The sequence below is a fragment of the Pelmatolapia mariae genome, linkage group LG20 (assembly GCF_036321145.2).
Source record: "Pelmatolapia mariae isolate MD_Pm_ZW linkage group LG20, Pm_UMD_F_2, whole genome shotgun sequence".
NCBI lineage: Eukaryota > Metazoa > Chordata > Actinopteri > Cichliformes > Cichlidae > Pelmatolapia > Pelmatolapia mariae.
The window spans coordinates 29,731,042-29,802,837 of NC_086244.1; the positions used below are offsets into that span (position 1 = coordinate 29,731,042).

The following is a 71,796-nucleotide window of genomic DNA, read 5'->3' on the forward strand; positions in this document are numbered from 1 at the left end:
ATGATTAGTTACAAAATGCCTTTAACAACTTGAAAAGTGATTAGGGAGTGTTTGCTCCTTTGTTCATATCTCACCCAGGTAGGGCTCTATGCAATGACGACCACATCCACTGAAACAGCACTTCTCATTATTGGGACAGTCACTGTCATAAGAGCAAGATTCAACACACGATCCAAAGGCTACATGGGGAAGCCTGCGAGGACACACTCCTGGTTTTGCTGAAAGGAAAAATAAATCAGCATTGAGAAGAAATCTAACCAAAGAGTGCAGTAAGTTCGGCCTTTACTTAAATTTTCTTTGAGTAAAGTATTTTTAGACTACTTATCATTTTTTAAACTGATAAGATTTACTCAAAGATTTAATCCATACCCTCTTAAGAAGAAACATTGCAACACTTACTGAAAACAGTAGGAACACAGACTTCTTCACCATTATAGACACAGCATATATGATCTGTGGGACAGTCCTTACAACCCTTACGTGACAGAGCAAAATTAAGATGCTGTGGACATTCTGGTTTTGGAGGAAGCACTAAAGCAGAAAAGGACATGAAAGGATATCAGAGTTATGATGCTGTGTGATTGCCAGTTTGGCTGTTTAATGAAACACATCAAACATGCACATTTCAGAAATCAATCGTAAGCAGTAGATTATAATCTGAACACATCTGTTTCAAAAGAAACTTGCTTGTTAAAATGTCACCAGGTCAAATTGAAAAATATCTTTATACACTCAATTAGCCGGAGCTGTCGTTTCACTCATCCTCCTCTTTCCCTGTCCTCACCCTAGTGAAATTTGACTTCATATTCTTATCAATAAAACAGATATCATGGAGAACATTGTTACTTTGGGGTTGTCTTTGCTGCTTTGTTCATCTCTCACCTGAGACTGGTGCCATGCATTCACGTCCACATCCACTGGAGCAGCACTTCTCATTTTCGGGACAGTCACTGTCATAAGAGCAAGATGCAAAACACGGTCCAAAGGCTACAGGCAGAAGCCTGCGAGGACACACTCCTGGTTTTGCTGAAAGGAAAAATAAATCAGTATACAAAAAGAAATCAAACGAAAGAGTGTAACAAATTTGGCCTTTACTCAGTTTTTCTTTGAATAAAGTATTTTTAGACTACTTATCACTTTTTACCCTGATAAGATTTACTCAAAGATTTAATCCACACCCTCTTAAGAAGAAACATTGCAACACTTACTGAAAACAGTAGGAACACAGACTTCTTCACCATTATAGACACAGCATATGTGGTCTGTGGGACAGTCCTTACAACCCTTACGTGACAGAGCAAAATTAAGATGCTGTGGACATTCTGGTTTTGGAGGAAGCACTAAAGCAGAAAAGGACATGAAAGGATATCAGAGTTATGATGCTGTGTGATTGCCAAATTGGCTGTTTAATGAAACACACCAAGGATGCATATTTCAGAAAGAAACCAGTAGATTATAAGTTGAACACGTCTGAGTCAAAAGAAACTTGCTTGTTAAAATGTCACCAGGTCAAATTAAAAAATATCTTTATACACTCAATTAGCCGGAGCTGTCTTTTCACTCATCCTCCTCTTTCCCTGTCCTCACCCTAGTGAAATTTGACTTCATATTCTTATCAATAAAACAGATATCATGGAGATCATTGTTACTTTGGGGTTGTCTTTGCTGCTTTGTTCATATCTCACCCAGGTAGGGCTCTATGCAATGACGACCACATCCATTGGAGCAGCACTTCTCATTATTGGGGCAGTCACTGTCATAAGAGCAAGATGCAACACACGGTCCAACCTCTGACCGCATGAGAGGACACACTCCTGGTTTTGCTGAAAGAAGAAATAAATCAGCATTGAAAAGAAATCTAACCAAAAAGGGTAACAAATTTGGCCTTTACTCAATTTTTCTTTGAATAAAGTATTTTTTCAAAGTGTTTTTGTAGCAGCTCCCAAACTGTGGAACGATCTGCCTTTAGACATTAGACAGGCCTCTTCTCTGTCTGTTTTTAAGTCACTCTTGAAAACCCACCTCTTTACCCTGGCCTTTGACACCACACGAGATGTTGTTTTTTACATTTTATTTTTACTTTAGTTGTTTTTAGTTAATTCTATGCTGTTTTATCTTGTTTTCTTTTTAATAAAGGGCTGTTTTAATTTTAATGTATTATGTGTTTTATTTATTAATTCACAGTGGCTTGCAAAAGTATTCGGCCCCCTTGAACTTTCCTACATTTTGTCACATTACAGCCACAAACATGAATCAATTTTATTGGAATTCCACATGAAAGATCAATACAAAGTGGTGTACACGTGAGAAGTGGAACGAAAATCATACATGATTCCAAAACTTTTTTTTACAAATAAATAACTGCAAAGTGGGGTGTGCGTAATTATTCAGCCCCCTTTGGTCTGAGTGCAGTCAGTTGCCCATAGACATTGCCTGATGAGTGCTAATGACTAAATAGAGTGCACCTGTGTGTAATCTAATGCCAGTACAAATACAGCTGCTCTGTGACGGCCTCAGAGGTTGTCTTAGGCTACGTTCACACTGCAGGCGAAAGCGCATCAAATCCGATTTTTTTGACCCTATGCGACCCATATCCGATCATGGTATGACAGTGTGAACGGCACAAATCCGATATTTTCAAATCCGACCTGGGTCACTTTCGTATGTGGTACTGAATCCGATACATATCCGATGTTTTAGAAAGCGACTGCTGTTTGAACGGTCATGTCGCATTAAATCCGTCTTTTACGTCACTGACACAAGACAGACGCAAATTATCAGCGCCCGAGAAGACATCGCGAACGCTTCCTGGCCATCCAGTGTAGATGTTAGTGAAACTGTTGGGAAGACAACGTGAACATTTTATTTGTACTGTATAATCTGCAGATTCTGACAGAAATCTGCAACTATCCTTTGAAGCACCGCTCCTCTCTAAAACAGCAATAAGGATAATTATTAGGTTATTTACATTATTATGTAAATAACAAAATAACTTAAAGCAAAATTTGGGAAACGTAAAGTCCGAAGTGTTTATATTAAGGGCCATCAGTCAAACAATATTGTTTGCTCTGGGTTTAAACAGCGCGGTGTGTGTGACGTCTTCTTTGCGCATGCGGGCCGCTTTGAGCGTTCACACTAGAGCGCGTTTGCTGTCGCATTTTATTTGTAGTGTGAACAAGCAGACAAAAAAATCGGAATTGAGCATTAAGACCTGCAGTGTGAACGTAGCCTAAGAGAATATTGGGAGCAACAACACCATGAAGTCCAAAGAACACACCAGACAGGTCAGGGATAAAGTTATTGAGAAATTTAAAGCAGGCTTAGGCTACAAAACGATTTCCCAAGCCTTGAACATCCCACGGAGCACTGTTCAAGCGATCATTCAGAAATGGAAGGAGTATGGCACAACTGTAAACCTACCAAGACAAGGCTGTCCACATAAACTCACAGGCTGAACAGGGAGAGCGCTGATCAGAAATGCAGCCAAGAGGCCCATGGTGACTCTGGACGAGCTGCAGAGATCTACAGCTCAGGTGGGGGAATCTGTCCATAGGACAACTATTAGTCGTGCACTGCACAAAGTTGGCCTTTATGGAAGAGTGGCAAGAAGAAAGCCATTGTTAACAGAAAACCATAAGAAGTCCCGTTTGCAGTTTGTCACAAGCCATGTGGGGGACACAGCAAACATGTGGAAGAAGGTGCTCTGGTCAGATGAGACCAAAATGGAACTTTTTGGCCAAAATGCAAAATGCTATGTGTGGCAGAAAACTAACACAGCACATCACTCTGAACACACCATCCCCACTGTCAAATATGGTGGTGGCAGCATCATGCTCTGGGGGTGCTTCTCTGCAGCAGGGACAGGGAAGCTGGTCAGAGTTGATGGGAAGATGGATGGAGCCAAATACAGGGCAATCTTAGAAGAAAACCTCTTGGAGTCTGCAAAAGACTTGAGACTGGGGCGGAGGTTCACCTTCCAGCAGGACAACGATCCTAAACATAAAGCCAGGGCAACAATGGAATGGTTTAAAACAAAACATATCCATGTGTTAGAATGGCCCAGTCAAAGTCCAGATCTAAATCCAATCGAGAATCTGTGGCAAGACCTGAAAACTGCTGTTCACAAACGCTGTCCATCTAATCTGACTGCGCTGGAGCTGTTTTGCAAAGAAGAATGGGCAAGGATTTCAGTCTCTAGATGTGCAAAGCTGGTAGAGACATACCCTAAAAGACTGGCAGCTGTAATTGCAGCAAAAGGTGGTTCTACAAAATATTGACTCAGGGGGCTGAATAATTACGCACACCCCACTTTGCAGTTATTTATTTGTAAAAAATGTTTGGAATCATGTATGATTTTCATTCCACTTCTCACGTGTACACCACTTTGTATTGGTCTTTCACGTGGAATTCCAATAAAATTGATTCATGTTTGTGGCTGTAATGTGACAAAATGTGGAAAGTTCAAGGGGGCTGAATACTTTTGCAAGCCACTGTATTTTTGCTGTTTTCTGTCATTCTATTGTTTTTAACTTATTTTCTGTACAGGACTTTGGTCCTGTGCTGGGTATTTTAAAGTGCTTTATAAATAAAATTGGATTGGATGTATTTTAGACAACTTATCTTTTTTTTTTTTTAAACTGAGAACATTCACTCAAAGATTTAATCCACACCCTCTTAAGAAGAAATTAAACATTGCAACACTTACTGAAAACAGTAGGAACACAGACTTCTTCACCATTATAGACACAGCATATGTGGTCTGTGGGACAGTCCTTACAACCCTTACGTGACAGAGCAAAATTAAGATGCTGTGGACATTCTGGTTTTGGAGGAAGCACTAAAGCAGAAAAGGACATGAAAGGATATCAGAGTTATGATACTGTGTGATTGCCAGTTTGGCTGTTTAATGAAACGCATCAAACATGCACATTTCAGAAAGCAACCGTAAGCAGCTGAAAATCTGAACACGTCTGTGTCAAAAGAAACTTGCTTGTTAAAATGTCACCAGGTCAAATTGAAAAATATCTTTATACACTCAATTAGCTCCAGCTGTCTTTTCACTCATCCTCCTCTTTCCCTGTCCTCACCCTAGTGAAATTTGACTTCATATTCTTATCAATAAAACAGATATCATGGAGAACATTGTTACTTTGGGGTTGTCTTTGCTACTTTGTTCATATCTCACCTATGACTGGCGCCATGCATTCACTTCCACATCCATTGGAGCAGCACTTCTCATTATTGGGACAGTCACTGTCACAAGAGCAAACTTCAACACACGGTCCAAAGGCTACACGGGGAAGCCTGCGAGGACAAACTCCTGGTTTTGCTGAAAGGAAAAATAAATCATCATTGAGAAGAAATCTCGTCTTTGCTACTTTGTTCATTTCTCACCCAGGTAGGGCTCTGTGCAATGACGACCACTCCATTGGAGCAGCACTTCTCATTATTGGGGCAGTCACTGTCATAAGAGCAAGATGCAACACACGGTCCAACCTCTGACCGCATGAGAGGACACACTACATTGTGCCACTTCAGAAGGAAGACACACCTCTTCACCATTATAGACACAGCATGTGTGGTCTCTAGGACAGTCCTTACAACCCTTCTGTGTTAGAGCAAGATTCAGGCGCCATGGGCATTCTCCTGATTTTGAATGAATCCCAGATAAAGAGGCAGTAAAGCAGAAAAGGATGTGGGTCAGCTGTGGTAAATGAGGTAACAGTTATGATGCTGTTTGGCCATCAATTCTCTCCATGATTAAATAATCAAACATGCACATTACAGAAAGAAGCAATACTTAAAAGAAACGTACCTATTAAAATGTCAGGTCTCACCAAAGAAAAAACAGTGCCAAAGTGCACCAATGCACAAAGTGCTACAATCAATACACAAACTGTAGACGAGCCTTTGTCCATGTTCAACTCTTCCTCAAAAGACTGTGCACAATCACTGAGTGAGCAGGCCAGTTAAAGGATGCTGGATCATTGTGCTCTTATGTTCCCTCTGATAAGGTGTCATATCAGGCACATTTATTTTTTTTTTGTTCTTTGTTGCTCAAATAACAATATGAATCTTTTTGCATATTAGTAATACAGCTAGTCAGTTTTTAAAAATATTTATTATCCAGTATGACAACAACCACATGGTCATAAAGAAGAGTAACGCCACTATTTCCCAGTGTTAACTGTTTTATACTTAAATACCTTGTTGGTACCGAGATTTTTAAAAGTTCTTAGAGATAACGTATTGTGACTGCCCTGCTCATTGTTTATTTTTCTGTTCATGTGGTTCAGATGGGACCAGACTGTGCCTTTAGATAAGGAGGAGTCAACTTAATATGACGTTTATATAACAAAATTATCTTTAAATATAAAGTTCTTTATCTTCTTTTTATTGTTGTTTTTTCTCATTTTTCTCCCTCAGGGTTGTATAGGTATACCATGTTTTTTTCACCTCTTACTAGAATTCTATTCAGTTTCAAATAGTGACGTTGCTGTTTAATTTAGCTGACACACAGCTTAGTCTGTATTAGATTTCTGATCACTCTGCTGTGAGACTGGACTGCCAGACTATCTGATTCGGTCCCCTGATTGTGATAAAGTGGTGCCAGCACACATAATCTATTGTACTGTGTCATTATGTACAGTACCACTCCAAATCACAATATCTTTGTACTACGTTTAAGGGTTGAATGTTTAAGCAGTTCTTTTATGGCAGAAAGTCCAAAGTAATTAAAAGTAAAGAAATGCACTTATCATCAGACACAATGAACACTTCTAAATAATACATTAAGTAAGTGAGTACAATTTCACCTATATATCACCTTTCAAGATAAAGATCAGAAAGTGCTTCACAACAAACATTTTAAAATATTAAAACAAAAAGTTGACCAGAAGCAGGTTCAACAAGATTTGTAGCTGCTTCAAAGCAGCCAAAGAAAAAGATGAATTCATTCACACAGATATGACAATAACTACTCCATAGCAGACCCCAACACATCCAACAAATAACTTAATTAAGTCTATTATGCCTATTAAACATAATGTGGTGTTCAGCAGTATCAAAGGCAGAGGTCAGGTCATCATCTGCAAAATGAAACACTGTCTTGCATAACTTCACTGAAATGAGCTCTATGAAAGAACGGAAATTTTCAAGAATACTGTATTTGTGTAAAACAGCTATAAGCTGCTCAGCTCGTCTCTTAGAAAGAGAAGATTCTAGTGGAATCTTGACTATATTGAGCACACAGAGTCTGATAGACTGAAAGACATTTTTGGGCAAAGGTGCAGGTAAAATTTTGAGTGAACAGAAGGATGCTTTCGTCAAGTCAACTAATGTTAACAGCTTGGTAAGAAACAGGTAAAAAGATGTGCAAAGATGTACAAAGAAAACAGGAAAGTTTTCAGAGTCTTAATTTAAAATAATGGATACAGCTGGTGGAGAAGGAGAAGAACATGATTTAAAGTTGCTGAATAATACCTTAGGATTACCTCTGCTCTTTGAAGACATGTTTGAAAAAATAGGCAGCCCTCATATGTCTTACTGAAATGTTGAAAAAACCCAGAAAATCCTTTAAAGGAAGGAGATGAATGTGTAAACGAGTTGATCTGTACAAGCAATCAACTTTTCAAAGAACACTTCAAACAGTGAATGCTGGCATTTATCCAGGGATGAGAGTTTGAAACTGTTACTAACAGGTAATATTACAACATATTGCAGTATGTAACACTTATAGTGTTTTAATGTTGGATGATCTACTTGCCCAGAATGCATTATAAATTCACCATATTATTAGCAATTTTTTTGTCTTTAAGGTCAAAGGACCAAGTAGCAAGATATTTTTAATCATTTATTAAAGCGTGTTTGCTTTAGCACTTTTTAATTTTTAAACTTATGCCTTTTGATGAAAAAAACTTTAAGCTGATAATCTGTATTGGAGAAAAACCAAAAACCAACAAAAGGAAAAGTCTTCTGTGGTGAAACAATTTAAGACTGGTCTACAAAGAAATCAGTTTTGTTCACCTTAAACTATGAAAAATGACTCATGAAGATTTTTTTTCAGACTTTTCAAGAATGCATTATGAGAGGCTTTATATTAAGATGAGAAACAGAGTTAAATATTTACATCCAATTTCAGTAAGGATTTCTCATAAAGAATACTCCTGTCAAGGAAAGCACAGGCTTGAGCCCTGATGAGCTTGTGTTCGGACATAGTGTGTGTGGACTCTTGGCTGCATTAAAGGATCACCGGGTTGATTCAGAACCACCTAAGAACTTGGTTGATCTGTTGGCAATTGTCAGGCCTGATATTCAGGTCCTTATACGTTTAGACAAGCTTTCTGATCTGAACTACTTGATTTCAACATCAAAATGGACAAAGTCAGTTAAGCTTTGTCTTGTAAACTTACTCAAACTGTATCATATAAGTGACCAAAATTCCGGTCAGAGTGTTAAAGACATTGTTCACCCTGTTTTATCTGTTTCTTAGCTTCCGTACGTGGTTAAAGCATCCCTGTTGATGTTGGAGATGTACACCCAGATAAGCAGCGATTCAATTGCATGTCACTAGAAAAGCTTAAACATCCGGATGCTGAAGTTTCTTTGACGCTCCAAAATGACATCGCTTTTCCTTCTTCCTCCAGCTGGTCTTCCCCATGTGTCCCGGTGCCAAAGCCAGATAAAACATTTTGTACAAATTTTTAGAAAAGTCAATTTTCTGTTGTTGTCTGTTCTGTTGCCACTAATGGGTGACTGCATTGACCAGGTTGGGTTGGCCAAATTTTTTAAGCAAATTTGATTAGCTTAAAGATTATTGGGAGGTGCCATTGTAAGCACGAGAACAGGAAATGTCAACTTTCATTACCCCTTCTGGTCTTTATTCTTATAAAGTCATGCTGTTTGGTTTGAGAAATGCTCCAACAACATTTCAGCCATTATTGAATAAAGTTGTGACCGACTTAGAGGGCTGGTTTGGTAATTTACAGTGACATGTGGATGCTCATCTCCATCACATCCAAGCATTGTTTGATCAATTGTGTAAAAACTTTTCCATTGTTGTATTCCCACTGACTGAGTTGTTGAAGACCAAAGCAAAGTTAATTTGGTCATCTGAATGTCAGCAAGCTTTTGACAATGTAAAGCCTTTGTTGTGCTTCCCTCTTGTTTTAGCAGCTCCATGTTTTGATCATCCATTTACGATCCTGGTGGACGCCAACCAAGTGAGCGCGGGGGCAGTCTTCTGACAACGCGTCATCAATTACCTAAATAAATATATTTCTAAAGCACCAAAAAGTTGATTCTGTTCATCTAGACAGAATGAACGGTATCGTTTTCAGTAGGAGAAACGTTTCGTCATTCAACCAAGTGACTTCTTGACTTCAAGTGACTGAAACTCGAAACATTTTAAGTCATTATGTAAATAAGTTTATATGTTTATAAGTATAAAAAAGTTACGTCCAGATGAACAGAATCAACTTATTGGGATTTCTTTACCTGGATGATGGAGCATCTAACAAGACGTATTTCTAAAGGTGTTATTGACATGAAATTCTCACCCAATGTCGGTAACGACCCATCCAATCCACACATGCAAAGAAATCAACCCATATATGTTATGTGTAATAATAAGAAATGAAACAGGGGAACATGCTTACTGAAGTGTATTTACTACTTCATGCAAAAACCTTTTTTGGTGATGACAGCTTCAAGACGCCTCCTGTGTGGAAAAGCTAGTCACGTGCATTGCTCAGGTGGGATTTTTCTTCTGGTGGATGACAGCAGTTTTTTTTTTTAATCAAGAATGTCTCATTACATTTTTCTATTCATCCTTCCTCCAGTTATAAGACGCCTGCCAGTGCTGCGTGGTGAAAAACAGCCCTACACTAGGATGTTCCCACCTCCAAACTTCATTGTTAGTATTGTGTTTTTGGGGTGATATGTGGTGCCTTTTGACCTCCAAATATGGTGTGTATTATGGCCTCCAGAAAGTTCAGTTTTGGTCTCATCTCACCAGAGAATATTCTCCCAATATTTCACAGGCTTGTCTAAAATGTTTTTCAGCAAACATTAAACATGCTTCAACATGCTTTCGCTTCAGCAGTGGAGTCTTGTGTGGTGAATATGCATGCAAGGCATGGCAGCTGATTGCATGACTTATTGTTTTCACCAGAAATCAGAGGCCTATTAAAAATGTATAGCAAATCAACAGGTGAGGGGGAATTTTTATTGGTCTATATAAAGAAAAAACACGCAATTAATTATGATATAAATCTTTAATTAGAAATGGAACAGATATACTATTCATAGTCAAACACTGTTTCTTGAATACAATGTTTTTCCCACTGAAGTAAGATTGCATGTTGTAAATGAACAAGAATAAAATGCCAACAGACCGCTTTTTCTTTGTAAGAAAAATGTGTAAGAGAGACATGAATATCATCAGAAACAGAAGGTCTGAATCACATTAAAGAAAGAAAAATGTGATTTCTAATCAGCAGAGCTCACTGCAGGTGTGATCACAGCACTTCTGATGTCCTGGACCCTGACCATCATGATGTAGTACTCAGCACACATGTGGGGGCCTCAGGCAACACCCCACCAGGCTTTACAGATACACCAAAATGAAGAATAGGATTAGTTACAAAATGCCTTTAACCTCTTGAAAAGTGATTAGGGAGTGTTTGCTACTTTCTTCATATCTTACCAAGGTAGGACTCTATGCACTGATGACCACATCCACTGAAGCAGCACTTCTCATTATTGGGGCAGTCATTGTCATTAGAGCAAGAGTCAGGACACCGTCTGTCATCCAAGCGTCTGAAAGGACACACTCCTGGCTTCACTAAAAAGAATAAGAAAACATTAAAGGACAAAGACCTTTCATAAGAGAGTGTTACGCTGTCCCTCTGCAAAATATCAAATGATGTTATTAAACCCCCCATTCAGTCAGTGACCATGTGGTTGTTTGCAGTATCCAAACAACTGCATGGTCATAAAAACAAATCACATCTCACAACATGATCCACAACTCATCACCTTCTGTGCTCTCAGTTTTTTTGCAGTAAGTGTACATCACATTATATGTATGATATTATATCAAATCTTGCATTTTACAGTATTTAGTAACTATCTGCACATAATTTAGAATTTAGGCTTTTTTGTACACTATTTTTCATCTTTATCTTTTGTATTTTTATTTTCTTAATATATCTCTAATTCTCTCTAATAAACTTTTTCTTCCTGTCTCTTGTGCTGCTGTAATTATTGAATTTCCCCAGTGTGGGATTAAATAGAGTCTATGTCTAGCTGTTTTATATGATGTGATAAAACAGATATGCTGTAGATGGTCACTTTGTTCATTTCTCACCTATGTAGGGCGCCATGCATACATGTCCACATCCGTTATAGCAGCACTTCTCATTGTTGTGGCAGTCACTGTCTTTAGAGCAAGATTCAACACAGGGTCCAAAGGCTGGGGGAAGCCTGAGAGGACACACTCCAGGCTTCACTGAAAGAAAACAAAGTCAGTATAAAGAAATGAGCAAATATGGACTTGAAGCTGTAAAGCAAGAAAGAAGTGTAATCAGCTGTAGGAAATGCGGTATGAGTTCTATCTAAGAGTATGTGACAAATGTGAAACATTTTATTGACTTTTTAAGCAGCTGTCTACTCAGCATTGTCATCTGATTTTCCTGTTCCCATTGTCTTCATTAGTATTATTCAAGGTTTTAATTTAATTGATATCTTTATACACTTCATTAGCCCCAGCTGTCTTTTCACTCATCCTCCTCTTTCCCTTTCTTCTCAAAGACATTTCTGCCCCATGACTCAATATTTAATTTTCTTTTTCACCCTAGTGATTTTTAGTTCATGTTCTTAGTTTTCTATTTTGCCCTGATTCTGTTTCCCAGTGGCAGACTGCTGTATCTCCATCTACCTGTTGGCTGAGGTATCGATTTACTGGTGATCCAGATGATTAAAATCTAAATTTAAGTCAAATTTTCAATTTATTCTTTATATTTTTGGCAAAACCTACGCAGTGTTAAACAGGCGCTTGCAAATTGCACACTCTTTTTTCTTCCTTCTATTGCAAATGATATAATAAACAGATATCCTGTAGATTATTTTCACTTTGGGGTGGTCTTTGCTACTTTGTTCATTTCTCACCTATGACTGGAGCCATGCATTCATGTCCACATCCGTTGGAGCAGCACTTCTCATTATCGTGGCAGTCACTGTCAGTAGAGCAAGATTTAACACATGGTCCAAAGGCTGCGGGAAGCCTGAGAGGACAAGCTCCTGGCTTCACTGAAAGGAGAACAAACTCAGTTAGCAAATATGGACATGATGCTATAAAGCGAGAAAGAAGTGTGATCAGCTGTAGGAAATGCGGTATGAGTTCTATCTAAGAGTATGTGACAAATGTGAAACATTTTATTGACTTTTTAAGCAGCTGTCTACTCAGCATTGTCATCTGATTTTCCTGTTCCCATTGTCTTCATTAGTATTATTCAAGGTTTTAATTTAATTGATATCTTTATACACTTCATTAGCCCCAGCTGTCTTTTCACTCATCCTCCTCTTTCCCTTTCTTCTCAAAGACATTTCTGCCCCATGACTCAATATTTAATTTTCTTTTTCACCCTAGTGATTTTTAGTTCATGTTCTTAGTTTTCTATTTTGCCCTGATTCTGTTTCCCAGTGGCAGACTGCTGTATCTCCATCTACCTGTTGGCTGAGGTATCGATTTACTGGTGATCCAGATGATTAAAATCTAAATTTAAGTCAAATTTTCAATTTATTCTTTATATTTTTGGCAAAACTTACGCAGTGTTAAGCAGGAGCTTGCAAATTGCACACTCTTTTTTCTTCCTTCTATTGCAAATGATATAATAAACAGATATCCTGTAGATTATTTTCACTTTGGGGTGGTCTTTGCTACTTTGTTCATTTCTCACCTATGACTGGAGCCATGCATTCATGTCCACATCCGTTGGAGCAGCACTTCTCATTATCGTGGCAGTCACTGTCAGTAGAGCAAGATTTAACACATGGTCCAAAGGCTGCGGGAAGCCTGAGAGGACAAGCTCCTGGCTTCACTGAAAGGAAAACAAAGTCAGTTAGCAAATATGGACATGATGCTATAAAGCGAGAAAGAAGTGTGATCAGCTGTAGGAAATGAGGTATGAATTCTGCGATTTGTGGTTGCCAAATTGGTAGTTTAAAAAAAAAAGCAAATGAGAAAAAAACTACATATTTAGATAGAATGCAAAGCTGAATAAATCTGAGTTTGAAAAAAAAAGCCTGTAATTTCCAAAAAGCTCTTGCAGAAAATACTGTCAGAGTGTGCTAATGCACAAACTGTTTCCCATGTTTGGGCACTCCTGTGCGCACAAATGCTGTATACTAGTCCACAACCACAGGCTGAGCATGCCAGTTAGAGGATGCTGGGTCCTTGTGCCTGCAGAGTTACAGTCTCTCTGATACCATATCACACCAGACACACGTTATAATAGTGTTGTGTATCATAGTATCTTGCATTTACATGTTAGCAATTAAACTAGCCTGCTGAAAAAAAATGTCCATGACCAACAGTGACTTCACTTTAACTTTACTCATTTTCACTTTGGGGTGGTTTTTGCTACTTTGTTCATTTTTCACCTATGACTGGAGCCATGCACTCATGTCCACATCCCTTGAAGCAGCACTTCTCATTATCGGGACAGTCACTGTCTTTAGAGCAAGATTCATTACAGTCTGCACGTATATATAACCTGACAGGGCACACTCCTGGCTTTGCTACAAAAAAAAAAAAAGAAGAAGAAGAAGCAACATCCATTTAGACAAGAAGCTCTAGTAAATGCAAATGTGGCTACATGCTTGTTACTTTATTTAATGAGATTTTTCACACACACTCTTAAGAAGACATTAAACATTGTAACACGTACTGAAAATGGGAGGGACACAGACTTTCTCACCATTATAGTTACAGCATATGTGGTCTCTACTTCCGGCGCCCCCCGTGTGCGGCAGCCTGTTACAGCAGCTCTGCTCATTCTGAGTTTCTTTCTTTCTTATCTTTTCTTCTCGTAATTTTTCTATAACTAACGTATTAGTAATTAGACTCTGTAACCATGTTCTACCGTTTTGTGCTAGTTCTGGTCGTTTTTCTTAGTTTTTTTCTACTTTTTTCACCCGTGTCTGGGGACCCAGAGCAGGGATCCTTTGTTTACAGTAAGGATCAGCTGTTAGCGCTGCGTCCCGCAGCGGTACTGCCGGCGGACAGACCTGACATTCCCAGTGAGCTGAGGAGGAAAAGACGGGGGTGTCGTGCTGGGAAGGAGCGCCGTCGGCCGAGAAGGAGACGTTATCGACCATCTCTTCCTTCTGTAATTATTGGAAATGTACGTTCTTTGCACAATAAATTGGATGAGCTCACGTCGCTAACCTGGTCACAGAGGGAGTACCGGCAATGTAGCATCATGATGCTAACGGAGTCGTGGCTAACACCGCTAACTCCGGACACGAGCGTGACACTACCGGGATTCCAGCTGCTGCGAGCGGACAGGACGAGAGAGAGCGGTAAGAGGAAAGGAGGGGGACTGGCAGTGTTTGTGAATGACAGATGGTGTAACCCTGGGCACATCACTGTGAAAGAACAACTCTGCAGCAGAGACATTGAGCTGTTAGCCGTTAGCATGCGTCCGTACTACCTGCCCCGGGAATTCTCGCATGTTATCGCGATAACAGCGTATGTCCCCCCCTCGGCCAACGCGGATGCAGCCTGTGACACTCTCCACTCAGTGGTCAGCAGACTGCAAACACAATCTCCGAGAGCCCTCCTCATAATATCAGGGGACTTCAATCATGCCTCACTGGACTCCACACTGCCCACCTTCACCCAGTATGTGACCTGCCCAACCAGAGACAATAAAACACTGGACTTACTGTATGCCAATGCAGAAGAGGCATACAGTTCATCATCTCTCCCTCCCCTGGGCAGATCTGATCATAACCTGGTGCACCTTGTCCCTGTGTATGAGCCCTTAGTGCGCAGGGAGCCACCAGCCACCCGCACAGTACAGAGATGGTCGGAGGAGAGCGAGGAGGCTCTTAAGGACTGTTTTGAGTCGACTGTGTGGGAGGTGATCTGTGACGACCACGGAGAGGACATCGACAGCCTTACTACATGTATTACTGACTATATTAATTTCTGTGTGGATAACACCGTACCTACCAGGACTGTACGGTGTTTCTCCAACAACAAACCTTGGATTACCCCAGAAATTAAAGCCGTCCTCAAGCAGAAGAGGAGGGCCTTCAAATCCAAAGACAAAGAGGAGTTGAAAAGGGTGCAGAGAGAGCTGAGGGGACTGATAAGGAATGGGAAGGACAGCTACAGGCAGAAGATGGAGAACCAGCTTCAGCAAAATAACGTTGGTGAAGTCTGGAGAGGCCTCAGAACCATCTCAGGCCACAAACATCAGAACTCTCTGCCTGGGAGGGATGTGAGGTGGGCAAATGAACTGAATCATTTCTTCAACAGATTTGATTCAGCCATGAGGCAGTCTTCAACATCGGCTGCAGACTCACCCACCCCCACTGCTGCTGTTCCACCTCTGACACCTCAGACACTTCACACCTCCTCTATTCACCCTGCTCACTCCTCCCCACCCCCAACAACAGCATCCAATACACAATCAACACAAGGCTCCAGCCTGTCTCTCTCAACCACCCAGGTTAGGAGGGAACTGAGGAGGATTAAAGCCAAGAAGGCAGCGGGTCCAGATGGCATCAGCTCGAGGGTCGTCAGGTCCTGCGCAGACCAACTGTGTGGTGTGATGGAGCACCTCTTCAACCTGAGCCTGAGGCTGGGAAGAGTCCCACAGCTCTGGAAAACCTCCTGTGTTGTACCAGTGCCAAAGACTTCACGCCCCAAGGACCTCAACAGCTACAGGCCGGTGGCTCTGACATCCCACCTGATGAAGACCCTGGAGCGGCTGGTCCTGGCTCAGCTTCGGCGCCTTGTGAGCTCATCACTGGATCCACTTCAGTTTGCCTACCAGCCTGGCATTGGAGCGGATGATGCCGTCATTCACCTCCTACATCGCTCCCTCGCTCACCTGGAGACCGCTGGAAGCACTGTGAGAATCATGTTCTTTGATTTCTCCAGTGCCTTCAACACTATTCTTCCCTCGGTTCTGAAGGACAAGCTGGAGAACTCTGGAGTGGACCATCACCTCACTACCTGGATTCTGGACTACCTCACCGACCGACCACAGTATGTGAGGACTCAGGGCTGTGTGTCGGACAGGGTCGTCTGCAGTACGGGGGCCCCACAGGGAACGGTTCTGGCTCCGTTCCTCTTCACCATCTACACTGCAGACTTCTCCCACAACTCCACCCAGTGCTTCCTGCAGAAGTTCTCTGATGACTCTGCTATAGTCGGCCTCATCACTGATGGGGACGACAAGGAGTACAGAGGACTGACTCAGGACTTTGTGGACTGGTGCCAGCTGAACTACCTCCAGATCAATGCCAGTAAAACAAAGGAGCTGGTGGTAGACTTCCGCAGGCACAAACATCCTCCACTGCAACCACTGAACATCCAAGGTATGGACATTGAGGCTGTGGACAGCTACAGGTACCTTGGTGTTCATCTGAACAGCAAACTGGACTGGACTCATAACTCAGACGCCCTCTACAGGAAAGGGCAGAGCAGACTGTACCTGCTGCGGAGACTCAGGTCTTTTGGAGTGGAGGGCCCACTCCTGAAGACCTTCTATGATTCTGTGGTGGCCTCAGCCATCTTTTATGGTGTGGTCTGCTGGGGCGGCAGCATCTCTTCTGGGGACAGGAAGAGACTGAACAGGCTGATCTGCAGGGCCAGCTCTGTTCTAGGATGCCCTCTGGACCCAGTGGAGGTTGTGAGTGACAGGAGAATGGTGGCTAAGCTGTCATCCCTGTTGGACAACATCTCCCACCCCATGCATGAGACTGTGACAGCACTGAGCAGCTCCTTCAGTGGGAGACTGCGGCACCCACGGTGTGGGACGGAGAGATTTCGCAGGTCTTTCCTCCCCACTGCTGTCAGACTGCACAACAAAGACTCCAACTGATCAACACACACATTCACACATGTGCAATAATCTTTTCTGGTATCGTTGTATTTTTACTGAGTTGTATATAGCACTTGTATTCTATTTTTATCTTATTGCATATTTTATTCTATTTTATTCTACTGTATATAGTATTTTATTTTATTCTATTCTGTACAGTTGTGTACTGTATTTATTCTTATTTTATTTTATTCTAATTTTTGCTTCATAACTTTTGCACTGTCCACTTCCTGCTGTGACAAAACAAATTTCCCACATGTGGGACTAATAAAGGTTATCTTATCTTATCTTATCTTATCTTACAACAGCTGTCATTCCCATACGTTACAGAGCAAGATTAAGGTGCCATGGGCATTCTCCTGAAAATAATCAATAAGTAGACAGATTGCAAACTCAATACAAATCGAGACAAAAGAAACTCACCTGTTAAAATGCCACCGCTTCTAGCTGCGCAAAAAACAGTGCCAAAGTGCACCAATGCACAAAGTGCTACAATCAACACATAAACTGTAGACGAGCGTTTGTCCATGTTCACCTCTTGCTCCAAAGATTGTGCACAACCACTGACTGAGCGGCCAGTTAAGGATGCCAGATCCTTGTGTGTTTAGAGTTTTATTATCTGTGATAAGGTGTCAAATCAGGAACATTTAGGGTTTTTGGGGGGGTTCTTTCTGCTCAAATGATGATATGAATCTTGTGTTTGCATATTAGTAATACAACAAGACAGGCTTCACTATCTTCTTTATCCAGCATGGGAACAACCACATGGTCATAAAGAAGATTAACACCGCTTCAATGTTAACTTTTTATACTAATGTACCTTGTTGGTACCCAAGGTTTATCATTTCTTAGAAATAATTTTACTCTGAAATCTAATTGTTACTCTCTTGTTCAGTACTTTATGTCCTTGTTAATGTTTTTAAAATCCTTTGTTATTTGTTGTTGTTGTTTTTTTAGTTGAATCAGACTGTGGAGACTTTTAGATAAGGAGAACACTTTGAATGACAATCGTATAATAAAATTACCCTATAAATTCTGTGAGGTAATATATAGTGTTCTGTATCTTATCACTAGGATTTTTTTTATCCCTCAGGGTTTAATAGGTATCCCTTGGGTCTGTTCACCTCTTACTAGAATTTAATTCTGTCTCAACAAATCTATACATGTGAGATTACTATTTTTTAGGATGACAAATGAATTGTAAGTGTTTTCTTCTCTTTCATATCTTGTTGGTTCAGCATTTGGATTAAAGCTCCGAACAGGCTTGTTGCACACTGCTCACTTTTTCTTCTTCTATCTGTTGTAGATTATTCTTCTGTCTCTACGAAACATCAGAAACATCACTATATGATATCATACCCATGAACCATGATAGTAGTGATAGGGAAAAATTTAATGAGATAATATGAGTCTGCACAATTGCATTTTGTTTCTGCATGAGCTGACACACAGCCTAGTCTGTATTAGATTTCTGATCACTCTGCTGTGAGACTGGACTGCCAGATTATCTGATTCGGTCCCCTGATTGTGATGAAGTGGTGCCAGCACACATAAACTACTGTACTGTGTCATGATGTACAGTGCCATGTCAAAACACAAAGAATGCTTAAATACAGCGTGTCTAGGCATTTTTTATGGAGTAAAATGTAGCCCAAAGTAATTAAAGGTTAAGAAATAGTCCCCCAAAAACCAAATAAAAGTAATCATCATAAGACAGATTATATGTATATTACTTATAAGTATGTTTAAACATTAAAACAATTTCATTTGTATAGCACATTTCAAGATAAATATCACAAAGTCAAGTCAACTTTATTTGTATAGCACATCTGAAAGACATCAAGTGTCAGCCAAAGTGATGAAAAGAAGAACAAAGTACTTAAAATAAAATAAAAGATTAAAATGAATTATCTCAAAACATTACCAAAAATCCATACACACACACACACACACACACACGCACACACACGCACACATACCTATATACAAATGCCTATACAAAAATATATAGCATATACATGTGCAGTATCTCAGCTGTCCTGGGCAGAGATCTTGGATGTTGTTCCTGGGATCTGCTGGAGCCACTCGCCCAGCTTGAGGGTCACTGCACCGAGTGCTCCAATTACCACTGGGACTACTGTTGCCTTCATCCTCCACATCTTCTCAGCCCTTTGTACTTCTCGAGCTTCTCGTGTTCCTTCTTCCTGATGTTGCTGTCTCTCTGTATCACTACATCTATTACTATAGCCGATTTCCTCTGCTTGTCCACCACTACTACGTTCGGTTGGTTAGCCATCACTAGTTTATTTTTCTGTATATGGAAGTCCCACAGGATCTTAGCTCGGTCATTCTCGACCACCCTGTGGGGTATGTCCTATTTTGACCTCGTATACTATGCCAGTCACTTGGTTATGGCATTCCATGTATGCTCTGCCAGCTAGCATCTTGCACCCCGCTGTTATGTGCTGGATTGTCTCAGGGGCATTTTTACACAGCCTGCATCTGGGGTCTTGCCTGGTGTGGTAGACCCCAGCCTCTATGGATCTTGTACTTAGAGCTTGTTACTGTGCCGCCATGGTCAGTTCCTCTGTGCTGTCTTTCAGTCCAGCTTTGTCCTGCCACTGGTAGGATTTATCTACCAGCTACTTCTATCTGCCGGTGGTACATACCATGCAGGGGCCTGTCTTTCCATGATGGTTCCTCCTCTTGCTCCTTTTCTTTCTCTGGTTTCTGCTACCTGGGGTATTCACTAAGCATGCAGTCAGTCGGGGCCATCTTCCTGATGCACTCATGGATGTTTGATATCTCATTCTGGACAGTTTTTCTGACACTCACCAGTCCTTTAATGCCTGACACAAGCTTCAGTGTGGTACTGAGAGAGGTTACTGGCCAGTAGTTGGATAAGACCGGTCCTTTCTGGGGATACTTGGGGATCTAGCAGTTGGTTCATTTGTGCTGCCAGACGCTCATGGAGTGCAGTCAGCTTCTTCAGCCAGTAGCTGTAAATCATGCCCAATTCTTTATACTGGAGAACCTTTCTTGGATGTCTGGATCCTGTTCAGGGAGGTTCTCCCATATGTTATTCCAGTATTGCTCTTTCTCCAGTCTTGGTGCAGCTGCTCTTCTCATATTGTACCCCTGCCACACTGAATACACCCTGGATGGTACACCACTGCCTTCTTGGTCTTGATCTCAGCTTCTACTCTCCTTCTCCATGAGGGGTACTGCTCCTTGTGACTTTTTATCATATATCATCTCCAAGATCACTCCTACCTTGTTGCAGATCAGTCATGGCCGCAGTAGGGATGGTGGGGGTGATTATATCTCGATCCTGGCATGTAGTGTTACCAATACGCTATCCAACTGTTATACACACACACACACACACACACACACACACACACACACACACACACACACACACACACACACACACACACACACACACACGCACACACCCCTAACATAAGTAACCGAGACAAACTAAGCCAGTACAAACCCGCTGCCGGTTTCAAAGTGACCTGAAAGTCTGTGAAATAGGTAGGTCTTCCAAAAATGATTTTTTTTGTGCCTCACAACAAAAGGCAGCCCTTGCATGTTTCACTGAACTGTTGAAAGAAACTAAAAGATCCTTTTAGCTCCTTTTAGAACAGTAAATAAAGCATGACACTGACAGGGTTTTTTATATATTCATTCTTTCTGACTTGCCAGATTGTGAGGTACTAAATCAGTATCTTTGTGTTACAGGGTGGAAGTAGTTTTTATACTGTGTGATTTGTTGGTTTGGTTTTATAGTATAGTTTTATGCATGTTTGTATATATTTTGCATTTATTTTGAGGTTGTTACTTGTACCTACCAGTGACTAATCAAAGAAATTATCCACACCTGCTCACTCTGCATAAAGATAAGAGGTGAGGACAGTCAAGGAGCATGTACTGAAGGAGTGCAAGCCACAGCAGAGCATCAGCAGCAACAGGATGGATAGGTCAGAAGGATACTAAGAAGATGGGACTGGAAATGTCTGTGGAACCAGTGTTGGAATCCAGTAGAAGGCCTTTCCCAGTGAGACAGAACCAGTGAAAAGAGTGATTTCTGTGATGGTTGGTGCTAGAGCATCTGTTTCAAGACTGTTACACCTGTGCCCATTTAATTTTCCCAAAGGGCCACATGAGAAACTCAGACTGTTTTGGAGAACTGCACCAAATGTGTTTTTTTCTTTTTTTTCTTTCTGATGCACAATGTTTTGGTGTATAGTCTGAATAACACATCTGCCTGTCTGACAGCCAACCATGAGCACACATTTCTGTATTGGATGGAATTCACTAAAGGGCATTCTGGGAAAAAATAAATAAATAAATAAATAAAATGAAGGGGTTGTCTTATATAGTTTATTTTCATCAAAAATATATGTCTCATGTAGCTTTTGCATGTACAGTTTGGCTCACACACAACCCTCAGCCAAACAGCCATCAAAAGAACTTCTTAGGCTTTATACCATTTAGTCAAGCAAAATGAGCATATCATATATTCAACAACAAGGCTATCATACAGCCACCTCACAGCAACCTGTTTTAACAAGCTTGATTTGGGAGCCACTGGTAGAATGAGATATTAAATATAACAAAACACATCCTGATCTAAAGGTAAAGTAATAAATCTTTATTTTTTTTCTTCCTTGCATGACATATATTGACCTGCAAATGAATACACAGACCTTTCTTTACAGTCTTTAAAGTTGCATGATAGCCAGTCTCCCACTTGAGCTGAACTTGTCTGCGTTTAACTTCAGCTTTCATTTTTGTAGCCTTCTGTTAGTTATGCTTGTTGGCTTAAAGGTGCTGTGAAGGTGAGCTTTGGGGTGCACATCACGGTGCATGCCACATTTTGACAGGCCAAAATTTATCAAGAACCTGTAGTGATATGTGGACTGGATTGAAAGTTCATGGGTTCGGAGTTCATGCAGCTGCTTCTTTTCACCACCAGGTGGAGAACATGTTTCAGTGTTCCTATTGGACATATTTCTTAGTTCTTTTTCTTCCAACTTTACATGCTATTATTGATGTAGTCAAAGGAGTTAGCAAAGAAAAGCGTCTGGACTTCTTTAAGTTGCTTGAAGACGTTTCACCTCTCATCCGAGAAGCTTCTTCAGTTCTAAGGTCAAATGGCCAAGAGTCCCAGATTTAAACCCAGTGGGAGTATCCCCCCAAAGAGGGACAAAGGACCCCCTGGTGATCCTCTAATCACATGAGCCAAGGTGTGAAAGCGGGTGTGGGACCTAATCAGCTAGGGTTTCGGGTATGCTCATTGTGAAACCTGGCCCCACCTTTCGAGGATGCCAATGTCCACATTTTGGACAGAGAGGACAGATGGTTTGAAAGAGGAGTGAAAGAGGCCATTTATGTCCACTGTGAGCGACCATCTTTGAACAGAGGCGGTGGTTTACGACACCAACTGTCTGCCATCTATAAACCAGTTTTGAGTTCCCTCCCCAGACGCCTTAATGCCCACTCACATACTGGGCCATCTGACCTCAGGAATTCACACGACAAGGTGGGGCCAGGTTTCACAATGAGCATACCCGAAACCCTGGCTGATTAGGTCCCACACCCGCTTTCACACCTTGGCTCATGTGATTAGAGGATCACCAGGGGGTCCTTTGTCCCTCTTTGGGGGGATACTCCCACTGGGTTTAAATCTGGGACTCTCGGCCATTTGACCTTAGAACTGAAGAAGCTTCTCGGATGAGAGGTGAAACGTCTTCAAGCAACTTTAAGAAGTCCAGACGCTTTTCTTTGCTAACTCCTTTGACTACGATGACCTGGATGACTGAGAACCTTCACAGACATATTATTGATGTAATATTGTCATATTGTATCATATTTATGTAAACAAACATATTCACGCCTACGGTCAGTTTAGAATCACCAGTGAATCCAACCTCATGCATGTCTTTGTGGTGTGGGAAGTGGGAACAACTCAGAGTATCAGAAGAGAAGCCACACACACACACACACACACAGAGAAAGAGAGAGAGAAAGAGAGAGAGAGAGAGGGAGAGAGAGAGAGAGAGAGAGAGAGAGGAGGGTAAAGAAAATAGTCCAAACTAGAAGTAAAGATAAATTCCTCATAAAAACAACAACATCATGACACAGATTGAATGATATATTACTCTATGTTACTATATGTAGCACCAGTTTATTAAAGATGTAAATAATGTTTTAATGTTGGATGATCTACTTGAACTACTGTATAAAGTTTAGTAAGTAGTCATAATAAAGTCATATCATTTATAACACTGCAGAAAACTCTAAAATGTGCGTCAAATGTGGATGGACATACTACTAGAGTAATTTTTGTTGAGGTTTTGATGTGCAAATACTTTAAAACTAGTCTCAAGCAATGAAGTTGTTCGATAAGGAGTCTTCGAGTTGTCAAACATTTGTCGCCCTCTACAGTTTTCGAGTATGACCTGAGAAATGAGAAATCCTTAGACGCTATGAACTAACATAGTTGGAAAGAGTGGGATTTTTCTGTATTCATGGTTATTGACTTGCCAGATTGTCAAGTACAAAGCCAATCTGTACGGCCGTATAATGACCATAAACGTCATTCTCTTTTCATTCTAGGTCAGCAAGATCCCTAATAGCTATAATCTTCTAAAAGCCTAAGTGTTGTGTTGGTGGTGACGTTTCGTGATCGATTGTCCCCTCTGCATCCTTTTAATGGTACGGTCCGTTGCCTAGGTGCTGGTAGAAGCCAATTTACACCGCCACGCCTGTCCAAAGTCGTCCGTATTTACTCTAAAAGGTTTGTAGAACTTTAACTTTGCATTGTGTGCTCAGCTTTACCGCCTCGGAGAAGTTAGGGTTAAGCAGGAGTCTTAAGATATCACAGAGTCTATCTTTTGCTGCCAAGCGGCCAGTGGTAAAAGCTATGGCTACCGTTAGCGAGCTAGCGTTAGCTCAATGTGAAGTATGCCTTGGTAAGTTTAGAAAGAACTTTGCTAACTAGCATCGTGGGAAGTCACATCTGTCTGTTTTCGTTGTGTAATATCTTACTAAAACAGCTTGTCTTGGTTAACACATCTGCGATTGTTACATATCTCTGACTGGAGATCTTGCCAAAAGAAATATAAAAATCCCCGTTTGCTCCTCTTCGTCAGACATTTTGGAAAGAAAGGTTAGCCAGGAAACAAAGATGTTTTTTTTTTAAATTAAATGATCCTTGTCTGTTACTGGGAAGACACTTGCATTGTATTTATTGCAGGGAATTTTCATAGATCTCCCTGCTCCATGAAATCTTCCTAAATGTTGGAGAGGAGGCTTAGGGCTAGATGTGTTATCCTTACCATTTAAGGAAACAGCAGATAAAACAGCTCACCAGTTTGGAGTTTTGCATAGCCTCGGGTGATGCAATGTGTGTCAGCTGTTAAAATGCCTGTGCCTGTGGCAGGTAGGAGGTAGATAATCTCTAAGCTTATGACTGCCTGTCCTACCTGGTAGCACTGTTCTAAAGAATCGCGTCTTTCACAGAGCGGACATGAGATACTGGATGGATTACTCCAGCAATGTGAGTGCTGAAGTTTGAGGATCTGCTGATCTCTGGCGCATCGTTGGAGCCTGAGTTAGCAGAAATGTTGTGTGGGATCAGTACTTCGACTGATGGAGATAAAATTCATCCCTTACAGACGCTGCTGTGCCAAACTTAATTTGTAACGATGGATAATAAAGAGGTAACACAGCATTAGCTACTTTTGAGATACACTAGACCTATCTGCTATGCTCCTATGTGCTGGCCAATGTAACTTTTCTTCAACTACGAAAACACTGTACCTAAACTGTTTTGGGGGCGAATAAATCTTGCACGCACAATCACCAGTAGTTGAATTTCTGATCTTTTAACCATTTAGTCCGCGATAGCATAGACCAGGTGGTGCAATGTTTGACTACAACAAGTACATGAGACCTGATACCCAACCTGTGACAATATGCAGGATGTTGTTGGAGCCGTGACAGCTCTCAGAGTAGTATGCAGTTCGCATGACCCCTGGCTCCAGTTACCAGCCCTACAACGTACAGTATTGAATTCTGCAACATGTGTTCAATGTCACATCATTGAACCGTGTGTCACTGCAAAAAGATATACCATTGTTCATTATGCTTAGTCTTGTAGTTAGGAGCAGGAAAATTGTATTGAAAAATAACAAAAATTTACATTATAGTAGCTCTTACTTAAATAACAATGGACTTGAATAAACATTAGCAAACAAAGAATTATAATACCCAAAGCTGCACATGCAAAGACAAGATGACTGAAAGGTGTTTTCATGTATAAATTCTTAAAAGCTGCAGGTAAACATTGCATTAAAAAAATATGATAACTGGACCTTCTCCGGACCTTCAGGTGTTGACGGAGCTGGACAAGATTTCTAGGCGGCTCCAGGAGGATGGCTTGTCACCAGGGGCCAGTGCAGAAGAGAAGCAGTGCCACCTTTGGCAGCAGCTTCTCAACACTGAGGCGAAGCTTCATGCAGCTACCCAAGAGGTGCAGACCCTACGTGTGCAGCAAGCCAATGAGATGAAGGAGGTGAGACTCTCCTTTGTTGTTTTATTTGACCAACTTTCATCATAGAGTGAGCCAATGATGTGCAATGAAACGCCCAAAAAAGCAGTCTAAAAAGAACGTGTCACTTTTCACATGAAGTACAATCATGAACATGTGCGGGACACATCAGTGTCACAGCTAAATTACACTGCAATTCTTTTTGTCTGTCAGCTGGAGAGCTATGTTGCACATATTCGTGGGCTGTTAGAAGAGCGCGAGGGCCTGGCTGCAGAATATGAAAAACACAATGAACAGCTGCAGCACGAACTTCACCAGATTCAACACCAGCTGGGTGAATTTTTCACAACTGTAGTACAGTGTGTTGGGCATTTTTTCCTTTGGGCTATACCCTAGCTTTGCTTACCAGTGGAAATGTACTTTGTAATTACTATGTTGCTGTAGAGCATCATTTGTTCGTCTGTGGGGGGGGGGGGGGGGGGGGGTTATAATCGTACATGACAAACTGCTGACCAGAGAAAATCCTCCTTTCTTCTAGAGAGTCAGAGCAAGGAGTTGGCAGAGATGCTGGCTCAGGAGGACCTGGTGGAGATGGGCTTGACCAGCCCCAGTGAGATAGTGGCTTATTTACTGGTGGAGAGGGCCACACTGCTGGAAAGGTTGGAGGCTGCTGAGAGGAGACTGGAAAGTCAGAGTCTCAGTGTTAACTTGAAGGAAGTTGACCACCAGGTAAATAACTGACCTACGTAAATCAAAGGCTTTATTTGGATGTCAGTTATCTAGTGGGAACAACGTAATTTTGAAGTGTTTTGAGAGCTAATAGAGTAAAATAGTATGCCCAAAGGCTTCATGCTTGTAGTGAAAAGCAATGGTTAAAGCTAACACATGCAAAGACTGTATGCGTATGTAAAATGCTAAGTAAGGCCTTGTCTCCTTGTGACATTTGGACAGGAGCTTATTTGCCACATGAGGGGGGATGACCTGAGGCAGCAAAAGGAGGATCTCCAGAAGACCTTCAATAACGCAATGAAGGTGAAGTGACGTTCATTTTGCCCTGGCTGAGATCCATGTCCGAATAGTGTTTGTTGTGAGTGGGTATACAGTGGTTTTTCCTCTCAGCAGTGCTCATCCCAGAGTCCGTGGAAGAAGCTGTTTGGCCTTCGCAGGTCTGGTCAGAGCAAGCACAGTATTAACCCTGTAGGTCTCCACTTTATAGCTTATGCTAAGTAATTTAACAGTGGTATCATGATAAAGAGCCAAACTTCACCGGCTTGTTTCAGAGGGCCACTGCTTTTTGAAATGTTTTCCACATTAATAATATACCTTGTTATCTGCATGACTGCTATGCTGCAGAGCATTTCACTAATACATCTATAAATGCATTTTTTTAGGGGTGTCCCTGGTTCTTAATGGTTATGCAACATTTGACTGTCTGCGTGGACCTTTGCTGCATGTCATACCCTCCTCTCACCTCAACAATTTCCTGTCTACTGTGGCTGTCACAAAAAAAAACTGATTTAAAGAACATAATTTATCATAGGGCAGTGATGGCGTAACACAGGTAACAGCATGTGCACTTTTGGTCTTCCTGGTCTCTCTGTGCAGGTGAATGCTGGGATATAAATATATAACTAATTTCCCCTGCTTTGTTCCAGGCCTGCAGAGATGATTACTCACAGTCTGAAAATGCATGTCTCTCACAATTGCATGTTGGGTCCATGCATCTCCAGTCTACCATTCCTACCATTCTTCTTTCCTCCCCTTTCTCCTCCTACTCCAGTTGTTAATTCCTTATTCCCTGTACATCAGGCCCACAGTGAGGAGATTTCCCAAGAGCGAAATGAGCGTCAGCAACTGGAACGGGACTTGGAAGAAGCATCCCGGAGGCTGGCGATGGCTCATCAGGATATCCGCAGACTCACTAATGAACTGGATGCTGCCAAAAACAACAACCCAGACCCAAGCGGTATGTTGCAGTTACAGTATGGTCCTAACTTTTTGCCCTGCACACACATCCTATTAACCTTTTCAGTGTTTAATGTCAGTTACCTGTTATTTATACCCATAGATTTTGGTAACATACCTCATCTTTGACTTTACTGAATGTTAATATGAATAGACACAAATTGGCACCAAGCATATTTGTGGTCCACAGAATTAAAAATGTGCTTTTAATCTCAGGATCTGAGCTTCAGGGAACCGTCCAAGAAGTAGAGAACCTGAGGAAGGAAGTGGAAAATCTCAAACACTCTGGTGAGACAGATTGATGGAAACTTTTCTTTTTCTTTTTTTTTTTTCAAATTCTTTTTAATTTACTTTTTCCTTTATACAAAATAGAAACAATAGAAAAAAAGGACAGAAGCAACTACCACAACAACAACAGAGAGAAAACAAACAACAAAAAACAAACAAACACAATAAGCAGTCTGAGACATGTAAACGAGAAAGTAATACAGTATTCAGTCTACCAGTCATTTACACATTTGTCCTGACAAACTCAACCCGCCATTGGAGGGGGGCTGCCCCTCTCACTGTGGTTTTCTTCAGATCATCAGGTAAGTAATCCAATAGCAGGTGCCATATATCCCAAAAAATATCTTCATTGGCAGTTAATTTTGCACTCAGTCTTTCCATTGGTAAAACTCTAAAGATTTCTTTATACCACTGAGTTATTGTTGGTGGTTTTTCATTAATCCAATTAAAAAGAATACATTTTCTTGCCAAAAACAATAATTTACATAATAGTATATGTTTGTTTTTATCTGGAAATTTGTTCTGAATTGGCAACCCCAATAAATACTGAGCTGGATCTTTTTGTATTCTGCATTTAAATATACCTTTTAATTCTTTTGAGCCAGAATTTTGAGATTTTTGAGCAAGTCCAAAGACAGTGCAAGTAGGACCCCGCCGCAGATTTACATTTAATACATTGTGCAGACCTGCTCGGATCAATTTTATTCAGAAAAATAGGTGTCCTATACTGTCTGTGTAAGATTTTATATTGTGTTTCTTTAAATCTATTACTAAGAAATAAAGAATGCACAGATTGTATGCACTCACTCCAGGCATGATCATCACATTGACACTGGAGGTCACCCTCCCAACTCCTAATCAGCTTTCCAATATTATGTTTGTTATAACCTTGTAGTGTATTGTAAAACTGTCTTATAGTACTATTATCTGCATTTAAGTGTAAAAAGAAATTTTCCATGGGTCCTAGTTGCATTGTATTGTGCAAAGTATCAAAACTTGAAGTAATTAGGTGACGAGCCTGTAAAAATGCAAAAAAATCAATTTGATGTATTCCATATTTCTTTTGGACCTGCTCAAAAGACATACAGACATTCCCATCAAACAGATCACCCACCACACGTATTCCTGCACCAAACCATCTCTGAAATATTACACTTTTCATTCCCGGTGTAAAGTGCCGATTATTTATAAAAGGTGTTAGATAACTCAGTATAGGATTACTTTCAGTGTATTTATTCATATCATGCCATGTTTTTAAGTAAGTATCAATCATTACTTTATTATGTTTTTTAATATATTTACTCACTAGTTCGCTTAGGAGATTAAATGGCGAACATGTCCAGGCTTCCAGGGGATTCTCTGTGTCTTTTAGATATGCGTGGATCCATTCATGTATAACTCTACTATGACATGACCAGTTATACAGCAAAATGTTAGGAAAGGCAAGACCCCCTTTATCTTTGGGCAGCTGTAATGTTTTCATACTTAATCTGGGTTTCTTACCCCTCCAGATAAACCTTGACAGCTCTTTTTCAATTTCTTTTACATTTTTTTTTTGGTAAGAGTTATTGGGAGCATTTGTAAGGGATGGAAACTTTTCTGATGTTTTTTTTGTTTTTTTTTGTAAACTATTTTAAAATTCAGGTGGACAAAAAATCACTATGTAGATATTTTGTATCTCAGTATAAACTGTGCTTGTTTAGTTTTGCTTGTATTTAATCTGTTTTCATAGGAAAGATAAAGATAATGTAAAAACTTTAGTCATCTAGTAAATTGTTTATTTTTTATTCTTTTAGATTTAATAAATTTTAAGACTGTAGTCACTGTTAGAGAGAAGCTACTTGTAATTCTACAACACTGGAGTAAAAAAAAATCATTATATAAATGTTACAAATTTTTCCCCTTTGCCTGATATTGGTGGTGTTTTGGGTGAATCTGTCATTTCTGTGGAAGCTGAGTCATGGAGGCTGGCTGCTACACTTTCACAGTCATGTCAAAGTTTTTTACAGGAATTCATGATTGGTTCAGTGACTGCAACATCATTCGTACACCACTATGCTTGACAGTTGCTATGAGGTGTTTGTGCTGGTCTGCTGTGTTGTTTTTCACCAAACAGGGTGCCATGCATTATGGCCAGGCATCTTTACTTTAATCTCATCTGGGCAGTTTTTTCAGAAGTTTTGTGTTTTATTCGAATGCAACTTTGCAAACCTAAGCCGTGCCCTTTTCTTTTTAGAAAGAAGAGACTTTCTCTTGGCAGTCCTTCCAAATGAGCATATCATGTTCAGCCATTTTTTAACTGTGCTGTCATGAACTTTAACATTTAAAATGCTAAATGAGGCCTGTAGAGTCTGAGTTGTAGCTCTTGGGTTTTTTGGAATTTCTCTGAACATTGCATGGTCAGACCTCGGGGTGAATGACTAGCATTGTTTTAACACATACCTGCTCCAGAGCAGAAAAAACAGCTACTCTTGCTGCTTCCTTGTCTCAAGAGGTTTCCACAATCTGTGCCTCTGCATATTTGATTCGGCAGATTTTTATACCGCTCCTCATGCAACCCTCAGGGGATTTGTATCCTCTCCTTAGATCAAACTGGGCATCTATGACTTGTTAGACAAATGTGTAAACCACTATTATTATGGCTATACTGCAAACTGCCAAAACCTTCTGCTTTTATAGGGATGATCACATTTGCTGATCACCAGTTAATCAAGTGCATTTGATTATCAGCCCCTGGCTGCTACTTAACCTTTTAATTCCTGTGTAAGCAGTAAAGGTGCATAAGTTTAGTTTTTCACATGACTGCAGTTGTAGATAGATTTACTGGATAAGTAAATGGAACTGTATTTCAGCTTTTGGATGTCCACACTAGTTCCAGTGATTCTGGACCATAAACATAATTGTCGGACATTACCAGCTGAATTTAAAAAATGTAATTTATTTACTTATTTACTTTTTAATGTTAAAAAAACATGTATACACTCAAGTTCCTCAAAAAATTCACTGTACTTCACGCATTGACCACCTGCCCTGTGCAATGGCAGTTCTCCATAGGTGTGTGTGTGTGTGTGTGTGTGTGTGTGTATTGGTGGTGGTGGTGTTTTGGGGGAGGAGGGGGGGGGACATTTTAATCTCACATTAATACATTTTTCACTCCACAGATGTGATGAAGTTGCAGCAGGCTAAAGAGCAAAATGACAAACTAGATGCTGAGAACAGAGCTCTGAGGGACAGAGTGCGTATTTTGGAGTCAGAGAAGAAAAATCTCCTTGACCAGGTCAGTATTTACAGAACATACTTATTAATTTATTATAACAAAATGAATAAAATAAGTTATGACAGTAGCTTGGCACTGACTGGTGTTGTATTTTTTTTTCACTTGGCAAAGAATGATGCAGCCAAAGAAGATAGAAAAGATAAAAGTGTTTGCAGTGACCAACAAAACAATCTGTCTGCTTTATCAGCTCAAGAAAAAGATCACATTCACAAACGGTAAAAACTTGAATTCCTGGATAACTACATCATGATGAGTATTCACTATCTGCTCTCTCTGGCTGTTTAATTGTAATTTATTGACGGTTAGGTGTCAAGAGGCTGTGGAAGATGGGCTTGTGCAGGTGAAAGAGCTGCAGCGACAACTGCAGAGGCTACGCAAGGAACATGAAGAGCTGGAGGAGAGGAACGAGGAGCTGGAGGCCTTGCTCGGGGAAGCCCAGAATGCTAGCAAAGAGGAGAGGCATCGCCATGAGGGAGAACTTGAGGGCCTGCGAAGAAGGGTACTTATCAGAATTGGTTCAAACATCAAATATCAAACTCATTTTACATTGTGGGCCACAAACAGCCTGTAAAAGCAAATGTGTAAAATTACAGAAAAAGTTCTGGTAGCCCATTGTCCAGACTGTCATGTAATTATAAAACACATTTTTTGTTAATTCACTGTGTGTGTGTGTGTGTGTGTGTGTGTGTGTGTGTGTGTGTGTGTGTGTGTGTGTGTGTGTGTGTGTGTGTGTGTGTGTGTGTGTGTGTGTCTTTTCGCCACACCAGTTCTGGCTCCAGACCTTATGTTTGACACCCCTGCACCAGACACTCTAAAGACAGCTGTTTTCACAGTCATTAATTAATGGCAGTTTACTATAGTTTAGTTACAGATTTACCTAATGACTAATAGTATTACATTTTTATGCAGATCACAAACCTGGAGGCAGAGATAAAGAAGCAGAAAACCCAAGAGAAAATGTTGCAGAATGGAGAAGAGATCAAAACCACCGAGTCCTACTTAAAGTTGGTAAGAAATGCCCTTTAATCATTACACAACACTGTGCGGTAAGAATTCAGTAGCCGTGGAGGTCTTAAGTACACAAATTTAAATGAGTAACTAAGGTAAAGCTCACTACAAAGTACAAAGGGGGTGCGAGTGATGATGTGGCATGAAGAACTTTTTTGGGGTTTTTTAATGCAGTGTGCTTGTTTCTGTGTTCTTGTCTCACCATATATGAAGCACCTAAGGAACAGTGGTCAAGAGAGCCTGGCTATGCTTGAGGCTCGTCTGACTGAGGAGAAAGACTGGAGGAAACAGCTGGAGTTGGACCTCAGTGCTGCACAGGCTGCCCTAAAGAAAGAGAAAGAGGTAAAAACTAGACTTTTGCTTTGTGTGAAATACAGAACAGAAACGCCACACGTACACAGAAATTCAATTTAGGACTGATGCAAAGAGTTATGGTTGTATTTTCAGAATGTTTTTAACAATGTTACAAACTAAATGCCACACAGTTACCACGTGTATTCTTTGGGTGTTATTCTTCGGTTCTTTACACCAAAGGCTTTGCAGATAAGCGAGCGAGAGCGAAACAAACTGAGACTTGAGAACAACAGCCTTCATATAGAATGCCAACAGGGGAAAACACTCATCAAGAGTCTCACTCAAGTCAAGGTGGAAAAAACACTTCTGGAAGAAAAGGTTTGTTAATTTTTCATTTTAAACATGATGAAACTGTCACAGTCTTTCTTCAGAGGAAAATGGTTATAGACTATAAATATTTTGGCAGAAATAGGCCTTTGGTGTAAATTTTTTAAAAAGTAAAAATACCTTGCACACTATACAGCTTTAGAGTATATGAAAACAGGTGTGTATAATACTAAAATATCTTGACTCCTAATTAATTAAATAAGTTTACCAATGAGTCTATTAAATCCCAGATAAAAACAAAAAGCTCAAGTGCAAGTGTGCTGTTAAGTTTGCAGGTGTCTTCATTGTGTTTAAGTGGTGAATGGACAGAAATATTAAAAAGTACTACCGAGAGACTGGGGATTTCTTTATTTAATTATTCAAACTTTATTTATGATTATGGATATATGGGACATTCATTGGGGGCAAGAAATGAAGGAGAAAATTTGGAAGCATAAACGAAGAAACTTGAAGCGGCTTTGGGATTTCTGAAAGACTACCTTCTCTTTCAAATCTGATTTTATAAACTAGCTCTTTACACCTTTGCAGGATGATAACCACTGTATATGCAGGCTATTATATATATGATAAAATAACAAACTGATATTTGTGTTCTTTGTATTTACTCTATTAAAAAGAGAACATTTCTTGACTAGAATTTCACTGATTATCATATGAAACAAAAGATTTTCCAGCTTCAAATTGACTGGTTCATGATTATTAGGTAATACAAAATTATAGCATATTAAACAAACTTCAGACTCTTAGCATTAACATAAGGTATTTCTGACACTGAAAATTAGAATTAAATTTATTAACTATTCTCCAAATAATGTACTTATTTTACAAGACTTTCGTGCAGGGCTGTACATTACGTGTCAGTATAAATATGTCAGTATGAATTTATAGCATGCATTAGTTTGACATTTACACCCCCCAACGTGAGTTTCTCATCACCTTACTGTCTTTAACTCTGTGGCTGTCAGGTCTCCCAGATGGAGCGTGCCTATAGCAGACTCCAGGGAGAGCTGCAGTGCTACAAAGACAGTAAGCAGACCCAAGAAGAGATGAAGGAAAACATGCTACACGTCAGCCAGCTGCAGGAACAAGCTAACCGGCTTACTGCTGAACTTAGCAGCCTCCAGACAGCACACAACAGCCTGAGGTTGTTTTTTAGTTCCAGTCCTACAATAAGATAAGATATTTTATTCATTGCATATTTGGGACATTCAAATAATATATAGTACATGTATGGTATTTATGAGATGTGGATTGAAGTGGATCATTGTTGGATGAGAACTGATATCACTGCCTCAGTTGTTACTTGTACCTTTTTTCATAGTCAGTGATGAGATAAGACTGGAACATTATAGCTTACTTGCTTTGCATATATGTGAATATTTCCCAGAGATGAGATGGCTTCTGAGCGGATGCAGACTGCAGAGCTACAGGCCAGGCTAAGCTCTAGTGTTCAGGAGAAGCTAGCAGCAGAGGGCAAACAGGAGAGATTGGAGCTGGAGATCCAGCGCCTCGTTAAACAGCTTCAGTGGCATCAAGACCAACTATCCACTACGAAGGAAGTGCTTGGCAGCAGCCAGAAGCCTGAACTGCACATAGCTCATTTTGAACCTAGAGTCAGTCCAGTGGAAAACAGCAGAGAACAGTGCTTGGCTCAGGTAACTGGATTGGTTCCTTTAGGTGGGGTTAGGGTAAATAGGGTATTTCTTATGCCAGAACTATAGAAGATGGATATAAGTGTTTTCACTGTCTTCTTTGGGGCAGGAGCTGAGTGATCTACAGAATAAGCTAGAGAAGGAGCGGCAGCAGGGTCTTGAGCACAAAATGGCCCTCGAGGCTCAGGTGAATGAAGCCCAGGCACATATTAAGGTACATATGAAAAACAAAAATCTATTCTGTATGTTTATTATGTAATTGGCTCTTTATTGCTGTAATTGTCATACTGTAGCAGCTGCATTAGCCTTTATGCTTTAAGCAGCTGACATCTTAATATTCTTATTAATTAGCAACTCCAGCAATCTTACTGAAAGACAGAAAGCTGAAATTTTATGGCAGTCTACCTCTCTTTTGTATTGTAGTAATAATAATGATAAAAGTAATAATGTCGTAATTATTTTCATTACTAACACAGAAGCTTCAGATGGCCTTCTTTCACTCGTCTTCCATTAAAATTACGGAAGGGCCAATTGTGTGACAGCCACATCTTACTTGGGGACACTTGACTATCTCTGTTCATTTGCTAAATCAGCATAAACATGAACACTGACAACAGTGTCCATCTTTAGTCCCAAGATTCGGTGCTGAAGCAGAAGACAGAAGAAGCTAAACAAATGAAGCAAGACCTGCAGAGGGCCCAGAGCCTGTTTACCTCAGCGGAGAAAGAGTTACGCTATGAGAAGGAGAAGAACTTGGACCTGAAGAGACACAACACGCTGCTGGATCAGGAAAAACTCAAGGTGAGTATTCCCTGAAACCCTCTGTTTATCACTTAATTTACTTAGCACTTCCTCATCTTCATTCCACTGTTAAGAGGTGTCTAAATAGGAAGCGATTCACAGCAACATGACGGCCAAAGACTGCTGGATGATTTTAAAGCGATGATGGGAAAAATAACCACAAATGAAGTGACTACTGTGTTAGCAAATAATACTGTAGATTGACATATGAAACTGGTAACTACATAGGAGTGTTACTTAGGCAACCATAACCTGAAATCTCCGTTATCAACCAACCATCAGCAGCAAGGTGATGCGCGACATGCAGATCGCTTTCTGTGTGGACAACCCTTTAGTCACTTGAGTTACTAGATACTTATATTAACTTATGAACAAATGTGTAACTGCAATCAACATGTAAATGAACACTCAACATCTTTTTTTTGTTTTTTACATCTGCTGTCCTCCCACATGTTTTCTCAGCTTAGTGCAGAACTGAAGCAGGTCCAGACAAAGCTGGTACAGATTGAGCAGAAAGTCACTGGTCAGGCGGCCGAGTGTGAACATCAGCAGCAGAAAATCAGGCAATTGGAGCTGGAACTGGCTCGTAGCTCCGCAAACCGCAGTGCCACTACTAGTCTGCAGGGGGACCTCCAGGCTGAGAGGGCACGACTCATCGCTGCTGACAAGAAGGTTAGCATAACTGTAAAGACTCTAGTCCGGTGTGAAATCTGGATCGCCTGGTTTGTCAGTGGATCAACTGTTATTAAAGGCTCCAGGTGGTTTTATTCAACAGTTATGTTATTCTTGCTGTAGTTGTTCTTATCAGTGAATTAACCAGTAACACCATACTGAGCCCTTAATGGAATATCCAGTCTATGACATGTTTTGGTCTTAAGCAAATTAAGTTAATGCTTTTCTGAACATTGAGTAAGATGAAGAAGCGGTTGCAGTCAACATTATTTGCGAACATTGTGGAGTATTTTTTTTTTTGTTTGACATCATAAGGAAATCCTGACATATTTTGTTGATGGGTGTAAAGTTAGGAGCTTGTGTTTTTGAGCAAAACCTGTGGTTCTGTTGTGGTCTGGAAGGTCCTGGAACTACAACAGCAGCTGAAGTCTGTCCAGCACCAGCTGCGTGTGGAGGAAGCTCGTGCAGGCGAGACCAACCGCTTGGAGAGGGAAAGCAGGGATCTGTCTGACGCCTTGTCAGCTCTCAGAGCCCAGCAGCAGGAAGAGCATATCAACAGGTTCCACAAAGTGCAGCACAGCTGACACTGTCCTTTTTCTTCACCTGCTTTTTAAGAGCTTTGAATAGTCTTTTTTTTTTCTTCTTCTGGTCTCCTCTCAGGAAGCTGTTAGAACAGCGCGAGGAGGAGCTGCAGCAGCAGGTTCGCTCCTTGAGGCATAAGGAGGCCTCATTGACCAGGACAAATGCAGAGCTCAGCCACCGTGTCCAGCAGCTGGACACCCGTCTATCCGTCCTGGAGGCTGAGCTTAGCAATGCTAGAGAGGAGGTGAGGAATGGTGTGCCATGCTTCCTAAGATCTGCTGTGGCACTTGAGGTCTCATTGAACTGAAAGCTTTCCCTGAAAAGTGACAGTCAAAACATACACCCATTCCAAATTTGCTACACGCCTTAAAAGGAGTGTGTTATTAAGTGTCTTGTTTGTTTGTTTTTTAAGGCGCCCTGCTGACAGCCCATATCAAACATTGTTTGCGCAATATGTATCTTCTGTCACTTCCTCTGTTTTCGAGCTAAGATTTCAATCCTTTGCTGCAAACCAGAAAGTTTTTCAGAGGAATGCGTACTCAGTTTTGACAGTATACTGCTATACAGGGCACATTTAACCTATTAAGTACATTATTTAAGATTGCTTGATTGCTGACAGATATACAAAACAAATCTATCATATTGCAAGCAGTTTGCTGTCAGCGCTTCACTGTGTTTAGCATGATTGTACATTTTATGCAGTTGTAATATCTGTTGAAATGTATATGGTCTGTAGGCAAAAGACAGCCAGGCGTCACGTCAAAAGCTGCAGGAGGAGCTGTTGGCCAGTCAGCAGGATTGTAAAGGACTGCAGGATGAGCTGCAGCAGGTTCTCCTCCAACTTGACGTGCATGTCAGGTTAGATGCATCTAACAACCATAATATAAAATAAAGTAAATGGTAATTAGGTTACATTAACCTTTTGCCTTTCTTGCTCTCAATCGCCTCTGCTCCACCAACCAGAAAGTACAATGAAAAACAGAGTCAACACAAGACCAAACTGCGTCAGGCCAAGCAGGTGTTTCTAAAGGCAACCGAACAGAGAGACAGCACCATCCAGAAACTGGAGAATGATCTCGAGCTTGCTTCCATGCTTTCTCAGAAGGTCACACACATGAAGCAGAATGCTGACTCCTAAATATTCCTGAAGAGATGTGAAGCACTGTAGAAAAGTGTTCTTCAAAATCTGTTTTCATCAATTTTTCTCTTGTCTTCTGAATTGTGATAGGACAAAGAGAGGATCCAGTTAGTGATGGAGGTCAATGAGAAGCTTTTGGAGGAGAAGAGGGAACTGGTGCAGAAGATAATTGAGGCCGAGGAGATGGGCAGCAAGGCCATGAAGACCGCCTCAACAGTCCAATATAGGTATCCTCAGTCACTGTTTACACATGTACATGATGCAGAACAGTATGAATATTACTCTTTTAATTATTTCAACCAGAAGTATAAAATACTATTTGTTAACTTCATTAGTTGCATAATACAATGCTAAGAAATCACATTTACTTGTACATATATTGAGATGGTTGGAAAACTTTATATTTAGTATTTAACACAACAGAATCATGTTTTTTAGTTGTTAGCCTGAATGTTTTTGTAACTAAAGATGTAAAGGATATGTTGGAAAAATTATTTTGAAGTTGTGAGTGAATGCTGTGAACATTATTGTGTTCAAGGGTTAACCTCTTAGAAGTGGAAAACAAACAACTGCAGGACGAAACCTTGAAACTCTCCAATCAAGTCAGTTCTTTAGAGCGTGCTCTGAGGAATGTCCAGTCACTCTACAGCATGGAGGTAGCTCTTTATACATCTTTATGTTTTTGCAAGATTTTTCTATACACATATTAAAAATGACAGGATTGCCATTTCACTAAATGACTGGTGTTTTTTTTAATAAAATAAGAATAAAAGACTGTAAAAATGTTTCTCATCTCACTGTATTAAAAAAATATGTTGGCATGCTTGCTAATAAATTTTAAATGATCAACAGAATGCCAGAAAAATGCTTCCCACTGATGCTCTCACTGACAGCATCCTACATACGTCTGCACTAAGGTAAGATAATTTTAAGAGAACAGCTTGCTGACCTAAAATATTGATTGATATTTGTAATTTGGGTAATTTTCATATCATCTGTGGTTTGTCATCAGTTTGACGTCAGGTTCTGGTAACAAACTGGACATCCTGGATGCAATCTGTCGGGTGAAGGTGGACGATGGTGTGCTGGCAGATGGCACCCGGACACCTTTCACCATACACCAACCTTCAGAGCAGGGATACCTGAATCTCACGTCCCCATTGATTCCTCCAGCCTCTGCCAAAGGGGCGGAGGAGAGCTCTAAAAGCAGTGACCAGGTATAAGAAATGGTACGATGTCTGTCTTCATCTACAGGGAAAAATCTGTGTAGAAGTAATGAATATATATATTATATATAGAATCCAAATTATCCTTGTTAAAAGAGTAATAATGAAAGGGAGCTTCCACTACAATTCTGCTCAGGACGGTGACTACGTTTTATGTGTTAGCAGGTTCTTCTTTGGCTGGGAGGTACATATATATATATCAAGTCAGATTTTGGACGAGGGAAAATTGGGGGGGTTTGTAAAAAACAGAAAATGCCTGTGCTAGTGTCAATACGATATTTTTATTACATATTTTCAAGGGGGCATTATCTAAAAGGAGATTTGACTTGGTAGCTGAAGAAGTGAAACGATTTTGTAAAAAAAATCTAAGCCATGTATAGACAGCAGTTAGTTATTTGCACCAGCGCACCAAATCAAATCAGCGATTAAAAGCCTCGTGTTGGCTCACGGGAAAGATTGTTTTAGTGTAAATATTTAAAATCACATTAGTGCTTTTCACGCTAATGCAGTGAATGTCTCTTCGTGAGGAATATTTGAATGGTACTAGTTTAAACTGAGCACTTTATAAGACGTTTAACTCGTGTTTACATTTGGGGAGTGTGGGATATTAAAGGTATGCATTTTTCCCCAATTAAATTTAACCTTGGCAGTGTTCTGATGCCCGTGAGTGCGAGCGTGTGCTGGTGGATGGTGCCCGGACACTTTTCTCCACACACCAACCATCAGGGATACCCGAGTCTCTCTTCCACATTGATTCCTCTAGTCTCTACCAAAGGCACAGAGGTGATAGTAATGATTTAATGTGTCAAAGATATTTTAAAAAGAATAAGCATTTTAAAAAATGTAAAAAAAAATGGTACTCATTTCATATCAACCATAAAGACAGACTCAAGATAGACAAGGTGGACTCAATTTTTCGTTTAATAAGAGATTGCCATACACTGAAAGTAAATACTGGACTGTTCAGAGATGAGTACTAGCTACAATCAGTGCTTTATTTACTATTTATAGTTTTCTTTTAGTCTGCAAAGTCACACAATTACAGGCATTTTTTTTCCTCTTTTTTAAACTTTTTTTTCTGTTCTCCAAGGACCCGCTGTTTAAGGCATTTGTGCTTTAATCACAAAGACGATCAGCAGTAAGACTTTAGTCATTTGCACATGGTATTAAATACAGGTTTTGTATCCACCGTTATACAGTGTCTTTGGTTTTGTCTTCAACGTGCCTGAAGTGACGAAGTGTGAATACATCTGATAACAAAAACGACATGGGAACAATGAGATGTAGTCAATAAGAAACTTTCACTCCTGTTGTATTTGTACAAATGCATTTTTAAAAAAAGCTATTTTTGTAAATAAAGACTAATAAATAAACAATGCTTTTTTTTTCTTTTTTTTTATTTCCCCTACATCTCACTGTGCACTGTTGTGACTCAGCGAAGGATGCAAAGCTGCTTTTATTTTACACTGATAACATTGAGTTTAACATCTCTGGAGTTGTTTTTTTGTATTTGTAATGAATGGAAATATATGAGATATTTTAGAATGAAATTACTGCTATTACCATCTGCTTTTTAATAAAGTTGCTCAGGAGACTTTTCACTGTAATTGTTGCCTGACATGTATCAGCTTTAAATCCTCGTTGAGCAACAATATTATTATAACTGCATATTATGCATTTCACACTTCTCATCTGTGTGGGTATCAGTGTAAAAACCAAAAACAGGAAAAAAAAACGAAAAGCATATCAATCATATTTGTATTTTTTATTGTTGTTTGTTTTGTGTTTTTTGCTATAACTCGACAACAAGGTGAAGTATGGTATCAAATTGATACCATAGGTGTATCTACTAGAAAATCGTTGAATCTCAGTATCTTCCCCCTTAAAGGTCAGAGGTCAAGTGTTCTGAAAATCTTGTGATTGCAAAAACTTGAGAACAAGGCGATGTAGGATTTTGAAATATAATAGGTGTGTCTACTAGGAGGCTGAGGGGGTAGCACTGGCAGATGCCAGTATTTTTATAATTTATAAAGATATATAAATAACTTTAAGAGGGTCTCTTGGAAATTTTCCATTCAAATCAATTTAAAGCTGTTTGTCGTTTTATCACTGGAGAAGAAATTCTGTTATAATCCTTAAATTATGATATGTTTTTGCACTCGGTTTTGTAAATGAGAACAAAATAATAATTTTATATTTTTATTGTTTGGATGAAAGATTTCTAAAGTTACTGTTTAGGGTGGGTGTGGTCCTTTTCAAAACTCTTTCCCTTATAAAAAATATATATATAAATAAAATGCACAGAATCCTATTTAGTATTAAGCATGTGTGGAGGTTTTATGTTGACATGATAGTGAATAAACTGTATTGCAATACCTATTTTAAGTTCTTAAATCTTTCCTCCAAATAGCACTAAACAGATACTGAAATGCATGTTACACAATAAAAATGAAACTGAAAAAAGAAAAAGTAGTTGAAACTAAAATCAAATGAACAATCGGATCTAAATAAATGATCTAAAAAGTACAAATAAAAGGAACATTAATGTTAAATAAAGTATTAACAAGCACAACCTAAATGATGTGAAATGCTTCCCAAAGTGTTTTAACTAAGTATTATATAGCGAGGCACTTGTGGTGTGAGCAGCTCTGTCAGCGGTTTTAGTGACATTTCGGCCATGGCAGTAACAGGAAGAGGGCTGTAAACAGGAAGCCTTAGTAGCTGGTGAGCATCCTGCAGGCCACAGATGGGCTGTAATAACAGTTAAAGAAAGGATCTGTCATAACTGGTTCACTTAATAGGAAAAAGAACCTCAGTGTTGATATGAAATATGGCGATAAAGGTTTTGACAAATGCTTTTAAAGTAACAGTGATTCCTTAAAGTGCATGGCAGTGCAGGCCGCCATGCACAGGAATAGTTTGGTATTAGAGTAATAGACATGCATGAACTGTAGTACCTCTTTTATCCTCTGGGTGGCTGTCTCCATTCGAGGATCTCAGCAAACGAAACCTCCTTTTTTTAATCATCCTCCAGTCAAATAAGTTTATTAGTGAAACATAATTGCTGCTTAAGATGGATCACTTCCTAACAATAGCCAAGATTAAGTGTTTCATTAGATTGCTTTAATGTTTAGATCAAAATTAGGAAATCTGATAGTGTCATAAATCTTGTTCATAAAAATGGCATTATTCAGACACTATTTCTTGTCAGTGTCTCTCAGATGCTGCACTGTGGTATAACTATGTAAATATATTCTGTGTTCCTTTGAGATGATTGACAGGCATCCCCTGAATCCTCAAACAAGGAGAGATATTATATATGGGTTATTATACGGGGTGCAGTGAGTAGAGAGGACTAATTTTACCCCCAGGAGTGGAAAGGCCATGCAATTTACATGTCCAGCCGTCATGCTTATAGCAAGCTTAGTAGCCAGTGGGATTTCATCGGTGGGCTTTTCAAGATCTGACATTTGTTCTTACTGTCAGCTGGTTTCAAATGTTGTGTGGAATACTGGACAGTTTGAAAGGTTTGTATGTTGAATGCTTTTGCACATGCATCTTTCAAGCCCATAAACAAGGTTAGAAATAAGTATTTTCATAAACTGGTTTTATTAAAAGAAAATTGAGGTATGTTTCACTTTGCATTCTCAGCCATCCGAACCTCCTTTCATCTCCATTGCTTCCCCTTTTATTCCTCCAATGTTTTCCCTTTTCCTCTCGTCCTTGGGAATTCAATCATGGAATAGTGTTGCTGGAAACCTTTCCTCTATGTATTCATGTAACAAGGCTTGGCTGGTGGGTGTTATTGTATGTCCTTGAAATGATGTAGATGCTATCAGTTTCACTGCTGGCTGTGAATGTTGAACATGTGAATGAGGTGGAAAAAAAGATGGTTCGGTGCAACTGTAATCGAGCAGGTGACGGTGGTGATGACTGGAGTTGTGAGAGCTTCAAATAAGGTCATCTGCCCATGTTTATGGCCGTATTATTCCTTTTCTACTGTCCTCAAACACAGGCTTATAGATGTGGCCATGTAGCTATGAACAACAGCAAATTGATATATGCACAACGTGGACAGGGGGAATTTTATTTTTTTATTTTTTTAAGGATGTCTAGCTTTCTGAAATTAAATATGGACCTGTTTCATGAACTATTAAAGAAAATGTTGATGTAGTAACAAAGATATAAAAAGCTTGTACAACCTAGGTTTGCTTTCTCCAGCATCATGACAAAATCATATGACAAACGTGATAAATGGACATAATTCAACTCATCTTGTGCTCTTGTGCCCCAAAACAAGACTCGGAGCCACCTCTTGACCTCTAGGCCCCTCCCCTCTACGATCTGCTACTGAATGATGTATTGCATTGTGCATTAACCTGCCATTGACCTCTCTATGCTAAACCCAATTGCCATATTATCTCCACTGTAATGTCCCACTCCCAGTGAATCAGATTTTGTCTCCCACTTTACCCCCGGGCTTAAAAAAAGAAGAAGAAGAAAAGTCTTGAATGAGCGAGAAGAATTGGGGTTGTGGGGTGTGAGGGGTTGGACCCTGACTCACCAAAAAGTCAGGTAAAAGCACACACTGAAGAGCTCCAAATGAAAGGGGAAATTTCAGGTGAGCATGTAAAGCATCATTTTCTGATTAGAAACAGAATTTAGCTCTTTAGCGCTGGCCTCTCTGACGGACACCTGACACTAATGTCTCCAATTATTGCCAGCAGGCTTGACAAATAATTACTTTTCTTATTACGATCAATGTGTTTGACCCACGTGTCCGCTTGCTGTGCTAATACCAAGAATAATGATAATCCCTCAGATAGTGTTTTGAAGTCAAAATAATACTAATGCCTGTAATGATGAAGCATGCTCGCAAATCCCTTCCCGTCATCCCATTGTCTCCTGTGGCGAAGATGCTGGCCCCCACGGCCCCATGGGATATCTGTAATGTATTCAGCCAGGCCTTGGGAGTAAAATGAAAACAAATGTGGTGTAATAAAGGAGAGAAGATGAAGCGATTCTGTGATGATGCTCTCTACTAGCCTTATAAATCAAAATAAAAGTGGAGCAGGTCATATGTGCCCCTGCCGTCACATCCCCACACACACACACATATATATATATACTGCATGTGTATGTATATACATATATATATGTGTGTGTGTGTGTGTGTGTGTATAGGCACACATGTGTACAAAAACCAGGGGTAAGAAGAGAAGAAATCAGAGGAAAAGTCTGTGGAACATCGTTTTATTCATTTTCATTTTATTATATCAGAATACAAGGTTGTATTTATTGTCCACACAGAAAACGAAGCCCAATTGTTCTTGGATTTTTCTCCTTTACACTTAATCACCAAAACAAGATCTTAGCTTCTTTTTTTTTAAACCTTTACAACAAAGTATTTGTGGCCCATTGTTTTGGTCGTACGTCATTCACGACCTACAAAGAGATTTTTTTCTTTTCTGTTTTTTTATTTTAATGTGCAAGTTTATTTTCCTGCCCTGTATTTGAATTATTTTTAGATGTCTAAAGAGGTAAAATTAGCCAGTAATTCACAAGCAAAGATTAATAGAAGCGCCCGGAATCGTGAATTTAATTTTGTGCAGTATAAAGGTTTTGTCTGCTTCCCTATCCCGTTAATCGTCTTGTGACCTTTTGAATTTATCTTGCAATCAACCTGCAGTTTGGAAACCTCTATTACTGTAATTAAACCTGACTGGAGCTGATGGCAGCGCCGCTGTGTACCTGTAGGGGCTGCTGTGGTGTTGGTGTACTGTATCAACTGGAAGGTTGGTGATGGTTACAGTAGCAGCAGCAGCACTCATTATACAGGAAATCCAGAAAATTAAAATGTGGGGGGAAGAAAAAAAAAAAACCTCACAAACAGCTGGCCCATATTTTAATCAGATGATTGAAGACTCAAAAATGTATTGAGAGGGCGAGTATGGTTGATTTTAAAATTGCCACCCTCACAAATCCGTGGCTTCGTTTGCCAAGTTTTACAGTCCTAAATAATATTATTTTATTCTTCTTTACATTGTTTATGCAACATTCGCAAATACAACGTCCCTTTCAAATCTAGAAACTCTGACAACACATTTGAGACTTCAGCTGACAAGGGGTGCTGCTTATTACATGGATAAAGAATAGTAAACAAAGGGTACGATAAATTATTGATGCCTAATAAGTTGAGGGCGACTGCACTGAGGTTCCTTTTTTTATTATTATTTTTTTCTTTATTTCTGGCCAAGAATAGAGAAAGCCTCCTGAGTTGTTTATTTCCTTCCTCCTTTTCTTTCTTTTCATGTCCTTCTCATTTTACGAGCCATGAGTCAACACAGCACACGTAAATGATATTTTGACACAGAGATCCATGAATAATGTATTTGAATTTACTTTTATGCCAGAGTTAGACCCCTCTAAGCACCCTTCTCCCCCTCCTCACCTTACCTTTTTCCCCCCAATATCGGTTCCCCTCTTTTCTCCCCCTTCCTCTCAATCCACCCCTTTCCTCTTTACCCCACCCTCTGCTTCCCCCCCTTCTCTTCCTCTCTTTTCACTATTCCTCCTCGTCAGAGCCCAACCTCATTTCTCCTCTAGGGGCCCCTCCCTACTCTTCTCTCCTTCTGCATGTGGTTGCTCTCCTCCTATACCTCTTCCAGACAGCAGACAGGAAACAGTATGGTATCTTTTTAACACTCAAGATCACATCAGTGTTTCCTATCCGGGTCCTGCGCAGCTGGCTGCTCACTGATAAAATTTTATAATCGTGAGATCGGGAACAGACACATGTGACTTCAGTAAGCTGGACAAAGGTAAATAAAGTCAAATGAAAAAGGAAGCATAGTTCATCTAGGAAAGATTTAAAGGAAATTCCAAGATAATTTGCTAAAAAGTGATGATGCTGGGTAGGGGGGAAGTGGCTTTAGCATGTCGCCTCGCACTACATAATGAAGGTTTGTAAGGTCAGCAAGGCCTCCGATGAAGCCAACGGCAAGCATTGATTCAGTTTCTAAATTAATCATCCATAACTTGATCTGTTCCGATAAAGTCATCAGCAGCCTGCATACTGCATGATCAGCAGCAATCATTCTTCCCTGCCACGCTGCTGATGTTTAGCCTAGGGCCCACAAACTGCCAGACACGGCTGTATTTTAAAAGTAAATTAAAAACATTTATTCTCCTGCTAAGCTCGCTTGTAGTCATGGCGAACAGAGGAAGTAAGGAGGAAGGAAGTAATGGTGAAGTTCAGGATCCTCTGTCCGTCTGATTGTTCTCTCCATCGCCATCACTCCCAGGCTGTTTCAGCTCCTCCACCCACACATCATTATTATCATCATCTTTAAGCAAAGCCGAGCATCCATGTAGCCTTCCCGTTTTTCTGTAAACTGAACCGTCACTTTGATCAGAAGCCTGTCTTAACAGGCTTCTGATCCCCCCCCCCCCAAAATATATTGGGTCAAAGATCAAAAGTTACATAAATACATTTGAAATACACACAAAGCATTAGTGATTCAACAGTGACTAAAAAAGAGCCCTCAGGAGAAGTTTTTTCAGATTAAACAACTGAAGATTGAATGCACTGTATACTGATAGTAGTCTTTGACATTATAAAAAAGTTTGGGGACCCCCTGATCCGCACCATAATCCAGATGGTGATACCAGTCGCTGTCTGCAGCCTGTAATCTACTTACTTTACACTACTGAGTAATACAGTCCTCATCCCTTCGGCGTGAAATCCCTCTGCTGAGAAGTGGCATCGAAGGAAGCAGGGATGAATAATCTGCATCATCCTCTTCGCCCACAGAGTGGTTCTTCATTCATAATTTACTGCCACCCCATTACATTTAATGAAAGCCACTGACCTGAAAACACAGAAGGAATGAGTTTCTACAACTATGGCATCGGGATTGTTTCCGTCTGCCACGTTACCTCGTAAACATCAGTGAGAGAATCCAGTGTCAACGCCGGGATCTGATGTCCTTTCTGCTCATGCTCATGGGAATATGAGACTGACCAGAACTTCCAACTTCTGCTTCTGTGAAGAAGTGTAACATCATCTCAAATAGAATGAGCATTTATAGTTCCTTTTAAAAGAACATAACAAGTGTAACATATATGCAGCTGTCTGATATTCAGTTACAGAATCAGAATTGTAACAAACCGTTGCACACAGGGATGGCTTGTGAGTAATAAGCCATAGGGTGGCATAGGGTGTTTTTGACACCACAATGCAATGCTTTTACAGGGTACGCATGTGTCCATGAAAAATTATAAAATTAATGTATTAAATGCAGTTATACACGGCTCTTTTCTTCCCCCTGCTGTGACCCAGAAACTGCACTTTTCTAGTAGTGCAAAGAAACACTAATGCATTCACTTCTTTTTAAATTGTGGCGTGTGCTCACATATTTGTGTGTGTGTGTTTAGCTGCAGCACACAATTAGGGTACCTTTTGTGCTGGCCATACATTTTCCTGAGCTCAAGCCTGTTTTAGATGGCATCCCTTTGTTCTTCTGTATGATTGCATTGTGACAAACAATGGAAACAGCTTAGTCCACAATAACAAGTAAATAACAAGTTAGTGTATCGCCCTTTTCCTGCAACACCCTGCCCTGAAAACAAAAGTAAGAGTAAGTAAGAGCGTTTTAAATGGTGTGAGCTATTTTTTTTTTTTAGGTAGACCCAAAATAATAGTTATAAATATTAGTTATATAACTACCTTTCCCCCCCATGTTTTTCCTTTTATTTCTTGAAAAATGTGACCAGTTTTCACATTAAATATACAGTATAGCCTGTTTAATCACAGCTAAATGCATTAGTCACTGTGCTGGCCCGAGGCATTTGGGGTGCATTCGCAGCGCATCATTTGCTGTGATATCTAAAGCTACAATATCCCTTTAAGCTAGTTTAACTGTCTGTACTTCTTGTTGCTGTTAAATGCATATTTAACAGACTTTCTAGTTTCTTCTGCACAGTTATTCATATCAAGCTTTTCCAGAGATAAGCGAGTCTTACACACACACACATACACCACCCAACACAGCCATCCCCCAGACATGAGTTAAAAAGTAGAACAAAAGGAAGAAGCTCCAATCTTGTCAAAACTATACCCATCCTGTATATTGCAAACCTTGGTGTGACTTCAGCTCACCACATGAGTCATCTGGGATTGTGAGTCATATTTTACCTGAGTACAAGAAGAGCCTTACCGCACTCCTACAGACAGGAAAACTTTTCACAGTAGTTACCACTGCAGCATGCCTGTGACTGTTGACGCACTAAAACTGGGGCAATAGCTTCTTTTTTTTTAATGTGGTGCAGCCTAAAATTTCAACAGAAGTGATTAGATCCGGTTTAAACTGATGTTGGAAGGTAAACATCCCCCTCAGCTGTGAAAACAACCATGACTGACGTGTAGCAGTTGACCTTTCAAAATGTATTTCAAAATTTTTATTTTTTATTATTTTTTTGAAATCCCAGATGTGCAAAATCCCAAAAGTTGATAGGCTTTTTAGATCATTACAGGCATATATAGAAACAGCGTCAATGACCTAAATTAAATCATTGTTGCATACAAATTCATAAAACCAAAATAGTTGCATGTGAAATCTCAAACAGTCAAATGTAAACATGCAGGAACAAAAAGCCCTACACTCGCGCTTCATCAGCCAAACTTCATCTGAAGTTGCAACCTCTCTTTGAAATGGATGCATCTGTGCCATTATATGGATATAATTGTGGCCACTTTCATCCTGAGCGCAATTAGTATCTCTTCTGTGAAGTTATCAGTCAGATAAAGCACAAGAGCAGACAGAACCTTTATCACTTTAATCATTCCTCTGTTTTTTTTTTTCCCCAGCGCTGGAGTGGACTGAGTTTCCTGCAGCTGAATGTCAACAACTCAACATGTCCTTCAGTCCTATTTCACATCATTAGTGCTCTTCTTTCAGATGATGCTGTGACACCATCAACCTGTGCTGTATATTAGTGTATTTAGAAAGAGTGTGCACTGTGTCTGTTGTATTTCCTGAAACAGCGGTCACGTTGTCTGATCACCATGAAAAGACACAGTATATGAAGTAAACTAAGTTAATCTCAGCACAGTTACCAGAATCAGACTTAGTGATGCAGGGAATTATAGGATAATATACCACACTGTGCAAAAGTCTTGAGCAAAAGTCTTGCTAGGAAAACTGGAAATAGGTGCAGCAATTTTTTTTTTAAACATGTGCAAACATAAATGGAATTACATAAATAAATAAATAAATACATGGAAACATTTTAACAAGCTTAGAAGTCAGTATTTGGCATAACCACCTTCATTCTTCAACACAGCCTGAACTGTCTTAGGTAAACTTTCTTGTAATTTCTTTAAGCAGTCTTCAGGAATAGTTCTTCAGGCTTCCTGAAAGACATTCAAAGCTCTTCTGTGGATATTTACTGCCTTTTGTTCTGTTCTCTGTCAAAATGATTTCTGTCATGAGTCAAATCTATGACTGATAGAGACAGTCTACCATTATGTTTGGGGTTTTCTTTTTTTTCAGTCCAGATATATGGTAGTGTGTTTGGGATCACTGACATGCTGAAAAATTAAGCCATTGTCAATCAGATGCTTTCCAGGTGGTACTGCATGGTGGATCGAAATCTAACTTTGCTGCATTCACAATCTCTTTATTTTTGACAAGATCCTCAACACCACTGGCTAAAATGCAACTACTAACCATGACAGAGCCTCCGCCGTGTTTTACAATGATGATGGTTGTAGACACGCACTGTTGTACTTCTCTCCTGACCTCCTCCATATACATACTAATTTGGATTCATCACTCCATAAGACCTGTTGCTAATTTACCATCCAGTACCACAACTGTTTCTCATTGCTTCCTTCCTTAAGAATGGCTTCTTGACAGCCACCTTGAGATCATTTCTGATGAGGCTTCAGTGAACAGGAGATGGCCTGCAATGTCTTCTATTGTCTTCCAATTGTCCAGTTTCCTCGTATTTTTTAAGGATGCACTTGCTGAGATAGGCCAAGTTTTCATCTAAGAGCTCTTTGGGATTCAAAAATATTTCCAAAAATACCCACTGATGCTTGTCAAACTGTGTAATCTTCGGCACTTTCTGTGGGGAACAAATAATGCATTTTACAAATGGTAGTAACAGCCTAAAAGTAGAATTTAAAGTTAATTTTATGCTAATTTATCTGTTATGTGTTGACACAACGCTGGTTTATCCCTTAAGCTAGGTGCCTTTTTTATACTTGAGTGATTCATTTAAAAAACATTCCCCTTGAAATGGTTACATTAAAGGACTGGACTGAAAAAGAGTGAAAAAGCATTTCCAAAGGAAACCTGGAGAACTACAGCTCAAGAACACTTTAACTAATTCCAAGGAAGGCGTATTTATCTGTATTTATTGATTAATTAATAGAAAAACATCTGGACCTGATTAATGTTAAGGCATCAGTAACAATACAATAATAGAATGTAATATTCTAAAAGAGCATGCTTGGCATAAAAAATTACCTTTCTTTTTAAAAGATGTGCAGATAATACTGCCATGCTTAAGTAAAAGTCACAGATAATCGTATTCCTGCCTCTTAAGTATTCACTCTCTCATTTTGCAATCTTTGCCCTCCTACAATCACGCATAAAGAAACTTTTTGCTTATGCTGGAGCTACATTGAAGCTGAGTGAATTAAAGCTACAGTTTGACTCCCCATGCCCGTATACCTCCTAATAAAACTGATTTGCTTTGGCATGTATTGTTTTGAAAAATAAATCAGTCAACTCGTTCCACTTCATGCGCTCGTGACATCATTTGTTTCCCCTCTTAACTCAATTATTGTCACTTAGTTCATCTGTGGGCCAACAAATGACCTGTAGCTACAGCATACAAGGCCCTTCCCACTCTCTGCAGCACGACACAAACGAGTAGGTAACAGTTAATGCCTTGAGCCTGTAAGTTTGTCAGAGTTAAATGCAGCTGGGAGTATTACTCGCCTTATTTTTCTGTCACCCAATCCTCTTTTGCCCGCCTTGAAAATAAGCTTTAAGGTAATTGTGTCATTGTGTCATAAAGCACAGGAAAAATGGTAATCCATTAAATTGTATTCTGTGTTCTTTGCTCCTGTTGTAGTGCAGAGCGACACCAACGGATTTTGGAAAGGTGAATTATGAATAATTACCTTTGATCTGCAAAGCCTGACGAGTAATAACGTTTAATACTATAGCCGATCAATGAAACTAAGTCTTTGGCCTTTTCTTCTTTTTGTCGCAAAGATCAGTTTTGCAGAAGGTGCCAGCATGTTTATTATCACATTTACAAAGTGAAGTTGTATTTTACATCAGCTGTACTACCAGGGTCTTTACTTTGCTTTACTTCAGTTTAACCTTTTAACCTTTGCTGCCTGACACTCACATCAGTAGCTGAAATGTTGAGTTGTTACTAGTTTGGATGCCAAACACTGAATGCTACGGCTGGTAAATAATTTAGCCTTAAACATGAGAAGGACCAGATGTTACTGAACGCACACATTTGAAAAGGTCTTTGTTGTGTCAATTAGTTGATTAAGTATCATCTACTCCCCTGCAGTAGGGAAACTTGATCTGTTTTTAAACGGATTCATATTACAGGGGCAGTAGAGAGCAAGAGAGCGGCAGCATTTTCAATTACATGTCACCTTATTTGACTGACGGTGAGCCACCATTTGATCAGGCTTTTACTTTAATTGCTTGCATTTCATTGAGCAGAAGCATTTACGGTAGGATTTAATCAGCGAGGATTCAGCTACATGCTCAGAAAAAAAGTTGAAAATGGCACGCAGCTATGATCGGGCCCTTTTACCTTTTGTGCTAGGGTGCTACACAGCTAGTAGCAGGCAGGGTGGGTGGGAGGGTAATTACGGTCATGTCGATGTCTTCAGGCTTGGGCTTTTATCAACGTTACACAGAGGTGTAATATGTTTGCCTACTAAGTCAGATGATTGAATCAGCAAATCAAGGCAATGTCCCTGCTCGGCCAAGATTCAATTGTGGCCGGGTCCTTTGAGGCATGTCATCCACAGTCTCTCACCAGCTTTGCCTGTTTCTGCTCGCTCTGTATCTGTCCATATCAAAGCACAAATCAGATGACTTCCTGTTAACTGTAGGGGGTGCTGTGACAGTGACTGAGTATTGATGTGTGTAGGCTGAAATGATCACCAAGCACGGACAATGTGAACAATGTGCGCTGTATTGCAACCACAACTTTATGCTTAATGGTGCATGTTCCCAGTTTCAAGAGTATCTAGACCCTGACATAATTTTCCTGCTTCATGGTTAAAAATTCACAATTTACTGTGCTGTGTTTTACATGAATGCAATCAGCAGCTACAGCAAAGTTTAGAACTTTTCCCAGTAGGGGACACTATAGCTTAAACTGAATATTAGCATTGAAAGTTAGCGTAACAATAAAAATACCGTAACCCCGCTGCTAGGGGGAAAAAAAACACAAACTCTTTAGATTTGAATCATTTGAATCATCATCATCAAGTTTCTAAGAGTTGGAGTTTCTAAGAGCACGCTGTACAACCATGTGCTTCCTGTTTAGTGGGTGGTTCCTCAGAGGAATTTTTTGTAGGTCAAGGTTACTTATGGTTACTGAATTTTGCTTCAGGGGCACCTTCAAGGCGGGGGCCAGGGGGGGCACTGACCCCCCACCCAAGAAAAAATGCTGGAACCCACCAGTGGCCCACCCTGGCAAGACTGTCCCATGCTGGTAATAATTTTAACAAACATGACCAAAAGAGAAGACATCCTGCAATGAGTTCAAGCATTAACTTATTATTTCTATAAGATAATTATCAGTTCAAAATGTTATTTGTTTTTCATATGTACCCATTTTCAGTGATGTCAGCTTTAAAAGCAGGAAATTAACTAGGCATACAATTCTTTTCTTTCACTCATTTTTGCCATATTTTTAAGTAATATATATTTGACAAAAGCATCATAAACCTGGAAATTCTGTTTTCAGTGTGTCACCACAGTTATTTCAGGGTTGGTCCCCATATGGCCACCCCTGAGAAAAAATTCTGGAGGCGCCCCTGTTTTGCGCATGTAGCAGAAACATAGTGCAAGGAATCATTTTTCGAAATTAAAAGGAGAAAGTCAACAGTCATTTTGCCACACTTTTGTAAGAGACAGAAAACATGCAAAATGAGGGATAATTTAAAAAAAAATGTTTTTTGAAACAACAGTAATCATACGATGGGGCCTGTAAAATTTTAGCTCTCCTCATTGTTAGTTTTTGGTTTATTTTGGCTCAAAACGCTTAATTTAACATAAAAAGAAATCAGTTTACATGCCAAAGACATCCATCAGTGATAAAGTGTGTGAAGTCAATATTCTTCAGCACTAAAATACTGAATTACCTTTGTTAATATTATTTAATGACAACAAAAATTTAACTGCTGGAAATTATCAACATGGTTCATACCAGTCGCATTTAAAGCATTCAAAGAAAACTCAAAGTCCTCTCGGAGAACTGAAACCCATTTTTTTTGTTTGTTTTTTAAATGTTTCTTCCCACACAAAATCCAGACTTCCCACACAAAATCTCTTGGATGCCGACAGTAGATGTGATCATATGCGGAACAGAAGACAACGCTGGTAGAGAACAAGGACACACGGGTGAGCTGTATGCAGAGTGTGAGTGAGAAACAGCAATGGAAAAGAAAGCCTGATCCAAGCCTTATGATGACTACTTCAGCCCAGCAGGAAGTCTTTATCCTCCTAAATATTTAGTAAGCACCTGATTCTCAGCTGATAGTCCAGACCTAGCCATATTAGGTCAGGGGCATCACAAGACTTGATCCTCCACCAGCTGCCAGAAGGACACACTTCAACAGCTCCTCTCTTTTTCTGTCAACTGCTCAGGTACACCTGCAGGGAGGAGATTTTATTTTTTATTAAACTGTTTTCTGCACAGAACCAGATTATCCCCGAAACTGATGGAAGATATGTCACCTGTAGATTTGCAAAAAAAAAAAAAGAAAAAAAAAAAAAGGAAATCCTTGGTTTGCTGATCAAACAAATTTTAATCCAAAGCACTACAGATAATAACTCTGCCTAAGTTCTATCAGTAAAGCAGGAAAAAGACATTCCAGCATAACAGTGGACACACGGTGGTTAAAAAGGGACGCGTTATACCACAGATGTTAATTGGATTTTTAAAGGTCAGGTCTCCAAAGTTGCATTAAAAACACTTACTTCAAGTGGTAATCAGGTTTTGAGATTTATGACTGAGATTCAAGCAACATGTGGTGCAGTTTTGATCTGAGCCTCTTTCTTCCAAAGAAGTAGTCCCTGCTGAGAGCACTCAGTGAATTATTCAGTGTTGCTGGGACAGGTCCTTTACTGTTGAATTTTTACAATGCAGTGTTTTAAAGACACCACAAACATCAATTCAATTAGTTCACCCCTACACTGGAAACTGGGACTCTTTCCTGAATGTAGCCGATCAGGCTGAGCAACTGCAGATGTGCGCTATGACAGAGCCGCGTCTCTTCCCAAGAGTGGGAAATCAGAGGACCAAAAAACAACAGAGAGAGAGAGAGAAAGAAGTAAACTAATGGAAAACAAAAAGGTGACCATACAAACATTGTTTAACGATGGTGTGAGCTAGGCAGTCAGCCAGAAATTCTGCATGATAGCTAGATTCATTATATCTGGCAACACAGCAAAGCTTAAAATCATGAAACACTCGGCCCTGAGTTTCAGAAACCAAGCCATCAAGAATGTTACCAAGCATGCAGTCAAAGTGAGCTCATGAAATGGCAACTAAAGGTTATTAACAAACTGCCTGAGGTGCCGCCGACCTTGTGGTAGAAACTATTCAGCTTTGGAGCACACTTCTCACTTTTTATCACTTTTACCAGCAGGGTAGCCAGTTTGGTATGATTGGTATGATTGATTTTATTTGTGATCTAATAAGGCAAAACCACACATAACTTTCTACCATTTACCAGGGTTAGAGTCTTATGTCTGAAAATGTTATATTATATTACAGACACTGTAATAAATCTGCTTAGGTTTAGGCAAAAATTATCTAAAGGCAGGATCAGTTAAAATGAAGTATTTTACAACATTAAATGCATGTGAAGAATCTCTATTTTCTAGAAGTGAAATCAAATTTTGCATACAGTCATTCACACAACCGGTATAGGCCATTTAATTTTGAAATATGTATCCTTTATTTATCCAGGTAAAAAAAAAAGTCTGATTGATATTAAAACTCTCTTTTTCAAGAGAGGTCAGGCAGGGAAAAAAAGGGCAGCAGAAATTATTAATACAACAATAGGTTTTAATAAGCTGCTTGGTCAAGCGACCTGTGGGATTTTTTTTCTTGAGGACCTTCATTTTCAAAGGGCTCAAAGTAGGGCAGATGAGTCAAGAACTGAGAAGGAGAGCAATTTTAACCCAATTAAAATGGAAAATTTTTATTTTTTTTATATATAATATTTATTTTTAGTTGAAATATTTTTGAACTATTCAAACAGGAAAATTGTATTTAAAAGAAATAGACTGCAAACAAAACATAGGGAAGTCTGGTTAAGTGGTCTTCCATTAAATACTATAAGCAGTTCTCCAGTGCAGGTGTTACCAGACTAAGGGGGAACTTGTTTTTAACATTATTTTGTATCAAGGGAATAACAATTAGTCAAATGAAAATGAAAACTTTTTTTGTTTTTTTGCCTTGAGCACAATGCTGCAAACCTCATTTAACCAGCATGAAAGTTGGAGGTTAAAAAAAGTATCAGTGTTCACTCAGTGTAAGTATTGTAGGGTCTTGTAGGGCACTGTTGTTGCTTGTGTTTGAAAGATTAGTTTTATATATTTACATATAAAACTGAATTAAACTGAGCTGAATTGACTTGGCTAAAGAAAATAATAATAATACACTCGCACTGACACCATAATGCAGTAAATGAATGCCTTTTTAGTTGTTTTTCTTCTTCACGCTCTCTCTCACATATTCCATGATGTAACTACATTTAAGTATTACAGAATAGCAGAATCACTATACAGTGATGCCATTGTTAAGGTGTCCTGTGTATAGTAAGAGTACTGTGTGATTCCCACCGCTACGAACAGAATCACACTATAATTGTAGACTACTGGTGAGACTGCACTGACATCACAGGGTGTTGTTGTTTATGTGGTGTGACCTTGATAAGCGCTATAGCTTTGCTCAGTTATTTTTAATATCGCTTCAATAATGCATGAGAGCTATTGATTATAATAGGAAGGGTGCCCACAGAGACTAGTTATAAATATGGCCCAGAATGTTGTGCTACACCCCTGCTCAGCCTCACCGACCCATTGATGCACTGTTTAGACCAGTGACAGCCCTCTCATTTATTAGGCACCTGTGTTCTCATGTTGTTGAGTTCCAACTTTACTAAAACATGCTAAGATCTTACCAGTGCGGTGTAATTCCATCAACCAGTCAAATACATGCAGGGCACAAAATTCTGGTAGATGACTTTTCAATTTCAAACCAATCTTTCTGCTGTGTTTTGCAGTCACTGTAACATGATACTCGCCAGTGGCAAATTTCAGGAGCTGTAAAATACCATCTACAAACCTTTGTCTTTAATATAGAAATGTTTCAGTCCTCAGACTGGTGAACATATTTATGATATCTCTCAGCTGGCTTGGATTCATCAGCACAGAAATCTGCTGCAAATGGTTGATGTTAGAATCATGTTGTAAACCTATTACAGTTTATTCAGTTTTGGACACTACACCCTCAAATCTATCCAGTTATCACCAAAAATGAACAGGAATTGATGGTAAAACTGCAGGAGACCAGTAAAGATAAACCCTTCCTTCTGCCTACCTTCACTCACATTGTCTCTAAGGAAGAAACTGGGGGGGGAGAAATGCATGGTTTCATTCATCCTATATGCATAATGCCTTGCGTGGGTGTTCACCTAACAGATGGACACCCTGATCTAAATTATAATCAGGTTATCCAGTGAGAAGATGAACTGCTCATCACTGATGGACATGCAATTTGCATAAAAGTGCACACTACCTTAAACACCCCCATCGCCTTTGACATGCGCCTTTACCTCATGTTTTTAGGAAAGCGTATCACCAAAATCACACAAGACAAGACAACAGGCAGGTGAAAAAGAGAGAGAGACAGAGAGGAAGAGAGAGAAAATAATTCACAAGTGTTGTAAGGAAGCAGTTCGCTTCTCTTGTGCCATTTGCTTTTTCATAAATACCACAGCTCTGAGTGCTGTTAATGCTTTGTGAATCACTTTGTTCTTGTTTGCCAGACAGTGTTCAGAAACAGCCTCTGGGGCTTGTCTACAGTCAAACAGGCTTTTCTTTCGCTTTCTCTGTTTTCTGTCATTTTTAAGTGATTGTAGACAAGGGTGAGGAATGTCAGCAACAAGCACCCGCACAGAAGTGTGTGTGTGTGTGTGTGTGTGTGTGTGTGTGTGTGTGTGTGTGTGTGTGTCATGTGTTGATGCTGGTCTGTTCTGGCACATGTAAGAGCTGTCACTTTCCTTTTCAATCACAACATCTTAAAAGTTTCCAAACTTGCAGGAAGAGGTAAAAAAAAAATCTCATCTCTGACCAGAGTATTCAGAAATCTTTGCAAAATGTTACTTCAAAACTGAACAAAAAGAAATTACAAAGTTGATGCCGGAACCTGTTAATATTCATTAAAAACATGCATCACAAAATAAAAAATGACAAAGAAAAAAAATGCTTTTTTTGTTTTATTTTCTTAGTTTCCTGTGCTTGCTCTTTTGTATCATAATGGCTGCATTTTCACAATGTTCCCCACCATCTGTGGGAATGTGATACCTTTCTATAGCTGAGTGAAAGAAGGGTGGGGGGAGGAAGTGGTGTTCTCTAATCCCAGAATCCCTCACATCGAATCATGCAAATTTGGTGCACTTTGAAGCGAATCCAGCTCCTACCATATGCAGAGTGAAAACAACAATCTATTATGCATGCATTGCACCAAGCTTATGGTAATGTTATTTCACTGCTATTCCTATAAAGTCAAATTTGCAGATGCACCACATATCTAAAGTTTCTTTTAAAATAATATTTGTCTCATTGCGGTGTGTATTTGTGAATAACAAGTGTTCGGAGGTAGCTGCTGAGATCTGCTCGCGTCTTGCTATAGAAGTGATGCTTGGAAATTCGATGGGTGATATTTTCTTCTCCCAGTCTGTGTTTGAGAGGTTGTGTGTATGTGTGTGGGGTTTTTTTCCCCTCTGTTCACACAGGAGTACATTCTGGATTCAAGTTATGCTCTTCAGATACAATAGCGCAATTAAAAACTTCTTGCAATACAGTGCCATTTGTTTTTCAAGGTTGCTGTCTCTTCTGAGCTCCAATGAGCTTAGCATTCATTACCTCCTTGTCTTGTGATCATCAGACCAAGTTATCCAATCAGACCAAAAATGAAGCTAGAAATCTGCATCGACCACATATACAATTTTAACGACAAGGTATGTATTTAAGCTCCCAGGCTGCTCATCGCAACATGCTGCTTTCGGCAGTCTTACATTTTTATTCCGCAAGCCAAAAAACTGTCAGAGTGCTTTGTTGCTCTCTGTCTACGGTTGGATTGAGAACACAACATCAGTGATATTTCCATTTGTTCAATGGATAATTAGGGCCCACGACATGCCAAGAATCATTTTCCATCTTGGCTCATCCTAATTTGGGGGAGGAATCATGCAAAGTGTAATTGGCAAGACGAGATGTGACTGGTGTCTCCCATGCGGATCCATGCTTTGTTACAACATGCAGTTCCTAATGAAGAGACCAGCAACTTTCTTAATTATGTTGTGTTGAAGGAAATCATATGCATGAGCTTTCGTGTGGAACTAAAACTTGTGTTGTTACCTGGCAATCAATTTATTTATATTTATCTAGATAGATAGATAGATAGATAGATAGATAGATAGATAGATAGATAGATAGATAGATAGATAGATAGATAGATAGATAGATAGATAGATATCTGGTTTTAGGTCACATTTCATCTTTTTTTCTCTCTCTCTGAGCTTATCTAACTTTACTAAAAGCAACATCAGCAGGTTTGAGACTGCCTGGGTCAGTGTGGGTGGTTGCTTAAGAAAGGATTGCATACCACTGAAAGGACACACACACACATATAGGCAGACAAGCACACTTTGCGGTGTACCTGTGGCAGTACTGTTATGAAAAATGACAGGGTGTCAAACAGTTTCTTGTTGATTATGAAACCTTTTCACAAACTGAAACAATGGCATCCTGCAGTTCTGCATGTGCCCAAACTTTGTACATACACAGTGAGTGCTGAATGTCAGTGAATGTCTCTACACAAGCACTGCATATTGATTTGGTTTGAAATGTTTTCATTTTTCTTCCAGTGTTGGGGTTACTTTAAAAAAAAAAAAAAATCAGTTTTTCTGACTGAAAAATATCTTCATATTTCAAACTGTCTGACAGTTCTAGCGTGATTCAGCTCTTTATCCAAGTTTAGAATAAAAGATATTGTTAAACCACTAAATCTTAAAAGTTTTTTTTTATGTCTCCATCATTTATGCAAATCAGCCCGACTTATTTGGCATGCTAATAAAAATTTGTTGGCATAAACAGTATCGTAATTTGGCATTACGGTACTTTTTTTTATCTTTATAAAAAAACATTTTTTTTAAGCTCTCTGGCTTTGAGCAAAGTATAGCTGCACAGCATTGGTTTGAAATGACTGGGCCACCAACGGGTCAAAGTGATTTACATGTTAGAGGTTACATAGAGCTCTGGTGTGTAGAAAGCATATAGGAAAACACTGGAAAACAACAGCCACACTCGCACATCCATTATGCACTCAAAGCCCTATGGCGTAAGTGTACACCTTATAAATCCACAGGATTTGGGGAATAAAATTGTTAACCTACTGTTGAGAGTGAGTGTAGCTCTGCAGGGGCAGCTGCATATCATGCAGGATGAGAGGAGGGACGTGGGGTGGCTTTATCACTCAAACTGGCCTCATGGAGCCCGGTACTCTCTGCCAGCCAGACTCCAAGTTATTCTATGCCAGTGGAGCATTGATTTTCCACACTGTTAGCTCACATTATTCCCCCTTTCCTCAGAGGAAAATTGCTGGGAAGAAAAAAAAAAGGACTCCCTGTGATCGATTGGTCCACTGCGCTACTGTATTCAGGTTACAAACTGAGGGAGATGAGGGAGGGGGGAGAGCAGGGTGGAAGGGATGAAGGGAGGATGAAGATGGTGTAAGGAGGGAGGTTTGCATATTAGTCTTACTGATGTAAATATGGGCTATAAAACTAGGACTGGGGAAGACCTGAAATACCGCAGTGTATAAGATTTATAAGAAGGCATTTATTATTTTGTATTTTTAAAAATAACATTATATATTATTACTGAAATAATTATTACATCAGTTCTGCACATTTATATGTAAAAATCAATGCGTTATTAAGTCTTTTGCCAGAAACCTTACAATGGCAGTTTTAATACGCACAGTCAGTTACAACCTTGGAGCCTCCTTTAACTGGTTCCTTTTAAATGGGCTTAAATTTAAAAAAAAAAAAAAAAAGTTTCAACTTAAATTTATCTAATAAATTGATGTAGCTCTTGATACTCAGAGATCTTAAAATATCTGTCGCTGTAATCTTCAATGAAAAGACTTCATTTTTGGCCACAGACATGTTACATGAATTATCCAAAAATACCAGATATCAAGCCGACAAATCCAACAGGCAACGGAACTGAAGAAAAACATGGCAACAAAGCCCATCAGCTATACAGGGATGGTATTAAAATAGCTCATGCCATCAACAGCCAGTCACTCAGGCATTTATTAATAATAAATAATGCTCTGTCTTCCACTTAGCCATTGCCTCCACTGGTTTTAAATGGTATACATTTTCATTAATGTCAGTGGGTTCTTCTTTATTGTGCCATCTTGCATGTTAGGTGAGCCATTCTCCCAGCCTTTTAAGAACATTATGTTAGCAGCAATGCACATGAACTCATTTTCTCATGATGGATGGGAAGGATGAGGAGAGGTACAATGGCCCATACAGCAGCTCAGGCTTGAGCGTCACAACAGGAGCTTCTTGTGGTTTTTAGCATTAAACATAGTGTTGTGTTTGACAGTCAGCCAAACACAACACTTTGGTTGAGACTGAATCTCAGTGAAAATTATTTAGTTATTTATTTATTGGACTGACGTGAGGGATGCAGTCTAATTTGCAGAGGTCTCAGCTTAAAAATATCAAACTTTCCAAAGCAGTGCACTACACTGTGAGCAGATTAAAATATGCATATTAATCTATTAATAATTATTCCATGATGTTACCGCTGTGTTGGCAGGAGTCTCAGAGATAGATATCTCATAAACAAATTAAAACTAAATAAACGATTTTTATGTTTAGACAGCATTATAGGTAAATTAGAGAGTACGGAAAATGACTGTAAATGAATGTTATTACAAAGATAGGCACAATGTCCACATGGGGTCTTGAGTAGGCTTGCCTTGCTACCACAAGGGAAACTATATGTGAAGTGTGCATTTTAATACTACAGAAAATGTATTTTATTTTATTTTTTGAAAATTAATTCTAGCTTTACTACAGTGTGTGGTTTTGACCAGATAAAATGACTTGCTTGGATTACAACCATGCAAACTCAAGAACTGAATAACAAATCCAAAATGAAGTGCAAAAAAACTGCAGTTCCTTCAGTGGCCACTTGAGGCAAACAGACAGACAGAAACAGACAGAAACAGGCAGAAACAGGCAGACAGAATAAAAGATGGACTTCTGTGACGTCGCCCATTGGTTTCTGAAGTCCCACTTGAAGCCTTTGGATGAGCATTTCCACTGTTGACGTCTTGGTTGCAAAAAACAGATTTGACGAGCAGTGCTGGGTTGAACACATTCCAAAGTATCTCATTACTGTAATCACATTACATTTTTGAGTAACACACTAAATTCAGTAATAACATTCCAGTTACAAGTTCCCGTTTCTTGTGTTACAAACGTTCTTCAGTTGTTTGTATGCTAGGCAAGCAGAAAAACAAAACTTATAACTGTTTTTGAGTAACAACTGTAACAATTGATTAAAGCATCGTAAAAATCAACATTTACAGAATAGACTTAATTTACCAGTTAATAGGAATATAATATTTGAGCCCCAAGACTCAACACGAAAATGTTTGTAGTTTATAGTCTTCTGGGGAGCAAAAATCTTTGTGCAGCAAAAGCTATCGCCACCTGGTGGCCTTCAGAGACGATGCAGATTTTTAGGCAACCAAAAGCCATGCCTTTGTTTTATACTGCCATTGCTCCTAAAGTAACTAATTACCCATTCTGAAATGCTCAGCTTTACTTTAAAGTATTTTAGTTTTATGCTACTTTAATCACTAAAAAGCAGGTATCTCTGTATGTGTGCAGTGCACCCATACATTCTATGTATATGCTTGCTAATCAGTCTAAGCTAATACCTTAGTAGACCACACTCCAAATGTCCAAATGTGGTCACTCCTGCTGCCATTGACCATAAAGCTAAACTTAAAATCTCAAAAAGAGACTCAAACTAACAGGGAGGTCATTGTGTCTACATCTATCTTTTACATTCAGCCTATGGTTAAGACTTACATAAACATTTGATGTTGTTTGATTGAGATTTCCTGTTGCAATGAATAAATCAAGTCACACATTTTCTGTCAGTGATGAGGTAGCACCTTAATACTTGACTGAACAGCATGTCATAAAGATTACACTTTAAATCTTAAATATTGCTTGTATCAAGGCAGAAAGTACACATAGTTTTCTAAAAGCCAAGAGAATTTGTAAAATTGTGTCCAAGAGCATTGCTGAAGATCACCAGAAGATATCAATATTTTAGGTCTGAATGTTAAAGTCAATCGACGTGACAGGAGTAACACTAAAATATGTAATGTACCTTTAAGCTATAAGATACGCACATAAAGTTAAATAAAACTTTATAGAAACATTTTTCTCATGAAAAGTTAATTTAAATAAGTTATCTTTAGGGTTCCTCGAAACATTGCCAGTTTTATCTCTGTAAGTAACCTCGTTAAGACCAAGATTGTCAGTGTATGCAAATAATTCATTAAAGTTCACTCTGTTCCAGTTATTATCTCCAGACACAACAAAAGCTAAATTTAATCTCAACTTGATCTAAAAGGCCAATAATCATTGTTTTCATATTTATCTAAATGGGGTAGTCCCTTCTTTTGGGGGCCAGGATGGGTGATAAGCATTGTCACTTTAATTACATCAAAGTAAATATTTCATATTGGCCAAATCAGATCTTGTGGCTGAAACATTCTTGTAAATGGAATTTTATCTGTAGCTCGGGACCATTAGTGGCACTGAGTTCTGAGGCAGCCTAGAGGATGGTAATTAAGTCCACTCAGCCGTGACTAAACATTTTTGACATTTTTCCTAGTCTGGAATGAACTGTCAGTGTGCAGAGAGAGTAACCATCTTGTCACTTTGTGTTTGTATAAGAATAGCAGAAAGCTGGGTGCTGCGCTGCGAGTCCAGAGTTTCATATCCGACATTTTTCATTATCCAAAAAAAAGAGGGAATGAAATGCAGAAAAAGGGAAAAAAAATTGCAGTGCCTTAAACATGGGTTTTTCTGTCTTTTCCCCTCTGTGTGTGCGTGTATGTGCACGCGTGCATGTCTGTATGCGTGCGTGCGTGTGTCTGTGTGCGAGACCGAGATAGAGTGAGAAGAAGAGACAGACTGTAACCCATTTCTAATTCTAACTTGCTTCATTTCAAAACAGTGCTGAGGGAGGAGCAGCCTAAAATACTGTATGTGTAAAAATTCTGAAAAATGTTTTGAGCTCAGTCAATGCAAAGAAAAGTAGGGCACATTTGACTTTGCTTTGCATCATGGTTTGCTGATGGATCAAAGCTGTCAGTATAGCCCAGTTTCTCATGGGTGCTTTTGTTAGATTTTCTCTGTATTCATTTGGACCTTCAAGGTGTGAGTTAGCCTGTGTACGTGTGTCCGTGTGTGTGTTTATGCGTGAGTACATTCATTAACTGAAACTAAGGTCGATTTCAACAAAGTTACTGCATATTGTGGCACATTTTGCATCTCATTTCAGAAAGGTACCAGGATACTAATATGTTTCTCCTCTTGTGCTTGCAGATATAATGAGTTACAGTGGTATCGAAGACAAAATCCAGAGATAACAAGGTGACTTTGAACTTGCCTCTGAAGATATTCCACTGGCATCCTTAAGAAGAAGAAGAAAACAAGCAATGCCTTAATAGCCAATACAAGCATTCCATCAACTTTGGTATGCTTGAGTAAATTGAATACCCCTGCTTTGCCTTTTGTTCTAGAAAATGCATCAAATTGATTGAAAGAAGCAATTACGGTTCCAGGGAGCAGTATTGATTTTATGAAAGTGTGCAATTACTTTAATTGGAATAACCGTGTCTCGATTAGATGTTTGTAGTAGACTATGTTCAAAAAAATGTCTGCATTGCATATAGTTGTTTTGATTTTGAGCAAATTCCATTTCCAGTGCAATCCAGCCTTTGTGCCTGATTAGCCTGGTTATTTTTACATATAAGCATTTTTCTTGGGATTCAAAAGACATTCAGTCAACACGAGTTCAGTGGTAATGAAAGTCAGTGGGAACATAAGTGAAAATTCTTTTCATTGTCATATAAGTACAATACTGGATATGATTTTTGCATCACAGCAGAAGCACACTGTGCTGTGAAAGTCCCGTATGAGCAAATGAGAGCTGTGTTTTATCCCTCGGTGTGTTCGTTGCCAGGTACGATTGCAATGCATCTTCTGTTCCAGCAATGCTAAGTTAGAAGCAGTAAAAAAGGGGGGAAATGAACAGTGAAGTCAAGCCTTAAATCTGGCTGCATACCATGTGACCTGACATGGAGCAACCAAATGAAAGAGAGAGACTGAGAGAAAGAGGGAAAAAAAAGTGAAAGAGTGAGAGTGAGAGAGAGAGAGAGAGAGAGAGAGAGAGAGAGAGAGGAGGGAGAGAGCAGAACCCCCATAAAACCATCACTGCTTTCAGTTCAAATAGGTCCTATCATCTCCATGACAACAGTCGTAATGGTAACATGGAAATATATTAATGTAAAACCATGGCAACGTTCTCCAATTGAATTAAGCAGCACCTGTGCACATTACAGAAGAAGATAAAAGACAAAAGGAGCCAGTTCCTGCTTGCCAAGCAGCTGTGGCTTTCAGACCTTAAAAACCCATCTACATTTCCTGAACACATTTGTTTTCCAATGTTTCTCTGCAGCAAATTACCGTAGCGTTGAGCAGTTTTTAAGGCTTTTCTGCCCTATTTGTGCAAACAGATGAGAAACTGGATAATTGTGTTTCTTTTTTTTCTTTTTTTTAAAACCATAGAGTATAAGCCCAGCTCCTCTGCCAGAGTGCTGTAGCGGGATTAAGAGTATATGTTGTTTTGTTTTTTGTGGGAGGTTTTTCCACCATTAAATCACATAATGGTGGGGCAATCATTCGGATAGGTATAAGGGCACGGTGTTTGTGCACAAAGAGACATGTTAGACGCACAAACTCAGTACACTGTGCTCCCTTTCATTCAAAACACAGAGTGTGAGAGAGTGAAAGTGCTTGTGTTCTGCCATCTTTTCTGTGAGCTGAGCTAAAAAGAGAAAACATTATCTACATCACCATGCCATCAAATCTGATGGATTTTATCCCATCCCACCCCTCCACCCTACTCCCCCTCCCTCTTTCTTCTCCCTCCTCCTAGCCTCTCTGTTCACTGGTAATGGCAATGTAGCATTCTCTCACCCTTGAAAATATGAGTCTCTGTGTTTGTTTGTGTCTGCAAAAAAAAAGGAATAAAGAAGGGGTGAGGCTGGTGAGGCTACACAGCCTAAGTGAAATTACTCTTAAAAGGATATTGTTGTTCCCTGAGTGTTGAACAGTGTGTTCAACGGCCATATTTTATTCATGCGAGCAGTCAAGTCCAACAGAGAGACCCATACAGTACACGTACTTTGACTCAACTCTGTCTGTCTTTGGAAGAAAATCTTCATCCTGTTGCGAGGTAGCGTCGATAAAACTCTAATCTACAATCTCTCAAGGGATCCACCGACAAACTATGTTCTCCATTCTGCTTTCCAGTGTGCAACAATGCCACTCCTACCAGGCTGACAGAGCTCCATTCTGTCATTACTAAGTGTGTTTAGACATGATAAGGCACTCAGGCCTCCCTACAGGCACCTTCGCTACAATAGGTCAAAATTACATAACAGATTCTTTCAAATCACCCAGGTGTTTAATGCTGTCAAAAAGGTATGGTGGGGTTTAATAGCACATAAACACTGAGCAAGAATATAGTCCAGATTGGCTTGCTAGCCAACACAAAGCACACCATTGTGTGTCCACTGCAATAAAACCTTGGTTTGACTTAAAGCATTGTACAGTGATGCATAATTGCAATGAGGCATCAGAATGAACAGTAACCTTTTCAGGAATTTAACCATTTTACCATTTTTTTCTGCATATTTTGTAATTACAGTCATTTCTCTCTACGTGAATCTTCTTGCAGAGTAGGAGTAAAATATTATTGTCCCTTTAAAAAGGCTGACGTGAGAAGGCTTTGGGAACATAGCCTTGAACTGTGAGCTAAACTGACTAACTGTTTTGTGTGTTGGGTAGAATAATAATTTGAGCTTCTTTCATTCAAATTCCTGGCAAAATTTAGCTGTGGATTTAAAATGTTCCTTTGGACAAAATGTTTTGTCTATAAAAACAAATAAGGCCAATTTAGAGTAGTCAGTGTTTCAGTGTTTCATAGTGAAGAAATATGTTACCGACAAAATACAGGATTGCTATAAACTGCTATAGTACAAATAGCTTTGTAGTTAAATTGCTTTATGGACACTTGTATGATCGTTTTAATCACTAGGAACATTTTAACTCTTGCTAACAAAAACATATCCTGCTTGATGCTAAAGCAGTCCTCCCACTCTAGTGTTTTAAGTCTGCAAAGTTACAAAGACATACTGGGTGTACTAGTTTTTCCCAATTTAAAAGCTAAAACATAGAAGAAGAGCTTGTATAATGTAGGCTAAATAAGTGAAATACTTTCCAATTATCCAGTGAATAACAGAATCTCTTTTTGATTATTTGTAATATTTCCTGATCATCCAGTAAACAGTACCTTAAAACCAATATACTCTAATTGAAATTGTCACTTCTACCACTGTTTTTATTAAAAAGCACTTTAGTTTGGAAAATGTTTTATACATAAAAAAAATACTTACTTGTTTACCAAAAAAAAATAATACACGAAATAATATAAAAGTCTGAAACTATTTCGACGTGTCCTATAAATTTGTGGTGTTTTTCTTATTTCAGAGCTTACAGGACCTGGATAAGGCCAGTGCAGGCATCATACTTCAACCCAGATAAAGATCAAGTATGCTTCATTTAATCAGCGGCTGGAACATGGAAACAAAAGAACTCCTTCACTACCGTGCATGATAGAGATTACCTAGAATCTGCATTAAAAATTTATATAGTTATTTATTGCTTTACTTACTTACTTCTATAGAAATTTATGGTTGTTCCATATTATGCATATACAGATCTAAATAAATTAGGGATACCAGTATCTGTTATATGATATGAAATGATACAAATATAACATGTTAGCACACTCTGTGTAAATTAAAAAAAATGCATTGACTGAAAAATACAATGTGTTTATCAGTTATTATTTCTGCATGAAAAGATGCATGAATCCAAATTAGCCTATTTTTTTCTTTCTTTTTTTTCTCCCACTTGATAAAAACATATGTAATTTGAGCACTCAAAAAGAGTCCTAATTGCTCATCTGAAAGGGACCATGATTAGATGCTTGAATTTCTTTATATAGAAATGACTCATAATATCTCCGCCTGAACGACAAACAATTTTCGATGTCAAATGATGCCGTGTGCCACGTTGATTAGAAGTGAGAATAGGTCCTGTTTTCCTACGTGTGCACAAAACATGCACTCGCTCATATGTATCAGATAAGATATGTCCATAAAAATAAAAATCTTGATCGAATGTCGCCGACTTGTTGTGATCGCGCATACTAAACACAGGCAATCAAAATAACTCACTCTTTGTTTTTATTCAGACATTGTTGGCTCTTTTTAATGATGTGAGAAAACAGTGAAGTAAGCTCCTGCAGACTTACAGTATGTTCTTACCCAGAATGAGAGCTGAAATGCTATAGGCAATTAGAAGACTCTTAAATTTCCTTGAAATTAAGTGCTAAATGAAACGTGGTCAGACTGACAAGTCTGCTCTCTTTCTCACTGAGCTTCTCTGTCTTCCTGTAGCCATTCATGCAGAGGGGAAAAAGGTATACATGTCTCTTTTACCAAATCAAGAGTCAATGCATGTAAGCCCTGTGGTGATTTTCCTTAATTATGCTTCAGGCTGATTTGTAAGGTGGATGACACAATGAGGACATGATGTCAGTCAAGTAATATCTCAGCATTTTCCTCGCTGCTAGTTCAGATTTACAGGCACTGTGTCTGTTATTGAGTGAGCATTTTCCTTGTATGAAGTAAGTCAGGAAAAACCACACATGGACTTAATCTTTTAGTGGTTCAGATTTTAAAGGCTTAAAGTCCAGCAACAGACTGTGGGAGCTGACCTCTGGGGAAACTAGGTCATGACCTCCTTGTCTGCAGAGCTGCACTGAGGACAATATACCACCACCTCTAATCTCTTCTGTTTCATAATGCATGGTTAAAGTTATATTCACGACAGATGGAAAATTACCCATCATTCTTTTGTAAATGAATTATTAGCACATTACTTTATCTAATGTTTGTACACTTAGATCAGGTTGTTGACACACTCGGGACACACTGCTGGTTCCCATGCCCTACCATAATAATCCAGGTCGGTGCAACCTGACAAAGGGGTCAAAGGTCAGCACTCCTGGACAAACTGTTTCCCCTTAGGTTTTCCTCAGGTGACAGAGTTGCAAATAATAGTTAAACTCACGGCACCAGGGAAAGTAATTGTTTATATTCCTACTCCTTTCTTTTGAAAGAAGAGTAATGACACAGGTCCATTAACAATTTATGAAATGATTCTCAGTAAACTAACAACCTTTTGAATGTATCCCTTAGCCCTGAGATGAATTTAACTGGACGTGCCCTGAAGGCATTCATGAATTTGCTGTTATTTATTATGGAGTGATGGCAAGGCAGGTATGGGAGTAGGTAATGTGTTCTTTGGAAGAAGCTGTATATACTGTAAGGTTTATTTAATGCTCATAAATGACAGAATAATCCTTCCTGGTTAATGTAGAGGAAACAATTTTTTTAATATTGTTTGTGTCAATAACATGGATACATATCTTAACAAATCTGCCATTAGGTACGTAGGTTTCATGAACAGAACTAACTAGTACAAGTAAAGCATGCACTACTCTGGGTTTGTCATATATACACAAGTTCATATGAAACCAAAACCAGAACAATCTTTCCTACACAAAATGGCATGTAGGTCATTCCTTGTTATTTCAGTTTCCTTTTATCTAAATGCTTTTTTTTTTAAACAAACAAACAAAAAAACCCAGAACAAAACAAAACAAAAAACAAAATCCAACAACCTCAAATTAATTTTTTTAAAAGAAAAAGAAAAAAAAAAAGAAATTAGAAGTCATGCTCTCATGTGGTATAATTCATTCAGCTGCATGCAAATGAATGTTTATTTCTAATCTTATTACATAAAAGAATTATAATAATTTAAATTCCCCTGAAAAATACATGTAGTCACATGGCCAAAGTGCTAATGTGCTGCTTTATTTAAAATAAGGTGAAGGGCTACCTGCTAAGAATCGTGTGAGTTTACATCATGTAAATTTGTTTTAGATTCAATGCAAAATAATCACTGGTAAATGTCTTTTAAACACACTTCTTTTAGATCACCTACATTTACCCCCACACGGCTTTCTGTTTGACAAGAACATTGTGCAATTTCCTTCTTTTGTGTGTCGCTTTATGTAGCAGTTATGAGCAAGTCAATGTAAAAAACAAACAAATAATGATAAAAATAAAATAAAATGAGATAATTCAATAATACTAAAAGGCTGGTTAAGAATCAGAATGTAATAAGTAACAACAGATAGATTACTTGGTTTGCTAACACAATGAGGCTGAAGAGGTGAAAAAAACACACTGTATAATCATTACCATAACTTTTCTGTGCCTTTTATTCCAGCTTTACCTCTGACTTACTACCTAACTACTATACTGCCTGCTTCTTTATATATTATTTTCTTGTTAGTGCATATCGCAACTATTTATCGTCCTCTTTGCCAAGTTTTGTTGCACTCTGCAGTGTGCTAAGTGTTTTGCAACTGAAATTCATTAGCAGCTGTGTATGCATGATTGTTGACAGAGAAGCTAGATTGCCAAATTCCAGATAAATTGCATATTGTTCGAATCTCTGACTTTATTTATGAATGCTAGTTTTAATTAGTAGAAGCTATCACTGACACGTGTAGCTTCACTTCACTGTATGTTTTACACTAATATTGAAACTCCTTTAACAATGCATGAACCCGCTTAGATGTTTAAAATGGATATGATACTTTCGAAACTGTGAAAAGTCTGATGCAGAAGGGGGGAGGGAGGGTATTCAGCAACTGCTCAAAGTGAGAATGAAGAGAAGAATTTCAAATTTGAAGCTATCTTGTCCCAAGTTGAAATCTTGTCACAGTCTCCTTGAGAATAAACTGATATTGAGCATAGCTACATATACTGTCCTAGCCACTATAAATATTACACAGGTTCACTTTCCCCTGCCCAAGCTGGGTCTGAACAGTTCTTTCAGTAAAGAAGTAGCTCAGAAAGGTGTAACACAGCTAAAGAGTGACTTTGCAAAGACACTGTTCTTTTTCATAATGGCAACTTTGTAAGTCATATTTTAATGACTTCAAGTGTTGGAGGCTTGCCTGAATATTTTCTACAGTAACTTGGAAACAGGTTTTCAGCATCCACATTTTTTGGCTATTTAGCTGTCCAAGGTCACTGAAATATCACACGCTGAATCTGTTTTGAGATGATTTTCAGTTTAAATTAGCACGGTCCTCAGCAGTTCTTTTGTTGTTCCACGCTTTACCCAAATCAGGCATCATTTCTGCAGAATGAACCGAAAGCCAAATTATCTTATCTACCTTTCATCTTCCAAATTTTTTCATCTGCATCACATTTTATTTGAGATTAAAGTAGGGCTGTGTCTTTGTGCAGCACTAATTGCCATAGAGCTTCGGTAATTAAAGGACAATAAAGCCTTAGTAGTAATTAGTTTCTCTTGTTTGGTTGCTAGCCCATCAATTGTGCTTCAATAATACTGATCATTAGCATGCGCCTGGGCAGTGAGGGATGCTGGGAAAGGAGCCCTGCACACACAGCACTCCACATTCCATTCCCATGAAGCCATGGCACAGAGCCATGTGGTTAACCCTTTGTGTGCCGGGCCGTGGCAGGACGTGCCTACCAGTGTAGGGCCCTCACTGTTAAATAAAGAGGTTGCACTGCAGCATAATAGACCTGCTGAAATAATGACCGGCTTTTTGAATTTCAGAAGGTTGGGAACATAAGAACTGCAGCAGTGGGCAGATGCTGCTGTCACGGTTTGTGTGAAAACAATTACACCCTTCCTCTGTGTTACATGCGCCCTTATTCACATGCAGGTTCACCTAATGA

At 39.3% G+C, this 71,796-nt stretch overlaps 1 protein-coding gene across 4 annotated transcripts; it reads left to right on the top strand.

The window, feature by feature from the left end:
- The first annotated feature begins 23,851 nt into the window (after positions 1 to 23,851).
- Positions 23,852 to 40,552, top strand: ccdc30 (coiled-coil domain containing 30). 4 transcript variants are annotated; one of them, XM_063465119.1, is made up of 29 exons: positions 23,852 to 23,928; positions 24,654 to 24,853; positions 25,525 to 25,707; positions 25,897 to 26,017; positions 26,222 to 26,412; positions 26,635 to 26,715; positions 26,806 to 26,880; positions 27,493 to 27,649; positions 27,865 to 27,936; positions 31,098 to 31,213; positions 31,325 to 31,428; positions 31,520 to 31,712; positions 32,123 to 32,221; positions 32,435 to 32,563; positions 32,756 to 32,893; positions 33,868 to 34,046; positions 34,290 to 34,557; positions 34,664 to 34,768; positions 35,185 to 35,355; positions 35,818 to 36,027; positions 36,429 to 36,586; positions 36,688 to 36,853; positions 37,346 to 37,467; positions 37,573 to 37,714; positions 37,838 to 37,974; positions 38,286 to 38,403; positions 38,600 to 38,664; positions 38,760 to 38,964; positions 39,624 to 40,552. In XM_063465119.1, exons 2-29 carry the CDS (start codon positions 24,839 to 24,841, stop codon positions 39,951 to 39,953), a joined length of 4,050 nt encoding a protein of 1,349 aa, XP_063321189.1. In that variant the 5' UTR covers positions 23,852 to 23,928; positions 24,654 to 24,838; the 3' UTR covers positions 39,954 to 40,552. The 4 variants fall into 4 exon arrangements, with proteins under 4 accessions (XP_063321189.1, XP_063321192.1, XP_063321190.1 ...); XM_063465122.1 differs by having other exon boundaries at positions 38,760 to 38,976; positions 39,624 to 39,722; XM_063465120.1 differs by lacking the exon at positions 26,806 to 26,880.
- Positions 40,553 to 71,796: the final 31,244 nt, after the last annotated feature.

Excerpts from the sequence above, each read along its gene's own strand:
- ccdc30 (XM_063465119.1), top strand. Across the intron at positions 32,894-33,867 it reads AAACACTTCTGGAAGAAAAG|GTCTCCCAGATGGAGCGTGC; the intron begins GTTTGTTAATTT and ends TGTGGCTGTCAG. Across the intron at positions 38,965-39,623 it reads GCTCTAAAAGCAGTGACCAG|TGTTCTGATGCCCGTGAGTG; the intron begins GTATAAGAAATG and ends TAACCTTGGCAG.